The sequence below is a fragment of the Fundulus heteroclitus genome, unplaced genomic scaffold (genome assembly GCF_011125445.2).
Source record: "Fundulus heteroclitus isolate FHET01 unplaced genomic scaffold, MU-UCD_Fhet_4.1 scaffold_211, whole genome shotgun sequence".
NCBI classification, from domain to species: Eukaryota; Metazoa; Chordata; class Actinopteri; order Cyprinodontiformes; family Fundulidae; genus Fundulus; species Fundulus heteroclitus.
Window position 1 is genome coordinate 115,469 of NW_023396623.1, and position 71,930 is coordinate 187,398.

The window sequence follows — 71,930 nt, forward strand, 5'->3', positions numbered from 1 at the left end:
CATTTATCTGCATTTCACTTGGATTGGGTTGGATTTATATTTGAGAAGCCACAAGATTCCTTGAATTCAACATTTCATTCAGACGATTTCTTCACATGCCTTACGCCTGCTTTAAGTCAGAAATTATTTGAATGCTACTTTATGCTGCTGCATTGCTAGCATTTTATATCAGTCCCTGTAAAGCTTTCCCTTTAAGAGTACAAGGCATTCCAAAGGTCAAAACGGGATTAAGCAATCCACAGGTTGCCTTCTTCCTGGTTACTGAACCTGTTAAGTTCGCAGTTCTTTAAATATACAAGAGAAATGTACTGTTTAGTAAATATATTTCAGTTTATACCACTTAGTAATGTATGACCTTTACCTTCTGTTCGGAGTGCTCCTCATCAAAGGTAAGGGAAGGACTCTGAAAATGTTTCTTACTTTTTATCATGTTATTTATTTTTCTTACTTTTGGGTTTGGCACTTGAAACCATCTATAAATGATAAATTGATAGTTTAGGTCAGAGTCATTAAGGACAAACATTACATTATCTCTAATTACCAAATAGTTTAACCTTTCAAGTTGCTTTTTTCTTATTTATTTGTACTTCACTGTAAAGGACTTTGCTGTTCAGATCTGTGCGTTTAACAGGATTTAGGCAAGAAGCCTGTCTTTTAAATCAAACTCACATAAAAAAGAACAAGTGCGACTCTTTGAATTAGAGCATGGGAACAATATATTGTAGTTTATCGGAAATCACATGACACAGCTCATTCATATACTTTTTTTCTTTTTGTTTCACTTTAATATAAAAGAAGCATTTGCCAACTTAAAACATTGATAATGCCTATGCTTTATTTTTTTGTACAAGAATTATGTGTGATTACAAAATAAAGAAAAAAAAGGGAGACAATGAAACATACATAAAGTGCGTTACAAAACTATTCACCCCCTTGGCATTTTTCATGTGTTGTTGTCTCACAACCTGGAATTAAAATTTTCACCATTTAATTTACAGAACATGCCAACAACTTTGAAGATGTGTCTTTTTTTATTGTGAAGAGAATGTCGAATGGGAGAAAATAACATAAAACTTCAGCGTGCCTAACTGTTCACCCCCCCCCCCCCCCCAAAAAAAAAACACTCCAGCTCCTTCATTCTGGATGGTTTACACTTGTGCACAGTGACTTTGAAGTCTCACTACAGATTTGTAATTGGATTGAGGTCTGGACTTTGACTTGGTCATTACAGCATACTGTTTCCCCTCAAACCAGTGTTGTTCAACCTTTTTTGAGCCAAGCTACATTTTTTCCTTTGAAGAAATCACGAGGAACACCACCAACCAAAAATGTTAAACAAATGATACTCTGTAGCCGTCTATATTAATAGTCAGTCTTATCAAAGTGTCTTGAATAGGAATCAGATAAACAAAAAATTTATTTTTATAATCTTTTATATTTCTTCTTTCAAATAAAAAGTTTTCAAAAAACCTTTTTAGACCAATTACGTAAAATTGGATATTTTCCACCTTGTCAGGTGCGGCACACTAACACTTACCTGACTCCGCCAGATAGATTTGCTCCGCATATCCATCTGGAAACCTTCCGTTGAAGTAATTTTGGGAAGGGGCGAAAATACTGGTTAGCTGATTGGCCTATGTTGGTGATAGACGGGCCAAATAAACCAATCAGATTCGTTGTCGCTCGTAACAGAGCGACGACGAAAACACAACCACAAGCCAAGCTACTCTTGCTGCTGCAGGTAAAGGCTCGTTAGCTCAGCAGAGAAATACTCTGTAATTCCGATAAAACTTGCTCGATAGCCACGCTAACGCTAGTTTCATCGGCTGAAGCCGCCATGTTTTGTAGACTGAACTGTCGCTCCTCGTTGCGTCACACCTCAACCCGCCTCAAAGCCAACGCTGATTGGACGTTCGTTTGGTGAACGGCTCCAAATTTTCTTTAACGGAGAGTAGCCAGACTGATCTGCGAGTGAAACCTTGAAAGCTTGCGAGATCAGGATGGTCTCACGAGGCTACACTAACACTGCATTAAACCACTCGAGTATTGCTTTAGCAGTATGCTTGGTGTCACTATCCTGCTGTGAAGTTAACCTCAGTCCCAGTCTCAAAACACAGGTTCTGCTCAACACTATTCCTGTACTTACCACCATTAATTTTTCCATGGATTTGGACCATGTTCTTGCTGCCAACACCATGCTTCACAATGAGGCTATTGTTCTTGGGGTTATGCTATGTGTTGTGTTGGCACCATAGCTTTTTCTTTGGTGACTAAAAAGTTCAAGTTTAGTCTCAAATGACCAGAGTGCCTTCCTCCATACATGTGAGGAGTTCCCCATGTGCATTTTGGAAGACTTTAAATGTACTTTCTTACTTTTAAGACTAAGTAATGGCTTTTTTTCTGGCCACTCTTCCATAAAGCCCCACTCTACAGAGTGCACGGCTTATTACGGTCCTATAGAGAGAACCCCCTCTCTCTGCTGTGGAGCTCTGCAGATCCTTCAGGGTTACATTTGGTATGCGCTTCCTCTTTGATTAATGCCCTCCTTGCCCGGTCTGTGAGTTCTGGTGAGCAGCCCTCTCTTAGCAGGTTTGTGGTGGTACTATGTGGGATCCAGCTGAAGATGATGGATCTGCTGGAGCTCTAGGGGAACATTAAATATGTTTTAACCCCACCCTGAGTGCACTTCTCAACAACTTCATCCCTGACTTGTTTGGAGAGCTCCTTGATCTTCATTATGTGATGCTTATTGTTGGTGCAGCCTCTGAGGCCTTTCAGAAAAGGTCTGCTTATACTGACAGCTGGTTTCTTTCAAGATTTCAAGGTTGTTTTTATAAACATATTCCTCATTTCACTGCACTATCTGAAACAATTTTGTGCGGATCTATAACAGAAAAATAAAAAACAGGTTGGTAATAGGTAAAAAAGCCAAGGGGTGAATACTATTGCAAGACACCTTTCCAAAAGTATGTTTCTTGATCACATGCCAACCTCTGCAGATGCTCTATCAACACTAATGAAGATTACGTTTCCCCTGCATAGTAAACATTTTGAAGCCACTTCAAAGGTTGGTGGCTTGACCTAATTTCGGATTAATTTGATATAAAATCAATTTACCACATAAGGGCATCCGGTTGGGATTCAATTCAATTCAATTCAATTTTATTTATATAGCGCCAAATCATGAAACATGTCATCTCAAGGCACTTTACAGAGTCAAGTTCAATCATATTATACAGATTGGGTCAGATTATACAGATTGGTCAAAAATGTCCTATATAAGGAAACCAGTTGATTGCATCAAAGTCCCGACAAGCAGCATTCACTCCTGGGGAACCGTAGAGCCACAGGAAGAGTCATCTGCATTGTACATGGCTTTGCTGCAATCCCTCATACTGAGCAAGCATGAAGCGACAGTGGGAAGAAAAACCACCCATTAACGGGAAGGAAAAACCTCCGGCAGAACCGGGCTCAGTATGAACGGTCATCTGCCTCGACCGACTGGGGTTACAGAAGACAGAGCAGAGACACAACAAGAGAAACAAAAAAGCACAGAAGCACACATTGATCCAGTAATCTGTTCTACATTAGATGGTAATAGCGGGCGAGCCGTCTTCTCTGGATGATGTCACAGTTAACAGAACGCCAGACCAGGTGTACCTACTATGAAGAGAAAAGAGAGAGAACAGAAAGTTAAAGCAGAAATGACAACACATAATGCATAATTGAAGAACAGTAGAACTCAATAGAGTGAGAAAATTAGATCCTGATATACTCCAGTAGCCTAAGCCTATAGCAGTAAAACTATAAAGGTAGCTGAGAGTAACATGAGCCACTAGTTATAATTTTTGTCAAAAAGAAAAGTTTTAAGCCTAGTCTTAAAAGTAGACAGGGTGTCTGCCTCACGGACCAAAACTGGGAGTTGGTTCCACAGGAGAGGAGCCTGATAGCTAAAGGATCTGCCTCCCATTCTACTTTTAGAGACTCTAGGAACCGCCAGCAGACCTGCAGTCTGAGAGCGAAGTGCTCTGTTAGGAACATACGGGGTAATCAGAGCTCTGATATATGATGGAGTTTGATTATTAAGGGCTTTATACGTTAGAAGAAGAATTTTAAATTATATTCTTGATTTAACAGGAAGCCAATGAAGGGAAGCTAAAATTGGAGAAATATGATCCCTCTTGTTGATTTTCATCAGAACTCTTGCTGCAGCATTTTGGATCAGCTGAAGGCTTTGAACTGCATTTTGTGGACTTCCTGATAGTAAAGAATTACAATAGTCCAGCCTTGAAGTAACAAATGCATGGACCAGTTTTTCAGCATCGCTCCTGGACAGAATGTTTCTAATTTTGGCGATATTCCGGAGGTGAAAAAAGGAAACTCTGGAAACCTGTTTAATATGGGATTTAAATGACATGTCTAGGTCAAAAATAACACCAAGATTTTTTACTTTATTACCAGGGGCCAGGTTAATGCCACCCAGATTAAGTGATTGGTTAAGAAGTTTATTTTTTGAGGACTCTGGCCCAAAGATTACAACTTCGGTCTTGTCAGAATTTAGATGCAGGAAATTTAAAGTCATTCAGCTTTTGATGTCATCAAGACATGACTGCAGTCGAAGTAATTGATTGGATTCATCAGGATTTATGGATAAATATAGCTGAGTATCATCAGCATAACAGTGGAAATTAATCCCATGCTGTCTGATAATTTTGCCAATCGGAAGCATATATATAGTAAATAGAATTGGTCCAAGGACTGAACCCTGTGGTACTCCACATGTGACCCTAGAGTTTGAGGAAGATTTATTATTAACATGAACAAATTGGAATCTGTCTGACAGATAAGATTTAAACCAGCCTAATGCTTTCCCCTTAATCCCTACAGTATGCTCAAGTCTTTGTAGGAGAATACTGTGATCAACTGTATCAAACGCAGCACTGAGATCTAACAGGACAAGTATAGACACAAGTCCATTATCTGAGGCCATCAGAATATCATTAGTGACCTTCACCAGAGCTGTTTCAGTGCTATGATGAGCTCTGAAGCCTGACTGAAACTCCTCAAGTAGGTCATTACTTTGTAAATGTTCACAAAGTTGATTAGCAACTACTTTCTCAAGAATTTTAGATAAGAAAAGAAGATTAGATATAGGTCTGTAATTTACTAACTCATCTTGATCAAGAGAAGGTTTCTTAAGTAAAGGTTTAATAACAGCTACTTTCAAAACCTGTGGTACATATCCATTTACCAAGGATAGATTAATCATGTCTAAAATAGTGCCACTGATCAAAGGGAATATGTCCTTAAACAACTTGGTTGGGATTGGGTCTAACATACAGGTAGAAGGTTTAGATGAAGCTAAAATTTTAGATAGCTCAGAAAGCTCTACTGCTTCTAAACAGTTCAAACACTGCGCAGATTCTAAAGATTCCTCCAATGCTGCCTCACTTACTGAGGACGAGGTAATCATGTTTGGGAGGATGCCAATTATTTTATTTTTAATGGCATGTATAAGATCATGATAAAACCTCAAACTTCTTCCAGTCTAAATACAGCAAGACACGTGTCAACATAAAGTCAATATAAACATACAATCGGAAGCAATTTGGTGTAATCTAGCCAAGTTTAAATTGCAACTGTACAAAGATTTATGTTACAATTACATTTCAAAGCCTTGTTTAGCAGTGGCAGGAGCAATTCAATTGTATTTACAACAAAATGTCCTTAATTACTATTTTGCCACATGTCACTGCTTTGCATATTACATAATATATATATATATATATATATATATATATATATATATATATATATATATATATATATATATATATATATATATATATATATATATATATATAATGCATTATGTATTATATTGTGATAAACAATCTCTACATAAGTAAAATGGTGGAAAAAAAATTAAAGCAGTTAGAAGGCAATGTCAAGACAAAAGTCACTTGGCTTGTCCTGATACAGTAAACACATAATTTTTTTCATACCTTTCATTCCTGCATGTCCAAACTACACAAAACGGATGTTCATCAAAGCAACACTTTCTAGAAATGACTTGATGTTTTATCAAACTTTATTTTTGGATGTGCCAACATAATGATAAGTGGTGTGACACCAGCTGTCAAAAGTGAAACTGACTGGTACTGATTGTAAAGGGATAGGGATAGAATTTATAGTAAGTTGTAAGTAAGTCTAAGAATAGAGATTGAATCGTATTAATAAGTCAAGAGAATGTGGAAAAATTGAGAATAAAAATAAGCATTTAAAAAAGAACATGAGAGTAACGTAGAAATCTGGCCCTATTTCCACTTTTATAAAATAAAAATATTAAGTAATATAAGCAGAAACTTAGTTTTTTTAGCTGTAGAGTGTTAAGGTTACTGTTAACAAAAATATTTATATCATAAAATATTTTACTGTGGACTCAGAAAGTGATGAAGTCCTTGTAAAGATTTAATTTAAGACTTTCATCTGTTTGTCCTCCAACAGTTGTTTTTCTCAAATGGCAATCTGTCACATTTGTAATAATGCAAAGCAAGTAAACTACACACACAAAATACTGTGAATGAGCTGTCATAAAGGAAAAGGTCTTACTCCCTAATGATGTTGGATTTCCATGTATCTTGATTTGCAGGTCATTCTTGCGCCCCTGAGCAGCCTGAACAGGTTGTGGCCTTTGCTGGTGAGAATGCCGTCTTGCCTTGCAGCTTGAAAATACACGGCAGTGACGATGTTCCGACGGTGGAGTGGTCCAAAGTGGCAGAAGGCCTGAAGCCTTGCATTGTTTTCCTGTACCGTGATGGCTGCGAGACCTTCGAGATGAAGGATCCCGACTTTGAGTACCGGACAAGCCTCATCATGAGAGAGGTGAAGAACGGGAACGTCTCATTGAGGATCTCAAATGTGAAGCTATCCGATGAGGGGACGTATCGGTGTTTAATAATACAGAAGAACGGAACGAGGGACGAATCTAAAGTGAAGCTGGTTGTTGGTATGTCAACTTCAATAATCTTTTTGCTTTAATCCAAACAACCTTAGTTTGAATATTTCAAATGATTATCACATTATAAGAACAATTGCGGGGCCTGAGTAGATCATAGATCATGTTTTATTTATATATATATAACTCAACGAAGGTTTTAACACAAAAATATACAACATATGATACGAGCAATCAACAGAATAATGATTGAACCATTACAAAAATAAGACACAGCACCGGAACTTTTCAAAATTAAACATGAAATATCCTGCGTTGAACAAGCTCCTCTTGACACTCACAATGGTTCATCGGCTGTGATAACGGCACAAATATGCAAAACAGAAGTGCTTCACGCAGGATTTCCATTATAGTTTTCCTCTATCTCCGGCTCTGTGGCATGTCCCGCAATAGTCATTTCAGTCCAATGGGAGCCACAATCAAACATGTGGATTTGTCTACAAGTTATAGTTAAATGTAAACTCTAACTGCACTATGTGAAAAAAATAAAGTCCGCTTTTGGTCTGGACCCAATAAGTTGACCAAAGGACTTTCCTGGTGTGACAACACCCTTAGAGAGTGATGTTTTTAGACTATAGGAGGATGCTAGTGTACCTGGAGGGAACGATGGCATGCACTGGGCGGACATACAAACTCCATGCAGGCCTAGAATCAAACCCCGGACACGCAAAGTTACAGTGCTACCAACTGTGCTACTGTCACCCCATATCATACAGATCCACTAACACTTGGTTAAATGCCCATCAACAAGTTGCAGGGAATCCATGCGCTTTGACAAACTTCTGGCAGCTTTCTGATGAAATATTCAACCGCTCTTCCTGACACCATTGGTTGATGCTGATTGTCTGTAAATCTGGTCTCCACAGTTGCAGTGTCTGATCCGACGCTTTCAGTGTTTGCTAACAGCGGTGTAGTTAGTCTGGAGTGTGAAGCTCATTGCTGGAGGCCGGCACCGCTGATGACTATTCTGGATGGTGAAGGAAACTGCATCACTGATAAAAAGCCCAAACTAGAAGAAGATCCTCGAGGATGCTACAACACCAAGCAAAGTGTCACGCTGCAGGAACCGACTAGCAGGTAATAAAAGAGCTTAACGTTTCTTGAGTTTATAATCCAACATTTATTTGCAGCGTTCGCAGTTTCAATGATTGGGATCCATATGGGTAAATGTAAACTATAGCTAGGTGTGTGAGCTTTTAGAACTGGGTGACCTTTATACAATTCTAAAAGAAAAATTATGTTAAAGTATGTTTTCACATGACTGTCTTGACAAGATCAAGAGTCTAAATGCCAGTGGTTCCCAACCCTGTTCCTTAAGTGTTCCTTGTCCTGCATGTTTTAGATGTCTCTCTTCCAGCTCACCTGATTCATGACCATCTCTGCAGCCATCAATTGCATCAGAAACCTCTAGTCTTAATCATCGATTTTTTTTTAAGTCAGGTGTGTGGCAGCCAGGAGACACCTAAAACATGCAGGACAGGGGTACTTGACAGCAGTCATGGTGGTGCAGCTAAAACCCCAACTATAGCTAGGTTTACATGGACGGAAGTAACTGGAATGCAGGGCCGATCAGAATTAAAATGCATGATGTAAACACGCTAATCTCAGTATTGTGATCAGATTAAGCTCGAAGCCGAATGACAGGTGAGGTTTATGCCAATTATTAGTCCAATCAACATGCACGTCATCTCTCGTCAGGACCAAGATATTCTGAATATGGCAAACTGACCCGACGACTGTGCCTGATGTAAATGTGAGATATATCAACATTGTCGAGTGGTTTAAATCTGTCGGGAGGCAAAACTGTCTGTTCTCCCAACACAACCTTCTATTTCGAAACATTAAAAGAGTTTAAAACTATTATTATTCAATCAGTAAAGTTTTAAGAACCTGGTGCAAGTCCATCCCGGGCGCTCGGAAGACAAATCAACGCGTACACTACTGCTTTGTTTGCTAGTTTTTGTTGTTCAGTGACAGTTTTTTTTTGTTTTTTTTTTCTTACAGGGAAATTTGAAAACTGTTCATGTCAGAGTATTTCTGTTCTGAATAAAGCCAGGGCCATATAAATTCACATTATGATTGGATTAATAGATTGTCCATATAAACGGTACAGTCTGAATATGTTTTGTTTTTTAATACAAATACATTTTATTAAAATTTTGCCCATGACAGCCAAATACAGACTAGAAAACTGCTCACATAACAAATTAACAATAACTACACCAACCCTGCAGCCGAACACTAATTAATTTTATCCAATTTAAGACAAACTCTGGTTCATTTCCCACACTGGTGTGATTAATTTGAATGCAATTGCGATTCAAATAAACAATTGCACTTGGGTTCGGACAAAAATTACCCTTACAGAGACCTTTGGGAGGAGGTGATCTCGGTGTGGTTACAAACTCTAGGGAGATTTGTTTATGGCATAAAGGTAATCTCATCCCAATCCAACACAGGTACTAGGTGCTCAATGCAAGCGTGAACCAATCACCTTTTGTAGTCAGGTGTGGGTTGCGTTGCATATAAAAGGTCCAGGATAGTAGACCTTAAAGACTGGTCTGGGCTCATGTTGCTAAAAGTAGACAGTGCAAAAGGCTGAATGACTGAAAAAGTATCTAGTTCAGTGAAGAAAAACAGATACTTGTTTGTTGCATTAAAAAAATTAATGGAAACTGTTGGGCCTGTAGACTCCTATCTGAGACCAGTGATTCAGGTTGCAGTTGAAAAGCATCTGAAATAAATTCAGTTTGAATTTTCTATATTAATACAGACACTTTTAAATATGATGTTTTTCACCTCAGGGTTATCTGCAGAGTTGAGCAGCCACAGATGAACCATCTGAGGACTGCAGAGATCCTCTTTCCAGGTAGAAAGCCAGATACATCCAATGTATCAATTTATAATATTATGAAGACACAAACAAAACAAAATGCCTTCCAATCAATTTTTTATGTGGAAGAATTCATGGCCTTTATTATCTTCTGTGTCTTACCCCAATAATATAAACCAAACTAACCTTTACTTGACAATAGTTAATGACCTATTTCCCCATGAATATTCCCACAAACAGCTGGGTGGCAAATATAGGGACAGGATTAAATACATAATTGTCTTTCATTGGTTAGTCTCCTCAAATTAAATGTAATAGCTATTGGATTGACTTTTTTGAGAAAAAAAAAAAACGACTCCTGTCACTGATAAGTTCTTAGTTGGCTATGGTCTTTAACATTTTATCTGATGACATCTTTGAATGTTGTCTCTTGTCATTTCAGCTCCCTGCAACGAATCCAATACAACCTTCTATTTGATAATTGCCGCACTGGTAGTTTCACTTTGCATTAATTTGCTATTTATGTCTCTGTGGTTCATAAAGAAACAATGCAGATCTGGTAAGTCACTGCTTTTATTTATGAGAATAAATAAGTGAATAAATTAAATGACTTTATTTTCAGAGGCTCTTCGCCTACATCCAGGTTCCTTCTTCCTAGTAAACCTTTTAAACACAACTACATGTATGGTTAGACTTTCTGTTCTTCTGTCTGGTTTTCCTGACAATGTGTGTTCTGAAAGGATGCTGAGTTTCAGGAGAGGATGGTGTATAAGGTGTGAATGTGCAGTTAGACTGAGGGTAGTGAAATTATTTCAGAATCAACAATACAACAATTCAATGCGTATTGCTACTTGACTTTTTTTGTTTCTACACAGATGGGGGGAAACCATCAGAATCAAAGAATAAGTTGGACCAAACCAGGACAAATGACTCCACTGAAACTAACTCCCTACTCAACCAACAAATCCTCACTGAAAATAACCAAAACACATTCATTGAGAATTGCGATAAAAAGAATCCGACCGGCATCCAAATACAAGACGCCAGTTTTTGGAAACCCCCTGTTTGCCAGGACACCCAGTCTGCACTCTGCCGGAGTTCCACCAACTCTCTGGATTCCCATATATCCCTATGTCAATCATCGGACCTCAAACCTGAGACTGGACACTCACTTGGGGATACCAGCCCAAACGATGCTGGTTCCCAATCTGAAGAATCTGTCCAGCTGTCCAATAGCAATGGTCCAAATTCGAGAAACCAAACGCAGAACAGCACTCCAACTTCTTCTTGATATTCTTCACAAAGCACTACAACATCAAGTGTTTGTCATCGGTTTCTAAGACTTCTTCTTGTCTCACCCCCTCAGCTGACAATGAAAAACACTCCATGTTCATCTGACAGGTGATCCCTCCAGCCCAACCTGTTCAGATTAGTGGTCTGTTTAACTCCAGTAGTGTTCAAGAAAATGTAAAACAGCAGTTTGAACAGTTTTTAAATTTCTGAGAGCCGGTTCAATAGGAGTGTTTTTTATTTATTTATTTATTTAAACGTACATTTCTGTTAATAATCTGATAAAAACACAGGAATGAAGTTTCCAAAAAAGTTAAAAAACAAAAAACTGGACTTTTTTCCCAAAGTTTGAAGACGTTTCGCTTCCGATCCAGAAAGCTTTCTCGATTCAAATGTCTGGATAGTGTGGATGAAAGGATGGTTTGAAAGGAGCGTGAAGGAGGCCATCTATGTTAATAGAGAAAAAACAACCTTAAACAGAGGAGGAGGACTCAGGATTCAACTTTCAAAACCTTACAGCACAGTAATTGGTTTGATTCCTTCCAATTTTCACCTCCATGCAGGTGATCAAAACATCTCTACTGTAAGCCAGGCCAACAACGACCCTAACGACTCTCCATTGCTAAGGAATGGACCTGTTTCAGTTTAATTTTCATGTTATCTAAGTCATAACAACTCATTTTTGGGCAATAATATAAAGCTTGGAACTCCACACTACTCCAGACATTTTGAATCGAGACAGCTTTTTGGATGGAAAGAGAAGTGGCTTCAAACTTTGGAAAAAAAAGTTCCTGTCATGATTTGTGTTTTTGTTATGGTTGATGTTGGTCTTTTTAATTAGTTCACTCTCCTGTCTTAGTATTACCTCTGGTTTTTATTATTTGCTTATGTTCTGTTTAGTCTTAGGTTTGGTCTTTATGTTGATTTTGGTTCTGGATTAGTCTAGTTTAATATCTGTTTTGGTTTAGTTATTCTCTTCATGTAATCAGTTCTGTCTTAGGTTTAGGTTATGTATTCATTTTGGTTAATGGAATAGTTTTAATGTGGTTTGATTTTGTACTTTATTTTATATTATCAGTTTCTTCTGGCCTGCTCTGATCAGTTCTGTCACCAGCCTTTATTCAGTTCACCTGCCAGCATTCTTTTGTCTTCCTCTCACTCCCCTTCACCAGTCACTATCCAATCAGCTTCAGTTTACTTCCAGCCATTTTGTCCCCCCTGATCAGCTCCACCCATTCTGGTAATTAGTTTCACTCTGTTCACCTGCTCACTCCTCTACTTATACCTGCCTCTGTCTCCTGCACTCTGCCACATCATTGTCTTTTGAGCCTCTGGTGAGTTTTGTCCAGCATTCCCTTTTGGTTTGTCCTGTCCACTTTACCCAATTGCCTCCAGCATTTCTGAGCCAGCTTGAACCCTGTACCTGTTTTTTCCTGCCCTGTTCTGACTGCTCACTTGTTTTGCTAACCTGGTTCTTCCCTTGGATTATCGGAGTTTGCCTTATCTCTGTTGTATTCCTGCCTGTTTTGGACTGCCATTTTTGTGTACCGTTTTTGGACTGTCATTCTGACCACTGAGTTTTGCCTGCCCCTGTATTGTTTAGATCGCTTCCATTAAACCTTCTTTTTCATTCACCCTGCTTGTTCGGACTGAATACCTGGGTCTTTCTGTCCCCGATTCATGACAGTTCTTTTGTTTTTTTAACGGTGTTTTTTGGAATGATCATGACCTGGATGACTGAGAATCTTCACCAGCACACAGGAATGAAGGAAACTAGTTTCACTGAACAATAATTTATTCATATGAACATGAAAGGACACAAATAAAAATCTTATCAATAACTACAGAACTGGTTGAGTATAAAGTCACCTTGTCAGCCATCATCTATTTTATTATTTATGTGATTTGTTGCAATATTGTTTTATTTCTTTATTTCAAGTGTTTTTTCTTATTTCATGTAAAATAAAAAGCATTTCCTGAATCAAAAACTTCTGCAGAAAAAGGGGGCATCTTTTTCACAAGAACAGGAATAATTTATACATTCAATGCTACATTTGTTTTTATTTACCTAAATATTTCGGTTTTTGTCAAGTGCCTTTGTGATTCCTCTCTGAGGGAAAATATTGAATTTTGTTTTTTTTAAATTGTATTTCTAGCAGTACGTGTGGAGCGTCTTAGATTAAACCCCAGTTCCTCAGCACTGACTCTAACATGCGTGACGTAGCTCTTATAATGATACATTTGCACATACCTTACATTCCCTTTGTAAGTGTCTAAAAACAGGTTGGGGATTTCCACGTGGCCAAACAAACATCCAAATGCTTTATTCAGAATTACTTTGGTTTCAGACCTGTTTATTGTAGATCTTATTTCCTACTTTCAAACAAGAGCTAACATGTGTCTGGAGTCTGGCCAAGCCCAAAAAAAAACCCCATCAAGCACGCGGACATCTACGGCAGCTGTGAGTGGCCAGACAATCCTACGTGTACGCCCAGAGAAGACAGGTTTCTTTTCAAATGATCTTGACTTGGAGTCAGAGCTGCTGTTCTGCTGACAGGACTTAAAGAGCTGCTCACAATTGTGGGCAATCGTTTAAAATCAAAAGCTATTTGCTTTCTTACCATAACGGAAGAAATTGGGTTCGAATTGCCTGGGGATGTATTTTTGTCTTTGTTTTATTTCTTTTTTTGGAGTTCTCCTCTCTAAAGGTATGTACAAAAAAGGAAGAAATATCTGACATAGCTGAAGGAAGATTTTCTCTATGCAAAAAAGTGACGTGAAGAAAATGAATGTACAAGATGGGGTGCATTTGTACACACTGTAAAAGTGTGATTATGTTAGGAAATGTACCTGAAAACAATCTGTAGGTTAGATGATAAATAAATAATGACAGCCAGAGATTTAAACTCGTTTTTATTTATGTAACCAAAGAGAGTTAAACCATGATGGATTCATTCTTCAAGTAGAGCATTATGTCTTTATTGCTGTACGCCAATAACTTTCCAGTCACACTGTTATCATTCGATCTGTCGAGGAGAGTCACGTGACCGATACAGGAACTGTTTCGAACTGACTGACGCGCCAAACTGTTTCTGTTCCCTCTAAACTGCGCGCGTGTGCATTCGCGCACAGCATCTGGATTCAGCGCGCACAGCAAAGCTATGCTTCGCAGTATATAAAATCCAAGCTGAACTGTAAACAACATAATAATAAACCAAGTTTTTTTTAACCATTTTGCAACTCTGGTGTGATGGTGTTCCACGGCCCCGCTCTGTGAGCGCCAGGTGCTGAGCGTCGTTTCAGAAAAAATGGCTGATCTACACTGAGTAGAAAGCTGCTACTCTCAGCAGTTCTTCCCCATTTTGTCATACTCAGCATGTCTGATTTCTTTTGCTGAAAACCGCAAAAGGGAATTGTTCAAAAAGTCGATGCACGATATGAAAGTTATGTGATGGGGAATTAAAGCTGCTTTCTCACACTTTACTGTTCAACACAGAAGGGGGAGTATGTGTGTGTGTGTGTGTGTGTGTGTGTGTGTGTGTGTGTGTGTGTGTGTGTGTGTGTGTGTGTGTGTGTGTGGTGTGTGTGTGTGGTGTGTGTGTGTGTGTGTGGGGGGGGGGGGGGGGGCATTGAAAGGCAGAAAAAAATTTGTAAAAAAATAAATAAAAAAGCCAATCCACAAGAATCCTCATTCACAACATGTTTACTTAGAGGTTATGATACAGGTTTACATTAGTTATTGACTGTATCTAAAAAAAATCAAATATTTTTAATTCAAATGGAAATATAAAATAATACAAAGCAACACACAATGACTTAAATTGTAAATATCGTGTATACTGGGTCATCAGATCAGTGTCGGTTAACTCTGTCAACTAGGTTGCCTGTAGTGATTTGTAATGTCCAGCAGGTGTCAGTATTCAGTGACAGTATCGGCACAGTTTGGCAATGTGTCGAAACGCTTCATGACGCCTCATCGACTGATCACTAGTGTGAAGCTCAGGTAAGGAAAGTACAGTACCACACTCTTAGCCGAAGAGTGCTAAAGAATCTACAAAGATTTCCCACAGAGGCGGTTCGCGCAGGAAAACCTTTCGCCTGCTCAACCCACAGTGCAAAGATAACTTTTTAGACATTTTGTCCCCCCATAGTAACAACTTCCCCAGTGTTGAAAGCCCAAACGTTAGCAGCAGACATTGTTGTGTTGACTGATGGGAAATAACTGTGATCTTATCCAAAGCACGTCGGAAACTGTGATCTGCTTGCTTTCTTATTTTACTTCTTTTCACGTCTTCATCGATGTAACGTGAATAAATGGCAGTTGTTCCCACTTTTCTCATTTACAATGTCGTTTTTAGCACATGCTCAGCCTGAGAAGATTGAGGCCTTTGCCGGTGGACACGCCATCCTCCCCTGCAGTTGGAAAAACCCTGCGAGTGATCACGTTCCAACGGTGGAGTGGTCCAAAGAAGGCCTCAACGACAGTATCGTCTTCTTGTACCGCGATGGCTGCGAGACCTTTGGGATGAAGAATGTGGATTTTGAGTTCCGGGCGAGTCTCTTCATGAAAGAGGTGAAAAACGGGAATGTCTCACTGAGGATCTCCAACCTGAGGCTGTCTGATGCCGGGACCTATCAATGTTTGATCATCCAAAGTGACAAAACCAGGCAAACAACAAGAGTTGAGCTGGTTGTTGGTACGTAAAGTTTATTTTGTTTACAATAGTGTTTTGAACTGGACAAAATTTAAAATACAAAACTACTGTTTATTCCATGTTTCCAGTCTCATACTCTTGATGGGATCCAGAATTTCTGGACATTTAAGCTACTTTATAGTTCAATTCAATTCAATTTTATTTATATAGCGCCAAATCATGAAACATGTCATCTCAAGGCACTTTACAAAGTCAAGTTCAATCATATTATACAGATTGGGTCAGATTATACAGATTGGTCAAAAATGTCCTATATAAGGAAACCAGTTGATTGCATCAAAGTCCCGACAAGCAGCATTCACTACTGGAGAAGCGTAGAACCACAGGAAGAGTCATCTGCATTGTACATGGCTTTGCTGCAATCCCTCATACTGAGCAAGCATGAAGCGACAGTGGGAAGAAAAACCACCCATTAACGGGAAGGAAAAACCTCCGGCAGAACCGGGCTCAGTATGAACGGTCATCTGCCTCGACCGACTGGGGTTACAGAAGACAGAACAGAGACACAACAAGAGAAACAAAAAAGCACAGAAGCACACATTGATCTAGTAATCTGTTCTACATTAGATGGTAGTAGCAGGTGAGCCGTCTTCTCTGGATGATGTCACAGTTAACAGAACGCCAGACCAGGTGTACCTACTATGAAGAAAAAGAGAGAGAGCAAAAGTTAAAAGCTGAAATGACGACAGTCGTTTCAATGTAATACAATGCAAAACTGGAGAACAGTAGAAATCAGTAGAGTGAGAAAATTAGACCCTGATGTCCTCCAGCAGCCTAGGCCTATCACAGCACAACTATAGAGATAGCTCAGGGTATGAGCCACTCTAACTATAAGTTTTGTCAAAAAGGAAAGTTTTAACATTAGTCTTAAAAATAGATAGGGTGTCTGCCTCACGGACCAAAACTGGGAGTTGGTTCCACAGGAGAGGTGCCTGATAGCTAAAGGATCTGCCTCCCATTCTACTTTTAGAGACTCTAGGAACCACCAGCAGACCTGCAGTCTGAGAGCGAAGTGCTCTGTTAGGAACATACGGAGTAATCAGAGCTCTGATATATAATGGAGCTTGATTATTAAGGGCTTTATACGTTAGAAGGAGAATTTTAAATTCTATTCTTGATTTAACAGGAAGCCAATGAAGGGAAGCTAAAATTGGAGACATATGATCCCTCTTGTTGATTTTCATCAGAACTCTTGCTGCAGCATTTTGGATCAGCTGAAGGCTTTGAACTGCATTTTGTGGACTTCCTGATAGTAAAGAATTACAATAGTCCAGCCTTGAAGTAACAAATGCATGGACTAGTTTTTCAGCATCACCCCTGGACAGAATGTTTCTAATTTTGGCGATATTCCGGAGGTGAAAAAAGGAAACTCTGGAAACCTGTTTAATATGGGATTTAAATGACATGTCTTGGTCGAAAACAACACCAAGATTTTTAACTTTATTACCAGAGGCCAAGTTAATGCCATCCAGATTAAGGGATTGATTAAGAACTTTATTTTTTGAAGACTCTGGCCCAAAGATTACAACTTCTGTCTTGTCAGAATTTAAATGCAGGAAATTTAAAGTCATCCAGCTTTTGATGTCATCAAGACATGACTGCAGTCGAAGTAACTGATTGGATTCATCAGGATTTATGGATAAATATAGCTTAGTGTCATCAGCATAACAGTGGAAATTAATCCCATGCTGTCTGATAATTTTGCCAATCGGAAGCATATATATAGTAAATAGAATTGGTCCAAGGACTGAACCCTGTGGTACTCCACAAGTGACCCTAGAGTTTGAGGAAGATTTATTATTAACATGAACAAACTGGAATCTGTCCGACAGATAGGATTTAAACCAGTCTAATGCTTTTCCCTTAATCCCTACAGTATGCTCAAGTCTTTGTAGGAGAATATTGTGATCAACTGTATCAAATGCAGCACTGAGATCTAACAGGACAAGTATAGACACAAGTCCATTATCTGAGGCCATGAGAATATCATTGGTGACCTTCACCAGAGCTGTTTCAGTGCTATGATGAGCTCTGAAGCCTGACTGAAACTCCTCAAGTAGGTCATTACTTTGTAAATGTTCACATAGTTGATTAGCAACTACTTTCTCAAGAATTTTAGATAAGAAAAGAAGATTAGATATAGGTCTGTAATTTACTAACTCATCTTGATCAAGAGATGGTTTCTTAAGTAAAGGTTTAATAACAGCTACTTTAAAAGCCTGTGGTACATATCCATTTACCAAGGATAGATTAATCATGTCTAAAATAGGACCACTAATCAGAGGGAATACCTCCTTAAACAACTTGGTTGGGATTGGGTCTAACATACAGGTAGAAGGTTTAGATGAAGCTAAAATTTTAGATAGCTCAGAAAGCTCTACTGCTTTTAAACAGTTCAGACACTGCGCAGGTTCTAAGGATTCCTCCAATGCTGCCTCACTTACTGAGGATGAGGTAATCATGTTTGGGAGGATGCCAATTATTTTATTTTTAATGGAATCAATTTTATTTATGAAGAATCCCATAAAATCATTACTGCTAAGAGCTAAGGGAATGGATGGATCAACAGAGCTGTGGCTATGGGTAAGTTTGGCAACTGTACTGAAGAGAAATCTGGGATTATTCTTATTCTCCTCAATTAATGATGAAAAATATGCTCCTCTAACTCTGCGAAGGGTCTTGTTATACAACATTAGACTGTTCTTCCAGATTAAGTAGGATTCCTCTTGGTGTGTAGAGCGCCATTTTCTCTACAATTTCCTAACATTGTGCTTCAAGGAACGCAGCTCTGAATTAAACCAAGGAGCCAGCTTCCTGTGAATAATCACCTTCTTTTTCAAGGGAGCTACATTGTCTAATGCAGAACGCAATGACGAAGTCATACCGTTTACAAAGACATCTATTTGTGAATTGGAAGAAACAACATTGCTGCCATCTACAGGGCATTTCTGCAATACGGAGGATATATATTCATCACAAGCAACATTATGACCACTGGCAGGTGAAGCAAACAACTTCATAGTGTCTATTTGTCACACAGTGGATTTTGGTATTGTTTTGTATCCAGTTCTGATTTTATTGTATTTTTTCATTAACTTAAATATAATGAACATGATATTTTGGTTGCAGCTTTAGTGCTTTTGTATGAAATAGTTTTACTCCACCTTGGACTTGTATCACACAAACAATTTGGTTAAGTAACCTGTTAAGGTGTGTGTGGCTTAGCAGCAGCCAAGCAGAGGGGCCTGGAAAGCTAAAATGTGCTGGACATTGAAGGGTTAACGATTTTTATTTACTATGTTCACGTCACTCCAATTCACTTGAACAGGGCTGTGAAAATGGATAAGTATAAAAAAGTGGACTGACCTGACGAACAGCATTTTCATTTGCATTATGAACTGTAGGCTGAGTGTGTGTTGAGGGGACACCATGGCAACAGGACGCAAAGTGGAATAGCTGGTACAGACAGTATGACGTTTTGAGCAAGGCCCCCTTTCCTAGAAATTATTTTCTCTGAAGATGCCGTTCAAATTCTCAGTTTTGTCTGAAATCTTTCAACACCTTTCCAGGAATCTTTGCCAATTCTGATGGCTCGCACTTGAGCAACCTGTAGTTGGAGCGCTGGTGCTTTTAAGAACTAGAAATCAGCCAACAGAAAAATAATGTAAGATCAGACTCTTACAACAGCCACCATAATTACAAGGGACTGTTGCAGTCACTCCTCCAAGATGACTGTTCTCACAACAGGGGACCACTGTATAAAGCCCTCTGGCCAGCCTGTCCACAGCCCAAGCGCAGTCCATTGGAAAATCATTATCAGAGTTCTCTTGAACTCTGGCATCCCTGCCCAGGGTTCAGGAGAAGTTTCTCCTGAGCTAGTACTTGATCGCCCCGGGCCAAAGAACCAGCTTCACCCTGCTTCAACTGCTTCCAACTGTTTGCCCGAAGTCAACCAAGCAGACACAAAGGCTGAGGTTTGGCAGGGAAAGTTTACTTCCAATGGTTTTCACTGTTTCGTTTTAAGCGTAGACCAAGACGAAAAGACCTGGAGCTAGCAGGCTAGCTCCCGCTACTGTAGTCGAAACAAAGCTTTGCTGATGTGTTTGACTGTGTTTTTAGGGTTATAACAAACATTAAAAACAAAACAGTTTTATACATCGATGGTATATTAACATTTGTGTTTTCCGTTCCGCTCAGTATGACCAAATAGGGAGTAAAAGTATTTTTAAATTAGCGTCAAATGTCTGTTAGCATAGTTTTACTAGCCTCCCGGGTAACAATAGTTTTACCACCGAGTAAACATGAGTACGGTTCGTTTTAAACATAATGCTGATTTTCATTTAGCTTCGATAATGAAAACCATCGTTCGATAATGCTACGAGCGATAGGAAAGATTAATGTTGATTTAATTGTGTTTCCTGTAATTTTAAGGTGAACTCATGCAAGTGTAAACAATGGCCTCAGGAATTTCCCTGACACGTCATTTCCGATCGATCGTCCGCTTACAGCACCCTCTAGCTTTCTAAGTTACCAATTTGAGTGCTAAATGTATCCTGGAAAAATAATTACATTAATAGAAATCAAGTTTCCTAAAGGTTATTGATTTTTACTGAGCTGATCATTCTTTAAAATGTTATTTCCCCAAATAATGTTTTATATAACTCAGATTTACATTGTGAATGGGTTGAACATACCAAATGTTGCTCATTCCACATTCTTTAAGATGAACTTTGGTTCTCTAACTTAGATCTGCAGTGAACCAGGATTCACTGAATCATTCTGATGATGGTGATTAATAATTTTATTTTGTCTTTTTCTTTCTTTGTGTGTACATAGTTCCTTAGCTTCTTTTTATCTTCATTTTGTTTTTTAATTAAGTTTCACTAGCCTAGTAGAGCAGATTTGGTTATTGAAATATAGTATTAATTACATTACATTTTATTTATACAGCGCCAGTTCATGAAACATGTCATCTCAAAGCACTTTACAAAGTCAAATTCAATCAGATTATACAGATTGTATAGATTGGTCAAAAGAAAATTTTCAGTTGGTTGCATCAAGTCTCTCCAAGCAGCATTCACTCCTCCTGAAAGAGCGTAGAGCCACAGTGGACAGTCGTCTGCATTGTTGATGGCTTTGCAGCAATCCCTCATACTGAGCAAGCATGAAGCAACAGTGGAAAGAAAATCTCCCCTTTAACAGGAAGGAAAACCTCCAGCAGAACCAGAACCGGGCTCAGTATGAACGGTCATCTGCCTCGACCGACTGGGGGTTACAGAAGACAGAGCAGAGACACAAGAGAGACAAAAAAGCACAGAAGCACACATTGATCCAGTAATCTGGGATATATAGGAATTCAGATAAACAGCAATCTATAGTGGTGTGAATCCAACTATTGTCCTAATATCAGCTGTTTGTGTTGATATTCACCGGACAATACCTAACAGACTGAGAGTTATTTATTAAACATTAAATAACTTAAATCAGTGCGTAATTGTTCAACAACATGGAGGCCCTATCTGTAAACACTGGGAAGTTGTAACCACAATCCTCCCCCTCTTTTCAGTGTTTCCTTTCCTTTTTTTCAAAGAAGTCCTCCTTGTCTAATATCTGGACATCATTGTCATCAATGACAATGATGTCAACCCTGTTTACCTTGTCTAAGAACATTTCCTAGCTCTTACTCCAATCAAGAATCTTTGGGATGTGGTGGGCAATCAAGTCTGATCCAGAGAGAACCTCCTTTGCAATTTGCTGGAGATACAGGATCTTCTGCTAACATCTTGGTGCCTGGTACCACAACATACCTTCAGGGATCCACTGGGGTCCATGGGCTTGACTGGATAGACTTGTTTTAGTTATAAAAACGGGGGATGACATAACTTAATCTATGTCATAATGTTTATCACAACTTATATTTTACAACCTGTTTAAAATTGTTCCCACAGCTGCAGTATCCGACTTGAAGCTCGCTGTGGTTTTTGAAGAAAAGGAGGTGGTGGCTGTGACATGTGATGCAAGCTGCCGTCTGCCACCACCAATAATCATCATTCAAGATGATGAAGGAAATGACGTCACCGATAAAGAGCCAAGCCAGCAACAAGACGCCAGAGGATGTTACGCCACAAGGCAGAACTTCTCTATGCAGGATTCTAAAAGAAGGTAACAGAAGAGCTTCAACCTTTTCAGTTTTGTCTCTGAAAACTGTTGGTTTAGGAATTTATTTAATCCTGCAGATCCAACAAACTATTAATTAACGTGAACAAGTACGAACCAGACTGGCAATCTGAGTTCCCATGGGCTGATTAAAAAAACATATGTTCTACCTGCGAGCTGTGCACTTCTTCACACTTCAACAGAACATGTCAAGCATACCATAAGAACTTAGGCTGTCATTAAACACTACAAAATGCCCTCTGCCCTGCTGCTAGCCTTTTGATGCTGTCAGGGTCTGCAGGGTTCCCTTCAGGCCCTACCACCATCCCAGCACCCGCCTTGGGGTGGGAGGCCTTGGGGTGAGGCTGGAAACCCTCTCCTCACATGGTGATATGTCAAAGGCATGTTCAAGGATGTGATCTAATCCCATGACAATCCAATGACATGGGATTAGATCACATCCAAGATATCAAACTCAAACATGTACTCCATTGCTTAATAAAGATGTACTCGAAGACTCACACATAAATCTGTGATCACAGGGTCGTCTGCAGAGTCAAGCAGCCACAAACGGACATGAACAGGACTGTAGAGATTCTCCTTCCAGGTAAAGGTTCTGAATTTACAGCTTATGCTTTTATTTCTGTTTTTGTGTAAGTTCAAAGTGTACGGGGGGCAGCAGCCACTGAAGTCTCTGAAGTCATGTGTAACGTATCAAGATGCTGATTACTGCACAGTGCCTTGGGCCGGCCACAATGACATTTGAAAAACACTTGGATGGTTTACACTTAAATCCATCACAATGGATCTTGCAAATGTTTATTAATTCAAGGCTTCTTTTCCTTTTAGCCTTTTATGAGGGGTCCAACATTAATACCATTTTAAGCGCTGTTGGAGGAACTTCTCTTGTCTGGCTTGTAATATTTCTTATCTGGACGAAATGTCACAAAAATGGTAAGTCAGAGTTTTTATGATAAATAATTACTGGGCGAGAGCAAATAAACTATGACTTTCAGGTCATCTTCACATGGGTAACTCTTTACACTTATTGAGGTTGGACAGTACAAAGGACTGAAAGTTTTCCCCTGTGCTCAGATTGATTTTTTTTTTTTAACCTGCCCACACAGAGAAGACGAAACCATCTAGGAAAATGTTTTACTCTTAGATGAGAAAGATTTGCCTTCTGGCCAGAATAGCAGGAAGACTGACTTAAAGAGTTAACATGACAGAATGCTACATGGTTGAAAATTGGCTCTACATATATCCAAAGAGGTTTTACAATGGATAAAGTGGCTAGAATTAAGCTACTGGAATGGCCTGCCGAAAAGTCCTGACCTCAACCCCTTTTAAAAACATGTGGACTTTGATTACGGGATGGATTCTTTCCAGAAAAATAACCAAAAAAAAAAAACAGATACAAATGTCATAACCGTTTGCATGCATTAAAATATAATTTGAATCTGTATTCTGAATCTTTAAACAGACTTTCAAGTGTCTAAGTGACTGATACAATTGTAAGAAAATAAACTACCTCAATACCTTTACAACAAAAGATTTACTCAGACAGCGTAATGAGGCAAAAACTACCAAAAATTAGATTATTGTCCTTTTGAAAGGTTTCATGAGCGGTGACTGTTGTTTGTGTCTCCGCAGCAGAGGAAAAGCCAGACCGAAAGAAATCAATGGATTCAACAACCGTCTGCTTTGAAAGCTGGAAGCTTCTGACTCAAGATTCTAAATCAAACGCAGAAAAAAGGTTGATTGAGAATCTAAAAAACGAGGTGACTGATCTTAGGTCGGAGAGCAGTAGAAAAGATGGGATCATTTGCCAGCTAAATGAGACCATCTGTAAACTACAGGAGGAAATGCGATCTTTGGGTGATGTCTACCACCATTGCAAGCCAACAACTGTCCAAAGTTTCTCTGAATCATCCAGTGATATTCCAGGTAGCCCCAAACAATCTCCGCACCCCAACTCAGTGACTAGTAAAAATGTAGGTGATCGCAACCTGATGAAAAAATCGGCAAAACATTCAAAAGGTGTTCAGCAACGGCAAATCAAAAATTCAACATTTTACCGAGCATCTAAAGGGACACAAGGACACAGCAGCACTTCGGAGCGGACGACTCCGGGTGGCTCAGGGCTTGCAGCTGGTGGAAACCAGAAAAGAAATGCCCATTCTGCCGGTGATCCTTTGATTGATCCTGATCACAGCGTTAGCATCGTTCACCGCAGATATTCCTCATGGCCTCCACCTCATTCCCATTTTAGCAACCGTTACTCACTTCTGGCTAATTTACCACAGCAGTAAACAACTTAGAGGGAAGGATTTGTGCACCACAATCTAAAAAGATGCTTTCATGCATTCAAACACCAAATTGGCGTTTTTGCACATAGATATTGTACAACCCGGTTTGTACCGCTAGTTCAGAGATTTGCTCAGAGATTTGTGAAGTCGTTCAATTGGAAAACCAAATTTCTGAATACAATCAACATGAATCCGTATTTGTATATTCTATTTTGATTTAGAAAGTATCGTTTGATGGGTCTATCGGCTACAAATTGATGTCTCTGAACTATAATAACAATAAGAATCTATTTTCTTGCACAATACTTGCACCGACACTTGATTTTAGCTACTGTCTCTTAAAGACCTTGAATGCTCTATTTGAATTCCATTCTGTGTTATAATACTAACGTGTGACAAACTCTTTGTATATGAAGTGAAATATCTATTATAGTGTTGGAAATTTTTTACATCACAGGTTAGTCCCTGTAAATCTGTTTTCTTATGCAGCTCTGCTCGCTGTTATAATGTGTTTACAACTTTTTTTCTCCATATTTTTCCATTTAAACTCTATATACCTCCTTATGTACACAAAAAGTCATTTAACATGGTAGAGAAAAGGAAACGGGTTTTCACCACAGTAGGACTTTTTTAAACTGCATGTTTTAAGATATCGATGAGATATTTCTCTGTTCTACTACTAATGTGTTTTTGCTACAGATTAACTCTGAGAAAAGGTTATATTGTTATTATATTATGTAGCCGGTGTTTCTTTGTGCTTACAAAATGTCTGTGTTAAATATACCTCAATAAAACTCTCTGAACTGTGATGTTTTCTGAAAAAAATTGTAGATTTCTTTTGAAGTATATCACTCCCAAAGCCAGCCCAAGACGCAATTAAATTAAATTTAAATGTATTTATTTAGCACCAATTCAGAACACGTCATCTGAAGGCACGTTACAAAGTTGATGCAATCAAATCATACAGACGGATTGGTCAAAACATTTTCTATCAAACTAAACCCTTAGACAGCATTCCCTCCTCCTGGATGAGCGTGGAGCCACAGTGGACAGCATTGTGTCATTTACTTTCAAGCAAACCCTCGTACCAAGCATGCATGTAGCGACAGTGGAGAGGAAAATTCCCCTTTAAGAGGAAGAAACCTCCAGCAGAATCAGGTTCGGTGTGAACAGCTTCTGTACGACCAACTGAGAGTTTGAGGGGACGAAGCAGAGGCACAACAAGATCATAGCAAACTAGACCATTTCTAGGCCTCCCAAAAATTCTTGAATTTTAACATTGTGGACCAAAGCATGACAATAATTTTACATTTATTTTGAACCTTTCAGCATAGATAAGATATTTTTATAAGATCGTTTAAATGTAACTTTAGGATTTCAAGGAATTGGCAAGTTTATATTATGAGAAGAATAATCTTCATTGTTTGATTGCTGTGTTGACACAGTTGCTATCCGATGCCACGTAATTAATCTTGACAAGAAGAGGCCCTATAAATAGGTGTAAGAAATGTCAACAGAAAAAAGCACATTATCTGACCAAAACTTCACTTATTATTGGTCCTGCATATTTTGAAATCCATCTTTTTCTCCTGAAGATGTTTAATGTTTTATGATGTCTGGAGTGGCCAAAATATATGCCTGTACATTATTGAGTCTGCTGCCCACATCACAGGGAGTCTTAGGTGGGTAGAGACAGCATCCTAAATAGAACCTTAAATTCCAAATGAATGATCTGTGTGGTTGATGTTGAATAGTATTGCTAAGATAATGAGACTGAATTTGCATCCAGAAATAGCAGAACTCAACCTAGAAAGAAAAATAAATCTGTAGATGAGAAGGATACACCACACAGCATCAGCTTGTTTCTAACTTTATTTTCTTTATTTTTTAAACATTAAAAAAATTGTGAAGACCCTTTAAAATAACACTTGTTAAAAGTTTGTCCTCTGTACTATTGTTCTGCTACACAAAACAATATATTTTAATTGTATTCTTTGTTTGGGAGACATGTTCTTACTGGTTTCTTGTCAGTAAAGACAGTTTGTTATTTCTGTCTTAGTTATATCCCTCTATTGCTAACTAAAGTAGGTTCAAGTGTTGCGATTTGGAAGATAGCTCTTTTGTCTTGGACCTTAATGTGCTATTTTGTTTCTTGATGATTTTAATGCCTATAGAAAAAAAAAATCCCAAGTCAGTCAACGTTTAGTGCCTGATGTTAACATTAAAGGTATAGTGGACAATTTTTTGGGAAATGTAGATAACAAATGCCTAAGTGCGAGACCGTCTAACCTGGTGTTCTGCTCCTAAGGGGATTGTGTAAAAAAAATCTCCCAAATCCACTCTGGTCTTATTTCTTTCTACTGAAGCCTTCCTCTTCTTCTCATAAACTTGGCAGACAGTTTGCTTCTTGGGACTTTTCAACGTGTACAGTGAGAGCAGCGGACCTACGATGAACGGCTAACCATGATGCTAACTGCTAAGCTAGCCGCTAAGCTAACTGGATACATAAGCACTGGAAACGAACATGTGCAGAAGGAGGAAGCAAGGAAAGATCATACACACTGGCGTTACGTGAGCAGGTTACAATTTTTGGCATGTGGAACAACCAATAGATAGGCCATACTCCCTGGAACTCGAAGCTGAAAATGATCATCCACTATAGGCTACCTTTAAACGGAGAAAACAAAATGAGGCCAACATGGAACCTGAAAATATTTCTGCCTATAACCCTTATTCTGTCTCCCGTAGCACCCTTGCGGTACCCACACATTATTGACCAACACCTACCTTCAAAGTTGACTGCAATTATGTGTCCCACAGACAATCCCAGATAACGTCCAAGTTTTGGTCTGCTAATAACAGGTTTTGTCACATACAGTATTCATTAAGTAAGAAGTAAAATTCAAAGCTAAGTCTCAGATGGTTTTGGTAACCTTTCTCACATGAGGTCCACATAAAACCAATACTTGACATACATGAAACTTTTAAAGGTAATTTCCACTGACCCATTATGCGTGCTATAGACATTCCCTCTGGCTCTCTTTTCAACCGATGCGTCCCCTAATAAATGTTGCCTTAGCTGCTGTTGTAAAATTCAGATCTTTCAGGTGGGAAAAATTTTGCTTTTAATCAATGTTTAAAATTTTTAAATCCATTAAAGTCATTTAAGCCAGCAAGGTGTTTTTACAGCTAAACGGTTTTGAAAGATGGCTGTGCTGCCCCCATATATGGGTAAAAACAAGAAACACCAGCAAGGTTTCTGCAAAAAAAAAAACTGTTTCCTCACACTTTGTTTTGTTAAGCCTTGTTTTCTCTTTAGAAGCAACATGTGAGTCTGACGCTAATCCTCTGCAGCACCTACAAGATCTGTTTTTTCACAAAGGAAGCAAAAGATCAGAGTGTTTTTCAGTCAGTCGATGGACAAACAGGATGCTGGTAACACCGTTCTGCCTGATGCTGAGTGAGTTCAATCACTGCTATGCCTTTTCAAAATTAATCAAACTTTACATGGCTTGTTTACATTTTTACAAATCACTGGATTATTAAATGTGCTTGATTGGTGGTATATTTTGTATTTGACGATCCTGCTTTCTCGTATTTTTTCCTCTTCTTTAATCTGAGCGTAATCTGGGTGTAATCTGAGTTTAATCGCTCATTATGTCATGAAATGATTACTTTTTACTGATCAAACTTTTTTGTAAGTATTTTTCTCCCACACACTTTTATTTCAAATTTTTTCCCCTTCGTGGTTACTTTTCTAGGGCACTTTCACACTTTCTGTGTCACTTCCTCTCTTATTTTTATTGTTTCAACTACTTCAAGTGCCTTTTATCATCTGCTGCTCGGTTAATTTCTTTTGTTCCTACCTTCAATGTTCTTTTCTGTTTTTAAGGTAACTCTTCTTTTCATCATTTCCTCTTTATCTCCAGCGGTATTTCATGTAATTTTTGCAAAATTGTTTGTAGTTATAATTTTGTCAGATATTAACAACCTGTTTCTTCACCCAGTTTTCCCTAAAGTTCCTTGCCTCCTTGCTCCCTTTGAACTGTCCTCTCCTCCTCTCAGCCTGTCTTCAGGTCAGCCCTGACCGCTCCCAGTTCTTCCGCTACGAATCCGTCTCTCTGACTTGTGAGGATCGCCTTAACGCCACCGGCTGGAAGGTGAGGAGGAGAACTTTAAGCCGCGGTGTCACTTCCTGCTCACCAGGCTGGGGTGCCACTTCCTCTGGCTCCACCTGCATCATCGGAAACACCTACCCAAAGGACTCGGGGGTGTACTGGTGCGAGTCTGAAGGAGGGGAGAGAAGCAATGAGGTCAACATCACCATAACTGGTACGGTCCATACATATTGTTTAAATCAGGAGGCATGAAACGTGTCAAACTCCACTCCATATAACTACCTTCCGGAAAAATGCTTCGGTTGTATTATATGATTTTGTTTCCTGTGCCATTATCAAGTTCTCCTTATTATTGTATTGCTTTGAACTCCTTATTTAGATATTAAGTGGTGTAATTAATTACTGAATAAAATGAAATGATGGTTTTCTTCTGTTTTTATAGCATCTCCCTGGAGTTAAAATTCTGGTTGCTTGGATTCAGGTTCTTACAGACTCACTGCCATACAGAGAACCACTATAATTTTCTTTAGCTGTCACTTTACACATGTCGCATTAATTGATACTGTATATTCTTCAGTGACGGTATCAAGGCATTAGTTGTTTGTACCTGTAATACTTTATTAGTTGGTTTTGCTGTTCTTTTTATATCTCTCTTTGCAGGTGTAGAAGCAGACTCTAAGGATGTTATTTGGCTCTCTCCCTTTCCTCTCATCTTTCACCTTTTCTCCCTTTCAGAAAGAAAGAAAGAAAGAAAGAAAGAAAGAAAGAAAGAAAGAAAGAAAGCCAGCTCAGCCTAGTGTAAATGTACAGCACATCCTAAGAATGATGGCTGAAAATATTAAAACAGCATGTATTTTTCCAAAGATCGCGCAGTGATTCTGGAGAGTCCTGCCATGCCGGTGTCAGAAGGAGCTGCTGTGGTTCTCTACTGTAAAGCACAGACAAACCGTTCCCAGCACAAATACAACTTCTTTAAAGACGGCCGCATCATCAGGAGCAACTGCTCAGGAGAGATGACCATTCTCAGGGCTTCCCGATCCGACGAGGGACTCTACACCTGCAGCGCCTCAGGGCTTGGAGAATCAGAAGGAAGCTGGCTGAGAGTATTAGGTGATGGAAATGATCAACAGATTCAGCTTAGTGAGGAGAATCCTTTATACTCATATTATGTTTGATAAATGGCAGGTAGTCCAACATTAGCATTAGAGCACCATATTAATTTCAGACCTGGTCTCAACATATGTCTGCATCCTGTTTGAAGTCAGGACAATGCAATGAAATAAAAAAATTTTAAGGTTTACTTATTTTTATCTTCAGCACCTCTGCCAGCGTCATCTTCAGCCTCGGTTTCCTTCACTGCTTCCAGACTTGTGTGCCACCTGATAGTGGGAATACCTTACCTGTTGTCCACCATCTTACTTGGACTCATTTACAGGGACAGGAAAAGAGGTAAAGCTACCCTCCTGAGTGTCTATGCAGTACATCTGGTGTTCTTATTTCCACTGTTTCAATTAAGAAACTTTGACACCTTTTAAAAGTCAAAAAATAGAATTAAAGAACAGTCTGATGTCATCAGCATATAGGATAATCAGAAAGTACTTTTCCATACAGTGTGGTCATTAATTAGAACAACGTTATCACTTCAAATGATATAGTGACTACAGAAACATCTTAATTTTAACCTTTTGGATCTGATTTTCTCAGTTTTTTGTGTTTGATATCTCCAAGAAATATCATAAACATAAGGAGAAATAAACAAAGTGAAAATCAGGCACCAAAGAGTTGTATTACATATTTTTTCTGTGTTTTTTTTAATGATTTTTAATTTATAGACCTGGATCATGCTTGTTACATATGTTTAGTTTATTTTAGGAAAGAGATATATAAATACATGAAGTGCCAGCTAAAAAGCCAAGGGAATAAATTGGAGTAAATCAAAGTCAGTTAACCCCCACTGTTGGCACCAAGACAGAAGGTCAAATACTCAGTTATGGCCGCAGTGCTTTATTCTAACCAATAGCTGTTAGTCACTGGCTGGTTTAGCAATAGTGGCACCTTTCTGTAAGGAAGTGGCTAGTTCATGTGGTTGATTTCTGAAAGTCCGAGGCAGACTAAATTTGCAGACTATTTTTTAAACATAAATATGTGGCGGTTTCCTCAGTCACCATCTCTATGTTTTTCTTCACAGCTGCTCGGATAGTTGCGGAAAAGAGAGAGAATCATGATGTTATCATGCGGCTTGAGTGAGTCAAATGCAGCAGCTGTCGACCTCAGAGAAGGTCGTCTGAACCCGACCTCATGAACTCAGAGAAACGCTTCTGGAGTCCAGAAAGATTCTGGACTACTGTGGCGCTCAAGTAGATGTATTTATTTATTTGAATCGCTTTTCTATCAAGATCGTATTTCATCCAAGAGTTTTTCTTTACAGTGAAGCATATTTCAGATACATTACCATTGATTGTGAAGAGGACAGGAAAAAGTTGCTCATGTGTGTCTTTTAAAAAAAAGTGTGCTTTTGGTATCAAAGCTGCTGTCGTCAGCTTTTTGTCCGACGGGTTGCGCAGAAGGGGGTTTCTTCCACTATGGGCTTTTCCTGTAACCTCAGCTTGTGTGTTTTTTTTCTAGTTGCTTTATTCAATTCTATAAAAAAAAATAGTATCATTATTAATGATGTGGTGATTGAGCCATTTATTCCTCTGAAGGTCAGCTGTGGTTAGTTAACTGGAAACAATGTGTGGTTTGCTTCTCAGAAGACAGGATACTGTGCTAAACTCGTACGTGCAAATAGGAGCGTTAAGTTGAAAACCTATCATACTGAATATAGGACACACCTACACTTTCTACCCCTAACACATGGATGAGGTTGGGAATGACAGAGAGTGAAAGAGTGTACACATAATAGGTGTTATAGGTGTTCACAAGTGTACAAAAATGTGAATGTATAATAAGAAATGTGCTGGTCTAGTAGATCTCATAGTAAAATATTTTCTGTCATTGTAAGCTGAGGAGAAAAACTATTACCTTTTACAACAGTGCTGTAAATATTAAAAAATACAAATAAACACTTTAAAAAATGTGCATAATTCTGTAATTCTGCCTTTATCTTACCTTCTGACTATAATACCCCCTCTGACATCATTAACCCGTCTAAGAACCTTCTCTGTAATTCTTCTTTTCAGACGTGCCAACATGCTCCATCCAAAGGATGCAAGCTTGCATGAATGGTGTTTCGTCTAAAAAGCTGAGAAGTGAAGGATTTTACCCACTACAGAGAGACAGGAGGGTCAAATTAGGTTTAAACTGTCTTCCTTAATTAATGTACAATGCAGTTGCGTGAACCGTCGGACCGTTCACATGAAGTCCATTCATTTGTGGTAATAGACACCTCAAAGGGCATTATCCCCCTTATATCACGGTCACTTATGAAATAAATAAATATTAAATCAATTATTAATACTTTAATGTTCTTTTCACCGTTAAAATCCTACGTTTTCACAAGAAGCGGCTGAGAGAACTGTTTAATATCTCTTGTTGTGACGCATTGCAAAGGTAACTAGCTTCAACTGTCTTGCCGTTACCAGCTAGCGTGTGAGCTAGCCCAATAATTTAGAGAAATCAGGCTATGTGGTCTGAACTTTTTAATAGGTGTCTTATAATAACCATTATACCATGGTCTAGGCCAGGGGTCTGCAACCTGTGGCTCCAGAGCCGCAAGTTGCTCTTTGGACCTTCCACAACAATGGCTCTTAACAACTCTGGCTAAAAATGATGAGGAACTTTCTGCCGCTGCCCAGTCAAGAGGACTCCAGCGGTTTGGTGGACAGATGGGCTTTCCACAGCGCTCCAAGGAAGTACAGTTTCTCTAAATAACAGAACCTGAGTTCTCAGTTTGTTTAAGGTCTTCAGCAGGGGCCCAGCCTTTTCTGAGCAATCTGAAATGGGTAAAAGTAAGGGATGGTCGACCGGGCGGGTCAGTACTCCACGAGTGAAGCAATGAATGTACATATAAAAGAGTAATCTGTAATAGTTACAGCTCTAGGCTAACTTTGTCTTTGTTTAATTTTTTACCAGAACTTCTTCCGTCTTAGTATTTATGAAAAACATGTTTACGTAAAATTTGAATTGAACTATAATCTTCTACATCAAAATATGCGTAAAAGCTATTGGAGGGTACGCAAAGGGGGTGGGGGGGGGGTGTATTTTGTGTTTGATACATGATTCTATATACTTTTCTCCACTATGTATCTGCAATGTCGAAGGTCTTAAAACTAAGGATAAGCCACTGGATGACAAAGGTGAGTCTAAACAAATGCAAAAAACAAACAGAAAACAGTAGAAAACGTCAGAAAATCTTATTCTGATGTATTTTCTGTTCAAGTTTCTGTCCTGGGTTGTGTTGGGAGGTGGAGGCAGATAAAAGGCTAGTAGACCTGTATTAAGAATCTTATTGGAACCAGTTGTGGAGTCTCTGCATTTGGGGCCATTGAGGCCAGGCACCACCAGATGTCACTGTGGAACTCTGTTTTTAATAATCAATGGGACAGAATCGTATTTCGTAGGATAATATTTAAAAAAAAAAAAGGCTGATTTCCTTACCAATAAGATGCTGTCAAAAACATGTGTGTCTATATATCTCAGTCTGCCAGAAAACTGACAAGCTCAGAGGCTAAATCCTCCCCATTGTTTCTTTAAATAATGTACATCTGAAATCCCAGTGCACATGACCAACACGCTCTCAGTAGACAGCTGTGGGGCACAAATACTATGGCCCCAAGCTCAGATCGTCCAATCAAAATGCTGGAAATGCACACGTTACGTTTAGGTTCTGCTGGATAGTGTAAGACAATACAGTGTTGGTTGTCGTTGCTGGATCATTGAAGTATTGACGTGAATCTTTTCTGTTCAATAAATTAACGTTATGATTGAGCCTTTATTTGTAATTTTATGGATGAAAATGAAATTACCTTTAGATTATATAAAATGGTATTTCTGGTGTGTTTCATTTAAAATTGATCAAAGTCAGGTTGTATTAAGCACAGAAACATGAGTTGTTGCTAACAGGTGTTGAGTTTTTGTGCCCCACTGAACTTATCATGCCAGAGACGCCGCTGGTAACCAGATCTCTGTAACCAGATCTCTGTAGTTTCCCTTCTGTCGATCTGTTTCTCAACAGATCAGTCAAGCCAAGCTCTGACATGGAGCACCTTGCTGCAATGATTGAAAGGAGTAATACTTCATGACCTTTTGAGTCAGCATATTTAAGATGAAACAGAGCACACAACACGCGCCACACATGTTGGCACCTTGAAAGGTGAAACAGTCACTCCTTATTGTGCAAACTAAAGTTTTTTTTTTTTTTTTTAAGACATCTACACCTCTGACTTTAATGCTGTTAAGAATGTGTGAGTGGAAACCTCACTCCCTGTTAAGGTGCTTGAAACATCTACCCCACATAACAATAGTCAACACATTCTTCATCAACTATCTGCTTGCAGGCATGTACTGTACATGTATGATTACTACCATTTGTAGCCCCAGGGCACACCGCACACAGCACTAATATCAAGCCGCCTCAAGAGGATTTAGCTACTGAGCTTGTCAGTATTCTGGCAGAGTTAGATTTATAGACAGATCTTTATAACATAATTTTATTGGTAAGGGAATCTGTCTTTTTTACAATATTGCTCTATAAAGAACGACCCTATTCCACTCAATACTGTGAACATAGAGTTCTGCTGGGGCCAGGGCTAAATTTTACAAGCTTACAGGCAGTGTTTCTGTTTAAACTTGTGGCAGAACCAGGATGTGATCATTATATTTAGTACAATTTACAACATGTGTGTTAATTAACAGATGGGACAAAGGGATTGAGGAATTGTTATATTGATTAAGTAATTAAATATCGGCATTGTGGCAGGCTCCCGGGTGCTGACGGATTCAGAACATCCTCAAAGTCAGCCAGATGTCTCTGGAAGGCAAAAGTTACTGAGTTATTCCTTCTAGAAGTCGGCTAGAGATGTCAGTCATGCTTCCAAATTTCCTGTTCATCACAGGCGAGGGCTTAGGAGGAACTTCGCTCTCAGACTTCCTCCTGTTGTGCATCAGCTGCTTTCCCTTCGACGCCTTGGTCATTTCCACGTTGTTTTCTGTTCCTCCTCTACCTGTGAGAGACACATCATTAAATTTATGTCAACCATTTCAGCTCGGATTAAAGCTTTAGTCAGAATAAAGATCAAGAGAACTCCTTGATTTGAGGATAAAGTTAGATGCCACAACTTTTAAGAAAAGCTTTAGGAATTTCAGAAAATAAACCAATTTCATTAACAAATATCAATACTATTTTGCGTTCAAAAAGAAGTTAGAGTTTTACCTTTTTTCCATTTATACAGGCAACAAAGTAAACCAGCAACAAGTACGCCAAAACTGAACACTCCAAGACCAATCCCCACCGCTTCTCCTGTTTCCATGATGCCTGGAAAGATGTAAAGGTGACAGGTCAAGGGTCAATTTCTAGAGATGTCATTTTAGGAAAGGTGGGCAGAGGAGAGACGCCATCAGTTCAGTGATGGCTGTGGGGTAAAAACTGTCACTGAGTCTGGCAGTGTGTCTTTAGAGACCAGTACCGTCTGCCAGAGGCCAACAGGGTGCATTATAAGCATATTGCTTCTGCCAATACTCCCTTTTCAGACTGTTTTAATTTATGTTACATGGACATATATACTGTCATTTATTATATTGTTATTATCTGCCAGAGGCCAATATCACAGGGTCAACAAATGGTGAAAGCGTTGTGTAGAGTCATTCACTATGCTGTAGACTCTATTGTTAAATTTAGCTCCAGATGGGATAAAGGAGGACATGCGATCAGAGAGATCAGAGAGAAAATATTCTGATTCTGAGATGCTCTGTCAGGCTATCTGGTTGGGGAACTTTCTGCCGCTGCCCGGTCAAGAGGACGGACAGATGGGCTTTGCTCAGCTTTCTAAGGAAGTGGAGTTTCTGATGGCCTTTTTTAAATGACAGTATATGACAGTCGTTTAAGGTCTTCACTAATATTAAAAGTAATTTGTAATTTTAAATCTCACTTATTTCAATGGATCCCTTCAATACTTTCTGCCAGAGCGGTCAGTCTTTAAGATAAATATTTTCAGCCATGATTAGAATTTCATCATGTAACAAAATATTTATTGTTTGCAAATGCTGAGATTAACACTCCGGGGTTGAAACGTTGTCTCTGGTCTCCATTTCTAAGCTAACCACCACCCCAGTCTGCCACATGCAGCACTGACGAGGCGTGCTGCTACCGGACCTCTACCACAACAATGGAGCCTACACCGCAGTATAAATGCAGCATTCACACATTAGAACAGAGTTTTTTTTAAGAGGCTGCAGGAAGATACTCACGGTTTAGCTTTGGCCTTCATCAGCTCCCAGAGCAAAGGCTGAAAATCAAGCACACATTAAAATCAGCTGCTTACAGATCGCAGCCGGTTCAACGTCCAGTAAAATAAACGCTTTCCCGTCATTTTCACCGCTGCTTGCAGTTTTCTTTTATATTTTAAACTAATTAACCATTGATGCAGAGAATAGTTTGCTTGAAAATATTTATAAACAGTCAAAGTGCTGAAGAGTAGCGTATAATCGGTACCTGAGGACTCCAGGGACTTTTACTTTGGCTCATGTTAATGAATCATAGAGTCAATTTATGGCTCAGTCCAAAGGCCAGAGAAGAACATATTCATACAGCTCAAATATCCTTAATAACACACAAATGCACCAAAAAAAAAATAATTTGTGATGTTTACAATGTTAGTATTTTACCACAGCAACTACTGCTTGATTATTTATGAAGTATTGGGTATAATGTGAATTAGAATATTGTAATATTTGAGAGAAAATATCTGAATATAATAATATTTTTTTCAAAGTACAGCTGCTGCTTCTACGGATATAAAGGACCTAGTTGAGGTTTGGCCTTCTGATCAGGACGTCCCACTGGGAGGCGACCCGAGGGAAGACCCAGAACTCACTGCAGAGATTATATGTCTCGTCTGACCTGGAAACGCCTTGTTTCCAGGTCAGACAAGCTGGAGGGTGCGGCTGAGGAGAGGGATGTCTGACATTCCCTCCTGGACCTTTTGCCCCCGTGAGCCGATCTTGGACGGATGGATTTTCTAAATTTTAATATGTAGGGGTGTCCCGATAACAGTTTGTTCCAGACCGAGTACAAGTATGAGTACTTTAGTTTACATACTTGTCGATTCCATGTACTGATACTGAGTGCTTAATAAATTGGTACTTAAAGATCACAGATAAGTTAACAATATCAATGAGTACTGAAAACGACTGACCATCAAGGGCGATGACATCGGTTAGATCTCCCATCATCTTCTCTCCTCATTCAGCAAACAGCCTCTTGGTGTACAGCGCCACCACCTGGTATAGAGCGGTATCTAGCCTGTACCGTAGCCCAGGAGGAAAACTGGTATTAAATCAGAATATCACCCTGTAGTTTGGATCTTATCGTGACCAGATCTCTAGTTTCCCTCCTATCCGTCTGTTTCTCATCAGACCAGTCAAGCCAATCTATGTCGTCGCTACAAAGACTGATAGGAGTAATACTTTATGACCTTTGAAGTCACCATCTTTAAGTGTCCACGGAGCACACACATACAAACAAAACAAATATATAGTGTTACACTGTTCTCTTTTCAATGTCATTGAGAGTGAAGTTAATCCAGGATTACCCAGAGACAGTCACAGAAACATTGTGACTCAGCCATCAGATCTAAACATAAACCACCGTTCCTGTTTTCTCTGCTCCCCATTACCGCTGAATCTTTGCACACCTGCAGGACGTCACACCTGCGGCACACCTGTTGGCGCGCTGACAGGTACGACAGTCAGTCCTCATTGTGCAACAGTGCTTTCACTTTAGATGGAACAAAAACACTCACCGATGCAGCTGTTACTAATGTTTGCAAAGTTTTGGTTTTCTACAAAGACAGCTACACCTCTGAGTTTAAAAAAGTTACAAATGTGTGAGCAGAAACCTGACTCACTGTAAAGATTCTTTAACCATCTACCCCACATAACAATAGTGGCCAATCATCAAATAAATCTACCAGGTACATGCAGGCAGGCAGACCTTAAATGACCTTGCTAAAGTGTGCAAGCATGTTGAACGCTTGTGGTTTATGCGGATTGGACGGAACGATAAATGCCTTCACCACCATTTTCTCGCCCCAGAGACCACTGCGCCGCCCACACTTAGGTTAGAGCTGATTAAAATGGTTTGACCCAGATAAAATATGGAGAATAAAAAACTAGAACTTTGGACAGAAGATTCACAAAATCAGGTTTTTAAGATGAAAAAAACAACATAATTTCCACTAAATATGCTCACAAATTCCAATCATGGGTAAGAAATGTATCAAATAGTGATTAAATGTTAAAAATTATATCACTGCTGAAGGGCTCATCTCTAACAGGAACATTTGAAGTTAATGATTTATTTTTATTAATTTAATACTTCCAGTAGTTAGATGTCAGTACCGGGATGTTTCCCAATGTGCAGCATTTTTACATGTTTAATAAGTGTTAATACATATTTTCAATGGATTGTAATAAAAAAATGTGTTAGTTATCTTTAATCTCTAGTGACTGCCTTTTAGCCTCACTGCTTAGCCACATCAAAACACCGATAAGTGCTTTGAGATCTCTACAGGGAAGTGAAGCTTGGCTAAACAGAGCAGGAAGATTAGATGCCACGCCCGTTAGCACCCTGTAAATCTTGATTCTTTCAAAGATTCTTTATTGTACACTTAACAGACAAACAGAAAATGTCTGTTATGTGAGCACAAAGGTGATTAAAGGATCTGCTACAACCTCTCCTTTGGATTATGTTGACTTGTGAATAACTTCAAGTCAAATCAAGTGGACTGATCCTATAAGTATCAGTGCTCCTGCAGTAATCCTTCAGTAATTTTCCCACATCAGCAGCAAAGTCAAAGTAAACGTGTGTGGTAGGATGACGATTAGATCAGTCTATTTAATCCCAATTTAAGGCTTTGATTTAATAACAAAACCAGATCACCGATATCCGTCTGCCAGGCGGTGTTCATTTACAGTAAATACAATACAAAGCACCAAATTATTTTAAAAACCATTACAACTCAATACAAAATTAAGTTACTAATCCCACTGGGAAAATAAATCTCGCTGTAATTTAGATCAAGCAGGTTTCTTCAAAGTTGCAGATGCTGACGGCTGCAGACAGGAAGTTCTCTAGCCAACGTTAACGAGAAATATTCCCCTGGACAAAGGGACTTACCACGCAGCACGCCGCACAAAAGCAAAATCACTTTATTCTCCATCACGTTATTGATGAATCAAATAGCTCTACACTCCATTGAACACTCCTGTGGGTTTGATTGAGGGTTCAGGTCAAGTAACATTTAAGGTATTAATAAAATGAGTCGCACCTGACGGCAGAAAATCCCTCTAACGTCTTTTGAGTAAAACAAATTATCCCAGAGATCAGTACGTCCTGAGATAAAGAAAGAAGTTAAAGCAGCAATGGAGATGGTGCGCAGTCTGCTGCAGGAGAAAGTTAACAACATACAATTTTGTTTTATCTGTTTATTTTTTTGCTGTTAGGAAGACAGGACTGGTGACCTGTCCAGGGTGGACACCATCTCTGGTCCAGTGACCTGGAGAATGACACCAATTCATACCGACAGATTTGCACTTGTTATGTTAGCCTTTAGTTACAGAAAAATAGAAGTCAATAAATGTAAGTGTGATGTCTGACCCGAGAGCTAACTGGTCACACTGCCTCCATGAAAAATAAAACATGCACTACCATCATATTCAATGGCTCTTCCTGACTTTATTAATGTCTACATTGTAGATACAAAATGTGAACATGTAAGGAATTATGAAGGTAACAAAAATTTTTAGCTGAAAATAAAATCTATCGTATTAGATTCTTCAATCTAGCCTCACTGTGTTTTTATTACTGTTTATTACACTTAGTCACCTGAAATGGTTCTCCAACAGTCTGGAAGGGGTTCCCACTTTGCATTATGTAATTTAACTTTGGGATTGATAAACAATTATTAATTGAATGGAATCATGTGCATACACATATATACAATACTAGAAATAGTTTTATTCCATTTATCGTGTGACTAAAGAGAAGTCAGCTCAGCTACAGCCTCCATTAAGGTGAGATAAGATAAAAGCAGGTCTTATCATTACGATGGTAATGATAGAGACAAGAAAACTTCTGGAGCCAAGAAAACACCATATTTCAGGAACACGTGTTTCTATATTAGTCTTTCCACCCCAGAAAATGTGAACATAAGAAAAGTTTCCAAACCACACACAAATACTAAAATAATTTACCAAGACAAACATGTCTGTTACTGAGAATCACCCAAAGACGAGCACAAGCAATGACAGCCAAATACTTTGTTGTTAAAGGGAAGTCAGCGGTTTTAAACCTGGTTACTCTGACAACAAACGGCACAAAAACAATTACAGGCAACAGGAAGAGAAACAAGATCCAAGTAGAAAGTTACCTTTACAGCCTCACTCGGAAATCAGAACTTTCTCCCAGACTTTGACTCATCGTGGATCCACTTTAGATTTAACAACCCCACATTAGCCTCTGGTTGCAAGTTATTACTCTCAGCTGAAATAAATAGAAGACTTTGAGCAGGAATGTTACATTCTTTTGTTTACTTTTAACACTGGTAATCATTTATTTGCCCCGCAAATGGCTGTCCCTGTTTATAGTGTTACTTCCTCATTGCAAGTTATGTTACCCCCTTTGAAAAAGTAGGAAGTATTTATAGGAGGCAGGCTCCCTGGTTGAAATTTCAATTCAATTTTATCTATATAGAATCAATTCACAACACATGTCATCTCAAGGCTCTTTCCAAATTCAAATTCCATCAGATCCTTCAGGTTAGTCAGAAAGTTTCCTCTCTAAGGAAACCCAGCAGGTTGCATCAAGTCTCTCCAAGCAGCATTCACTCCTCCTGAAAGAGCGTAGAGCCACAGTGGACAGTCGTCTGCATTGTTGATGGCTTTGCAGCAATCCCTCATACTGAGCATGCATGAAGCGACAGTGGAGAGGAAAACTCCCCTTTAACAGGGAGGAGAACCTCCAGCAGAACCAGAACCAGGCTCAATGTGAACGCTCATCTGCCTCGACCCACTGGGGCTTAGAGAAGACAGAGCAGAGACACAGGAAGCACAGAAGCTCACATTGATCTAGGAGTACTCTCTATGTTAGAGAAGACAGAGCAGAGACACAGAAAGCACAGAAGCTCACATTGACCCAGGAGTACTTTCTACATTAGATGGTAATAGTGGATGATCTGTCTCCCCTGGATGATGTCACAGCTAACAGAACGCCAGACCAGGTGTACCTTCTATGAAGAAAAAGAATGACTGAGAAGAAAAAGTCAAAATATGAAATGACTATAAACAATGCAGATTGGAGAGCAGTAGGAGAACTCAGCAGAGTAAGAAAAATAGACCCTGATGTCCTCCAGCAGCCTGTTAGTCCAGAGCTTTGTACTTAAAGGCACAAAACTATGAAATTGGTGAGAATATGGTATTTTACACGTCTAGAGGAGTCTCACTTAATCTGGAAAAGTAGTCTATTTTTTGTGTCGTAAGACCATTGTGTAAACTGTGCCGCAGCACAATAGTGTGTTGTGAGAAATCATAAGGTATATATATATATATATATATATATATATATATATATATATATATATATATATATATATATATATATATATATGTATGTATGTACAGGCTGCAGTTTGAGCTTTTTATTTTCTGTTCCTCTCTAATTTTGTATTAGGCCCCTCTGAGGGTTGATAACTTTCATTTTTGTCTAAAGATGTGGCTTCACTGTTCACAGTGATTCGTACTCAGTCTTTCTATTTGTTTTGCTTATTAACTGGAGCTTCACTGTGCGTGTCTGATTTCATGTCTGGCTTCCGCGTGTCAGCAGACGAGCGGCTTCAAAAAAACCACAGAAAGTCACAGACCTCTGCACAGAATGGCGTTTGCATCTATATGTCTGGCTGTCGGTGAGCAAGTCTTGTTTTTTTTAACCTTTTATTCATCTTTACAGTAAAGCTTTTCTTCCATTCCTTATGTTTTCTGTCATATAATTTTAATCTCCATTTGCCTTGTTAATAACTCTACTACTGCCTCATTACTTAAATTTGCAGTGATATACTGTTCATGAGAGAGCTTTGTGTGTTCTAAATTTACAAAGCTTTAAGAAAATGAAACTTAGGAATAAGACAGGTGCTAATACTTTGTACGTTCAGTCCTATCCTCATGACCACATGTCGTATTACCCGTAGCTGCGTTTTTAATTTGTGTTCGGTAACAAAGGTAGATGAAAATACCAGGAAACACGTAACGATGGGGCTATCATTTCCACCCAACACAATCTTATGAAACAAATGTAGCTGAAACATGTTTTTTTTAATTCATATTTCAGGATTTAAACTTGTTCAGAAAGTCCAGAATGTTGGGTGTGAAAATTTTCTGTTTATTTTGGCCATTCCTCAAAATGGGAAAGACGAGAGAGAAAAATAGTCACGCGCTTCCAAAGTGTCTTGACCCTCTAGTCAGGAAATAACAATTGAAATATGTTTGTTTGTCTTTTCATATTTTTCATATATTGCTAATTCCCTAAACACAAATTATCTTAAAACATTTTATTATTAAAAAAATACAGTCCAATCATACAAATTCTGTATGAATTTTTCCTAGTTATCATACAATGCAGTGAAGATCAGTTTGTTATTCAAACTGGTTGAAAAGTTTTCTGAAAAAAGATCCAGGAGCTTACATCAAATCACTGACTTCCAGGCCTGATTGTGCCGTGATTAAGTCTTTCAGCAGGTAAATTATCTAAAACACATTAAATTAATCAAATCAACACAGGAGCAGTTCATCAGACAACTTTCTGAATATCAAGATCCAAATCCAGCAGAAAATCCTAGGGATGGGACTAAACAAATAACATAAAAGAGGAACAGTAATTAATTCCTGTAATGTATTTAATGCTTAAAAAAAATAGTGTGATGGTAAGCAGGTCGAACCACAGCACTGCTTCCTGCCCTGATGGTGCTAGATTTCCACACTGCGCTCCGAGTCCCCACAACTAGCCAAAATAGAGATTTCTAATGCACAGCTGTCTCCGTGTCATTTCCTGTCTGAGCAGCAGCCACGCTGAGCATTCAGCCTGACAGACGTCAGTTCTTCCGCTACGAGGCCTTCAACCTGAGCTGTGCAGTCTCAGGGAACTTCAGTGGCTGGACGGTGATGAGAAATGCTTCTGAGGAGTTTTCGCCGTGTGAAAATTGGGGCCGCCCGAACCGATCCTCCTGCATCAATCGCAGTGTCTACAAGTCGGACAACGGGCGTTACTGGTGCCAGTCTGAGCAAGGAGAGTGCAGCAACACCCTGGACATCAGGATACACAGTGAGCTTATCGCTATTACTGCTGGTTTTGACTGGTTCCACTGAATGAAGCATGTGATAGCTATGAAGTGGCCATCTGTGTTTTTTATGAGGTATTGCACTTTTTTAAATAGCACTGGTTTATATGTAAAATTTCAGCTGGTGTTGTGATCTTGGAGAGTCCAGCACTGCCTGTGATGGAGGGAGACAACGTGATGCTTCGCTGCTCCTACAAAGAGAGATATGACCCAAATGCTTCATCAGATTTCCCAGCTGTCTTCTACCAAAATGATACATTTTTTGGAAAGAGGTCTGAAGGAAAGATGATCCTTCAGAAAGTGTCAATGTCCAGCAAAGGATTCTACAAGTGCCAACACCCCACCAAAGGAGAGTCACTGCCGAGCTGGCTGGAAGTTAAAGGTAAAACTACCTTCTGCTGGATGTCGTTTTGTCCTGAAAAGGCTACCTTGGTGTGCTGGGAGGTCCAGAAAGCAGCTATTTGGGAAATATTCTCCTTTAACAGTCTTTGTTTTTTTTTTTTAAAAAGCTGTACATGCAGTATGCAGCAGACTTATGGAAGATGAAGTCTGGGTCATAGGAGACCAAACCTAAAACAGAACCCGAAATGTTGCTGATACCTAATCTTGCACATCATCCTGACCTGAACGCAGCATCCCTACGGTGAAACAGGGTGGAGGCAGCATTATGCTGTGGGGACGCTTACTTTCAGTCTGGTTAGGGAACTTGATTAAAGCTACTGAAGTGATACATGGAAATAAATGCAAGGGCAATCGTGGAAGAAAACCTGCGAGAGACTGCTGACGACATGAGACGGAGTTATAATATGCTGTCATGCTGGAAGCGCAACAACAACCCTTAGCATACTGACAGAGCCACAGTAGGAACGTTTGGATCACTGCATATTCATGTTTTGGATTGGTCAGGTCCATATCCAGACCTAACCTGACGCCGCCAGATAGATTTGCTCCGCATATCCATCTGGAAACCTTCCGTTGAAGTAATTTTGGGAAGGGGCGAAAATACTGGTTAGCTGATTGGCCTATGTTGGTGATAGACGTGCCAAATAAACCAATCAGATCGACGAAGCATGTTGACTTACTCGTCAACATGCTTCGTTGTCGCTCGTAACAGAACGACGACGAAAACACAACCACAAGCCAAGCTACTCTTGCTGCTGCAGGTAAAGGCTCGTTAGCTCAGCAAAGAAATACTCTGTAATTCCGATAAAACTTGCTCGATAGCCACGCTAACGCTAGTTTCATCGGCTGAAGCCGCCATGTTCTTTAGAGTGAACTGTCGCGCTTCTCGTTGCGTCACACCTCAACCCGCCTCAAAGCCAACGCTGATTGGACGTTCGTTTGGTGAACGGCTCCAAATTTTCTTTAACAGAGAGTAGCCAGACTGATCTGCGAGTGAAACCTTGAAAGCTCGCGAGATCAGGATGGTCTCACGTGGCTAATCCAGACCTAACATCAGTATAAAACATGTGCCAGGTCTGCAAAACAGATATTGAGACATTGGTTCGCTGAAGTATTGTGTTGGGGGGGGACTGAATACAAATTCACGTTTCAAAAATAACCCTCTGTAGACTGGACTTTCAAATTTTCCAAAGCTGTCTTGCAGTCAAGGTGGTGTGTGTGTATACCATTAATGCCTATGAATGCGTTTTCAATACATACCAATTCTAAAGCACTTTGTCACCGTCAGAGAGGCATCCAGGCATGCCTGAATTAGCTATGCTACTAAACTGTCTGTCTTGTGCGCTGTATTCATAAAAACAATCTCTGTTTAGGCTCTGTTAGTCAATGTGGTGATTAGTACGTCTCTGTTTATCACAATTTAGTTAGTTCTTTGTAGATAGATCAAATTGACAGCTTTGCCAAACAGCGAAATAGTTTTATTTAGCCATGAGTTCATGTGCAGTAAATATTGTCCCATATCCATCTTTATAAAACTCTCACAGAGAAACCTAAACCTATAAGCAACAACCCGCTCCCTCTGATGACAACAAGCAGTCTGGTGTGCACCATCGTCCTGTTCATCATCTACACCATCATTTTCATCTTGTGCGCAATGATCTACAGAAGGTGGGCTCGAGGTAAGGAAGCTGCTAAAACTAATAAAACACTAAAACTAGTCCTTCGTAACAGGAGTCAAGACACGAGGAGCTGTTCAATAACAGATACTGTCTGTCTGATGGAATAAATGTTGATAAACTAAGTTTCAAACAACAACTACTGAATGAGAAATAGAAGTAAATAGAATATAACTGTAAAGCCCCTGTTTAACTCGTGAAATGGCCTTTTTGACTACATATATCCCTGCAGGGGTCGTTCTTGGCTTGTCTTTCGACATATAACAGACCAAAGAATTTAAGAATTTCTTAAGTTATCAGTCTGGAAAGTAAGCAAAACCATTTCAGGCTTTGTGACACCGTAGCGGTGTATATTATTCACAAACGGAGACAACAATGGTGAACCCTAACCCTTAGGAGTTGCTGGCTTCACACACTTTCTCCAAGGGTGCATTGACGACTGATCCAGGAGGTAAGAAAAGGACCTAGAACCACCTATAAATCTCTGTATAGCTCACTTAACCTTAGTGAGGTGACTTCAGACTCCCCTCCATTATGAAGGTTGTAAAGTAATCACATCTGACCTGTGTCCAAAATAATCTGGACCCACTGCAGTTTGCCTGCAGGCCAGACAGAGGTGTTGAAGATGCAGATGGAACCTAGTTGAACCTTTGTTTAACCCATTTTGTGGGAGCAAAGTATTTTGCCCGTCCTTTTAGAGGTTCTTCCCACTAAACTGCTGAAGAACTTCTACAAAGCTACCATAGAAAGCGTTTATGTGTCAGCATAACTGTGTGGTATGGGAGCTGCACAGTCCAGGAGAGAAAGGTCTTAGCACGGATGGTGAGAACAGTGCAGGGGATTGTGGGGTGCTGTCTGCAGGATCTGGACTTAATTTATGCAAAACGAGTCCAAAGAAGCACCAGACGCATCTCCACTGATCCCACCCACCCAGGCACTGCGCTGTTTAGCCCTCTCCCATCAGGTAAACGCTTCAGAAGCCTCAAAGCAAAAACAAATAAACTTAGAAACAGCTTCTTCACCAAAGCTGTGAGGGCAATCGCCCCCTGATAGGAGACTGCAGTCCAAGGCTTTAAAATCACCCCACTGTTACTAGGCCATCATACGTTACACCGTTCTACCTCATTATCTGTAATCTGTGACTCTTCTGAACGCTAAATTTTTTTTACACTTGTTTATTGGGTGTTTGTTTGTCAGTTTTTGCCAAAGTGGCCAAAAAGAAATTTCACCAGGGTAACACGTGGCGACATGACAATATTCCTGCTTCCTGATTTTATTTATTGATTTCTCATCTGCTTTAAATTGCATTCAGCCACACATTTTGGCGGAGAGACCTAGACATGTTGTTAAACTTGCAGATGATTCTGTCATTGTGTCCCTGCTGAGCAGTGATGACCTGGAGCGTGGTCCTGTAGTGAAGGAATTTACGGATTGGTGCAGATCTTCCTTCCTACCAATCAACCTGGCCTCGTCCACATTGGTCAGATACATGAAAGTATCCTAAACTGTGACTCCCGTTTGCAGCAAGGAGCCAATTTCCAAATGTAATCAGAGCTCTGACTGCACTCGTGTTGTTATAATCCTGTTCAACCCAGGATTCTGCTTTACCATTTTAATAATTAGGATTATTCTTGTTGGTTTGCTGTCATTCACTATAAATACCACCCCTCCATTTTATCTGTGACAGCCTGATAAAATGATCCATTTTATCTGTGACAGCCTGCTAGCAATGCTACCATAGTTACATGAACACATGGTGGGTGCCTTCTGGGTATTTTTACTGATTTGCATACATATGTAGGGGCAGGGATAAGCAGTCCAAGACACAAGAAGGATCTATCTGCAGCGGAAGCCACTACACATCATGCCCCCAGTGAATATGTCTGTCCCTGACCTGTAACTCAAGCCAGTGAGCCTCTTTTCTAGGACAGTGGGGGTTTCTCCAGTGGCTGCGGCTGCAGTTAGATATACTTGCTAGGTAGACATGAACATAAGCATTATTTCCAGTACATCCGGATTTATCACCGGAACATATGCAGCGACCCATCCACGCATAGTTTTATATAGCTGACAGTTGTTCTGCACAGCAAGTGTTAAAATTTGGCCAGCAGGAGGCCTCTGGTCTATAAAAATAAATAAATCCTGAAGGAGAATGTCCAGCCATCAGTTTCTGAACTTAAGTGGATTTGGGTACAGTACAATGATCCAAAGGACACCAGCATGGATGGCAGTCAGCTGATCTAAAACCTGCTTCTCATGGCAACGTTAGGACGGAAACACTGGCAGGAACTAGGATCTGAAACAGCCTGACACCACTTTTAAAACCCACAAAGCAGTTACAGCAGATCTTCCTCACAGACTTTGTCCCAGTTTGGATCCAGTCAGGTTTTGCCAGAGTTTAACACATGAGCTCTTTAGATATTCAGAGCCTGTAGGGACTGATGATGAGGTGGTCCCGGACCTTCCTTTCTCATTCAACGTTTATGTGGTTTATGTTACAAGATAAAAAACTGCACCCTAAAACTAAATCCTCAGAGGAATGTCAGGTTGTTTGATGGCTGGTATGGACATAGTCTTCTTTTATTCAGGTGTTATTCTGTGCTGAATTTTCTGTCTGCGTTTCTGTTTTACTTTGCAGCTCGAGCTGAGGCTAAAAGGAGAGATTCAGGACTTCTCAAACCATACAACTGACGGGTCTGCAACTCAACAGTATGAGTGAAATATTGTCATTATTTCAGAAGTGAATACATGTGCTTTATATTCTCTCTGTATATCATATTATTCACACCCTTGTAAGGAAAGTTATTTTAATTCAACCATTCAGTTTGTTTGTCATGGAAATGACTCCAAGTATTTTTGGTCTTTGTTAAGTTTCTGTTTGATTTTGTTTCTCTGGCTCCTTTTTGTTAAGGATTTTATTCACTTCCTCCTTTCTTTGTCATGCCTGTTTCCGGGTGTAGCTGTCTGTGTTTGGGTGGGTTGGGTATTTTATGTGTTTGTTCATCCAGTGACACTGTCCCCTGAAGATTGTATCTGTGTTGCGTGGGCTGACTGGTCTAAGCTGAAGTATGACGATGAGACCATTTTTTATTTTCCGTTTGGTTTGTTGTTTCCTTTTTAAAAGCATTTGCTGTATAAATGTTAAAGCATTCGTGTTTTTGGTGAGATTTACACGATGATGGATTTCAAATTGTTTAGCAAATAAAAATCTGTGTAAATCTGGAAAGTGTGGCATGCACGTGTGTTTCCTCTCCCTGAACAAATACTTTGCAGAACCACATATTGCTATAATTTCACCTGTAATCCACTGGGGTGTGAACCACTTCAAGTTATCGGGTTGAAATATCTAGAGTTTATTTTTTTGCCAATTCTTCTCTACATAATAGATCAAATGCAATGACAGTTGATAGAGTTTAGATGTTTAGAGCTATTTAACTCTAAAATCTGTCCTCCTTCACCTTGAACCAGCTTTTCGCTGAAGAAGAAAAGGAGCCCCACAACATGATACCTCCACCACCGTGTCTCACTATGGGAATGCTCTGTGCAGAATGCTGTGCAATGTTAGCTTTCTGTGACACGGGCTAAAAAGTCCAGTTATAGTCTCGACTGGCCAGAACACTTTTTTCACATGTTAGTGTGCTCCCAAAAGGTCCTGTGTAAAAACTATGCCTTTTAGTCTCTTTAAACATTGGTTTTATTCTTAACAAGCTTCCACGGTCAGGTTGTTGAGCAACAGCTTGTTAAAACCGAGCTGTGAATTTCAGCAGCTCCTCCAGAGTTATCTTGGCTGCTTCTCTAATTAACATGCTCCTTACACTCTCCACTCAGTTTAGGTGGACATCCATGTCTTGTTAGGTCCATTCTGTCTAATTTATGTGGTTTTATCGCAGAAATGTTCAGTATAATGCATCAGAGTTTGATGTTTTAACATGACAAAGCTTGTGAAACTCCATGGGGTGTGGATACTTTTTCTAGACACTGAAAGAAAATGGTAGCGCATCGTCTCTACATCATCAATAGACACGATCAACAATGGATGCAGCTTTGGTGCAAAGGGATAAAAATAAATACCCAGACGAGGATAAATGTTTAATCTTTATTTACACCAACTCTCCACTAGGTGTCACTCTTCATGAGAATCAGCAGAGCCTCTGAGAGGAGTGACAGTCGTTTCTATTCAGTGTTATAAAGCTGGTTTCCTTCTTCAATAAAGCTGATTTACTGACATTTCCGGGTATAAGGATGAAGAAAAGTCCCGTGAAACCATCGTCTCTCAGCAAGTCAAACAGCTCCAGTTAAAATTCACTTCAAATCATTTCAGAGACGGCTGAGTGGGAATAAAGATTTATACGAGCAGCACATACAAATGAAAAGTTATGTCCATACTACTGTTATCTTATAGCTGTTCCAGATAGATTTTCAGAGGTTTCAGTCATATTTTTGCACCATGGGGCGGCTTCTGTTGATGAATTCAGAAGACTGTCCGTCTCAGATTTGTTCCCGGTGTCTTTCCCGTTCAAATCGTCGGGTTTCTCCTCTTCCTCTGATGACGCTGTACAACTCAGTTCGATGTCTGCATCTCTTTCTGTCTGTGTTTTCTTTGTATGAGAGATCAGTGAAGTTAATGCTTGGTGGAACTGACATCAAGTGAGGACTTATTTCATTGCTTTCGCACAAAAATAAGAATTTTACATTTTTTCCTTTACAATATAGGATAAAACCAACAATAGATAGAACCACAAGAGCTCCAAGACGTCCTAGACCAATCCCAAGTTGTGTCAAGTCTTATGTGGTACCTGGAAGAATGAGAAAGATGCTGAATTGTTCTCTTTAAAAAAAACAAAAGGCACCTGACCAAAATTAGATGCTCTCAAATTTACATTTGTTTTAAAACACCAATAATCATTTTCACAGCAACCTTTGATTTGAAATATTTTATTTCTTTCAGTTTTTGGGTTTACAAAAACACATTTTCTCTATTTTCAAGACACTAAAAAAAGAGTTAAATGTTTCCCGTGGTTCAGTGAAGGTAAAGTTGCTGGCGGTGGTCAGAGGGCCCGGTGGCGCCGTTGTATGGCAGCCTCGCCTATGTCAGTCTGCCCCAGGGCAGCTGTGGCTACTTACAAAGTTCATTGAATGACTGAACTTTGGAGGTCGTCAAGACTAGTTAAAGCACTATACAAGTATAAGCCATTTACCATTTACCATAAAGTTGTTTATCTTAAGGATGGATGTTGGGTGATTGTTCTAAACTCTCATTTTTATTTTCTGATTTTTTTAAAGAAAAAAAACCAACTAAAACCATCTGACACATACAGAATACAACAGAAAAAAACATGCATGCTGGTTTGAATTTTTTTATTTTTGATCACTGTAAAACTGATCAGATTTATAACCTACTGATTCCAGATTGACAGGGAATCGATGTCCATGTAGCATTTTTGATGCTACATACCATTTGAAGGAGCTTTTGTTGTGGGAATCTCCTTTTTAACTGTAAGAAAACAGGCAAAAATCTTAGTTAAATAGATTTCTGCAACATCCGTCTCCACCACGTGTGGAGCCCATCCTCCCCATCAGGTTCCCTTCCGTTGGCGGGTGCCTTGTGCCTTTGGTGGATTGGTGGCCTTCGGTGTCTCTGAGCTCATGGCTGTATCTGCTATGACTTAGCTGGCTATGGGCGGGTTACGCAGGCTCGTTTCTCCTCTTCCCTGGGATGATGGAGGCAGCTGTCCCATGTGTTGATTCCTCTTTTGACCCTGACAGTTATCTTGTTCTCTCATTTTGTCACATTTCTCCCTGTTATTGTCATACCTCATCTTTTTCTCTTCATCAGCTTCTCTTTTTCCTTTCTGTTTCTGTGTCACTTGAATTTGAAATTGTTCTAAAATAGTATCTAATAAAGTTTTGTGCATTTATATCGAGCGGATCACTATAGCGCAAGCAGTATATATTTTAAAGTATTTAGTTTAAAAGGCTTTGACTTTCATTAAACTGAAATGGTGATATATTACTGTTGCAGTTAAAGGATGCAATTATTAAAAAATAATTCTGCAAACAAGTTAAGGCATCAACCTCAAAAATAGTTTTATTATTGTGTAGACTGTACTCCAGTCAACAGCTCATAAGCTTGTTAGCTCATTACTGCAGTTTAGAAGAAGTAAACTTTTAGCTATTGCTCCGAGTTCATCCTCAAAAAAAAAAAACCCAGGCAACAGATTTCAAAACTATTTGGTTTGATTGAATTAAAGGATTTTAAACTTACTATATTTATAAACTGTTCTCTATTATTTGCTGTTATTTGATTTTTATGTGTTTTTTTTATCTGATGCACATTGTATGCATAGTAAGCCTTAGGTGTGGCCTTTACTCACATCAACCCTTACTACACTGCAGACCCCCTGGAGTGTTTGTTGGACATGCTCACCTTTTTATCTCGTTGGATAAGAGTAGTTACAGCAGTTTTAAGCCAAACTCTACTTTTTAAGCATCGGAGGCGGAAAATATCTTCTTTAAGCTTCTTCTGCAGGATGTTCAAACCTTAACTAAGATATAGAGTGAGCACCTCCATCATCTGAGGGAAGCTCAGAGGGAGGCTCAGTTCAGGTGGTTAAAGCATGTGATTAGGATCCTAACTGGACTCATCCAACCAAAAATTGGATCTTTATTAGATCCAGAACCTCTTCAGAGACTATATTTCTCTTGGGGGAATGTTTGGGTCTCCCATGGAATAAACTGATGCAGGACGGAGGGATATCTGTGTTTCTGTCCTGCAATCCAATCAAGGATTGTCAGGAAGGGAGGAATGGCAGTGGCCTACTGGGCCATATGTTATAACTCTTAGACATGAAAACTCCTAAATGTTACCTGAAAACCTACACTTTCTGAGTTGTTCATTACTCTACAAATTTTAAAACAGACTTTCTTTTTGAAATTTGACCACATTACATTTGAATGCAATTTAAACATATTTTAAAGTATTTAAATCCTTCTAAAAGGGTAAATGTGCAAGACTATTCTTACCCAAAGTGTTGTTGATGCATTTCACATCTTTTTTTTTAAGACGAGGGGGGCGGCAGGGGCCCCAGCCGCCCCCCGGGGGCCAGGCCCCGCGAAGCATCATTAATGGAGAACGTAAGCGGGATGCATGGGAGAGTGACGTCACTGCTGACTACTGGCTCTCTTGGCTCATGCAATTTAAAATCCTGGTGGTTTGGACCTGGAGAGAAAAATAAAAGAAGGATGAACACACAACACAAGAAAGAAAGATGGAAAAATACAAATATAGAGATAAAAAGCAGCAGGAATAATCTGAAAAACTATTTATGATCCTGTATCCTGTTTGTCTGAATACTTTAAGTTTGTTACAAATAATCACACCCACATGAAGGCAGCATGCCACAGTTATACTCTCTTTCTGCCTGAAATTCCAGCATGTTGGTCCAACACATGGAGAAAAAAACATGTGGCAGAAGGGTCTGAAAAATGGCATCAGGCTAGGCAAAGTACACCTATTCATGTAACCCATCAGAAACTGGACTATTCTAAGTGCTTTTCGTTAATAGAAGATAAGAATAGAAGAATATGGGTTGGGCCCTAAACCTCAGAGCAGAAACATCATTGCAATCTCAATTTTCTCAAAAGCAGTTTCATTCATTTCTAATCTTAACAGCCATATTGGAAGAAAAAAAACTAAGTTAGTGTGAGTTTTAACTACAGAAAAATCCTACAAATTGTCTCGGTGACAAGGATTACATAAAATATCGGGAAATCTTCCTGGCAAAACATTTGTGCTTAGGGCACCTAAAACACTCCACCTCTGAAGATAGGGCACCCTTATGGCACACGCTATACCAGGTTCAGTCCCTCTAGGAATGGCCAGTTTTCAAGGCTAGACTCCTGGTTAACCCCTCATAATATCATGAATAATATAAAGTTGTGATATCTTGCCATGCCCTCTAACTGACCATTTTTCAATTATCCTGTTTTTCTCCTTGAAAAATGTTAATCACCTTCAGATTTTATTTGGAATTGTAAGTTTTGCCTAACTATGATTATTGTATATACTTTATTGAGTGAACCCTCAGCAATTGGTTAAGGCATATTGCGTCACTTCCTCTTTTCTGTTGTGTGATGTTGTTTGGTGTTCCTTTCTTTACGGACATCTTCCTGTTTCTAACACATAAGCATGCTTAAAACACATTTTCTGTTACTGCACTTCAAGTTACTGAACTCTTCGTGTTTCACATCTTTTATTTTCTTCTCGGCATGGTAAGCAGCCACTGGCCTAGCTTAGCCTTGCTTTAGCTGTACTACGGCTTCCTTGCCTGTTTCTCGGTCTCTGTCTAAGTCTCCCCTCTCTCCTCCTCTATCTGTCTCATGTTAAGTTATTTCCTGCCTCTTTTAGAGATAACATTAGATGTAATAAACGTAGTGTTTTTTTGTGGCTTCAGAGGAGAGGGAGTCAGAACTGGACACCCGAATCTGCGCTGTTGAAAAACCTGCTTATATCCGAGACTTCTTAGATAACACGGCACCACAAAGGTTGGCTTACACAGCATCTCTCCAGCACAGGCTGGCTTGATGACAGGAAGCATAGCTCTAAATTCCAGTCCTAAGGTCACCCCCAAGCTGTCTGTGTGTCTAACAGATTTTCCCCACTTGGCGACACACCCGCTGAAAAGATCCGGATTATTGGCAGCTCAATAGTCAGAAGTGTGGCACTAGAGACACCAGGGTCCATAGTCAAATTGCTGCCAGGGGCCAGAACGGGCGACATTAAATCCTACCTAAAACTGCTGGCTAAGGATAAGTGTAAATACAGTAAGATTGTTATTCACGCTGGTGGTAATGACACCCGGTTACGCCGATCGGAGGTCACTAAAGTAAGTGTTACTTCGGTGTGTAAGTTTGGTAAAATTATGTAGTGGCTTCAGAATCCCCCTGCTCAACCCTGCTGCCACACCCCAAATATAGGTGAAGCCTGCAATTCAGCCGACCTGGTGGCCGGAGGTCCACACATCCCCAAATGAATCGAAATACTTAGATTGTATACGTTTTAGACTAATAAGACAACTATTAATTCTACAAGTGACTAGATCCAATATAATCAATACATTTCCAACTGAAGTGTCGACATCGTGATGCAGACAATAGTGGGTAGCACTGTTGCCTTGCAGCAAGAAGGTCCTGCGTTCGACTCCAACCCTGGGTCTTTCTGCATGGAGTTTGCATGTTCTCCCTGTGCATGCGTGGGTTCTCTCCGGGCACTCCGGCTTCCTACCACAGTCCAAAAACATGACTGTTAGGTTAATTGGTCTCTCTAAATTCTCCTTAGGAGTGAGTGTGTGAATGGATTGTTGTTAGTGCTGTCTGTCTCTGTGTTGTCTCTCTGGCGACCTGTCCAGGCTGTACCCTGCCTCTCGCCCATTGATAGCTGGAGATAAGTCCCATTTACACTACCCTTGTTAAACCGATCCATGCCGAGACCAGTCCGAGCTTGGATCAGTTACCCAAGACAAGCCGACCCGTTTACACACCAAGCTTATCTCAGTTCCTAGGTTGCTCCTCGCCTCCTAGTGACGATCTGCGGTACTGCTGCTCTCTGGGATTTAAGGCGGAACCAAGCAAAACAAAACGGCGGCCCCAATAACATTCAGGAAGTTATGCTTGATATTGTGATATTTCGGTGTTTGAGGAGAGTCGGGGGAAGAAGGCAACCATTGGTGAATTTACTTGAGAGAGTCGGCTTTTGGGAAGTGGATGAGACAAACGAACGTCTAATAAGGATTTACAGACACCGGAAACAACGACAGACGCTGAGGTTCATCACGCTGCTAAGAAGAATGTGGCAGCCGTGTGGTACGGTAAGGAAGCTAGTATTATTATGAATGTCGGAAATTTGTCTGAATGGACAGTCAGCTGACTGTAAGGGGATGACGCGGTCTGCTCATGCGCTCTTCGTTTTCAGATAACCGGGATAAAAAAAAAAACAGGCCGAGACCTCCTCAGGAACTGGTCCGCAGTTAGCGCGGTCCGGTTATGTCTAGCTCGGTTCAGTTCAGTCTGCTGACCATTTACACACAAGAGTTATCTCGGTTACCGAGCTCGGACTGGTCTCGGCTCGGTTAAAAAAGTGTAGTGTAAACGGGCCTATAGGCACCAGCGCCCCTCGCGACCTTATGAGGGACAAGTGTTCATAGATAACGGATGGATGGATATTTTATTAATTTCTATGTATTATTAACCCTAACCTTAAGACTCACAGACAAAAAGTATTCACCATGCAGAATAATTTTTTGAGATTAATAGGAAAAATATTTTTTCCTCAGTAAAACTAATAATGTTTAAATACATAAATTTTGTCATGATCTTGTTACTAGCGGTGGTCGATTTATCATTTCACACAACTGTGAGGCTCCACCTCGTCCTTATCTACGCTCATCAGATCCACCTGCTCCTGCTGCTATATAACCTGCTCTAAAACCAGACACTGGTGCCAGATTATTTTGAACCACCACTAAAATTAAGCCAGGGTTCTGTTCCTGACTTCCTGCCTACCTGCTCCCTGACCTGATCTGCCTCCTATTTCTCTGAGCCTGCCTAATCTCTGTTGGATCTGATTGCCCACTTGTTTGCCTGACCTTTTGTCTCCTGCTTATCTGAACCTGCTTTACCTCTGTCGGATTTGAAAGCCTACCGGTTACTGGACGTGGATCTGCATCCTGACTCTGCCTTGGATTTCCCACTGGATTCTCTCTTGACCTTGGATCACCCGGCTCGGACACTGGACCTTATCTCAGATTACGGATTCTGGAAATTCCCCCTGAACATCCTGCATGTCATCATTACCATGGTTTTGACCCTCTGCCTTTCCTCTGACCACCGAGAATCAGCCAAGGCCCGCTGTTGAGGTTTCCTGACAACAAGGTTTGTTAGCGTGAAACATGGCTGAAACTTTAACTTCTTATTCAATACAACATTCAAACACAAAAAGTTAGTAAAATGCTGCAGGATGGTATTTACCGCATCTCTCTTCATCTTCATGTTCAGTTACTCCCCCACAAAAGGCTGAACCAGGCAAACAAGTAAGTCTGGTTTGTGAAGAAATCTCATATACACGCCCCATTTCCAAAAGTAATCAGTTGCGTATACCACAGCAGACTGACTCCGGTCTGTTATGAGGGCTCTTCCAGTCTTAAAATTCTTATGACTTTAGAACATTTCAAATCCATCGATGAAACCAAAAACTAGCATTTTTAATGTTCTAAAAGATAATGATCCTGATTTCTTTTAAGAATTCAAATAAAAATATCCAAAACTTTATTTTCAATTAATTATACATAATTATTGTCATGATAATTTTCTGGGATGAACCCGGACACAGCACGCACACACAGAGCTAGTTCTTAAAAGTGAGTTTATTGAACAGTGTGGATAATGGATGACGATGGGAGAGTGAGACCACAGCGGAACACCGGAGCCGGCGAACCCAAACTGGGGGCTAAGTTGGAACGGAGTCTCTAGCTGTGACTTAGCTGGAACAGTGTTTCAGGCTGATGCTGGGCTGGAACAGAGCTGAAGCAGAGGCTCTGGCATTGACTAAACAAAAATAAAGCTGAAGTAAAGTCTTGTGGCTGACTGAACAAAAACTGAGCTGACACAGGATACTGGCTGAAACTGAGCAAAAGTAGAACACTACAGACCGGCAACGAGAACAGACTGAGGTGGGTATATATAGAGGTGACAACAGGTGGAGACGGATCAATGATAATTGCAGCCTGACAGGTGGAACCAATCAGGCTGCGCAGGGAAGAGAGAGAGGAAGGGAGGCTCAGGATGCAGCCTACAAGCTGCATCTAGACAATTATAATGATTTATTGTCATCTTTGTCCATATGCAAGATAAAAAAGATCATGACTTACTGATCTGGGAAACATAGTGACGCAGTTTTAGCACATATTTTTGAATCTGGTAAAAAGATGGATGAATTTCCAGACCAAATAAACAGTTCAAATTCACAGTAATTCGATGAAATCAGTTAATGATTGAAAACTGAAAACTCCTGCTAAAAGCAACCTCTGTGAAAATTACATTCAAACTAAGTAACTTTAGAAAATTATTCAGTTATATAAATTGAATAAATTGCAAAACAGTTGAGAATGATATGCTTGATATGCTTGTTGTCTGCTTGGTATGATACTTTGCTTTAATATTAATTTTAATTGGTTTATTAGTGCAACTGCAGCATAATTCCTGAGGGATGCAGAGAAAGAGATAGGTTCATGTATGTCAGGATTCAGCGGGCAGCAGCCGTTTTTCTCCCTCTCTCTCCGCAGGTGGTTGCTGATGAGCGGGGAGGCGCTGAGCAGCAGGCGTCTGGCCTCGCACCCGCGTCGAAAGCCGCCTCTGTGCTCCCTTCGCTAACCCACATTTCTTGTGCTGCAGGTACAAGTAGCACCGGATCTGCCCCGCAGCGCTCCTTGGTCTAACTCCGCCGTGCTTCCTCCATGTGAACTCCAGCCGGCAGCCGGCCAGCAGTGATCCTCCCCAGCTGTCATCGGCCTCACCGTTACCTGCTTCCCCTTTGCCCTGACGATTCGCCTCTGGCGCCCCTGTCCCGCAAGCCGCCATCTCTCTGGCGGATACCGCTGTGAAGTTGGATATTGGATATTCAAGCTCTGTGGGAACTAAGGATCTGAAGACGTCCTGGGAGGTAACTGTTCTGTGTTGAGCCATGGGTCTGTGGGTTTTTTGTTTTTGGTTTCTCCAATATAAAGATCTGAAAATTCCTCACTGTACTGAACTGCATACACCACTCCACTCATCTTAGGTTTTGTGGGGGGGGGGGGGGGGGGGGTTGTATTTAGGATGGACCAGCCTCTGTCTGAGGGCCTTGAGGGGTTTGAAATGTATTTGGATCCTTGAATCCTCCAGGAGGATTTTTCATTGCATTGCTATTGCATTTTGTGCAACAACATCCACTTTGACCTCCAGATTGTTCACAATTGGCACATGATACAATGACAAAGAACGCATATGAACTGAGGGAGGGGAGGGGTCACAGAAGTACCACCAAATACCATTACTTTGATATTTATTTACTTAAACTTCAGAAAAATTAAAGATATCCATGATTTGGTCATGTAGACACCAATGGATTAATAGTCTGATTTGTTGAGGAGGACTTAGATATGGCTATCATCCTCATACCGGAGGAAAGAAACACCATGTTTCCTAAGAATAAATCAAAGTGGTAGTAGATGCAGAGAAAATAAAAGAGGGCCAAGCACAGAGCCCTGTGGGACACCACATGGGAGAGGAGCAGTGGAGGACACAGAGTCATCAAGGCTGACACAGAAAGTCTGATGTGACAGGTAGGACCTGAACCATTCCAGTGCTGTGCCTCTGATGCTGGCCCACCGCTCCAAACAAGCAGTACATGAGTCCATGAACTTCAAATACACAATATTCTCTAAGAAATTAAAGAAGAAAGACAATTTGGAGGTAGGCGTGACATTAGCAAAAAGAGTAGGGTCAAGCCCAGGTAGTTTTTTTTTTTTGTTAACTATGGCTGTACACCTTCATGTTTAAAATTTATAAAGACCACTTCAGATGACAGATTGCTATTAATAACTGTAAAACAAATTGGCCCAACAGTGGGAAAGACCTCCTTAAAAAGACGTGGCGGGACAATGTCATTTGTAGAACCCTAGGGCTTCAAATGATCCGCAATCGCCACAAAGGGCACGGTCACAGAGTCAAACGTGTCCAGTGCAGCAGAGCAAGGGACAAATGCTGAAGGATGAGAAGCAGGATGTGAAATAAGTGCTCTGGTAGAAGAAACTTTATCAATGAAGTAGTGAAGAAAGTTCTCCCACACAGCAAGGGAGGCTTCAATCCCTGTCTGTGGTGGATTCAAAGTTGATCACTTTAAACAACACACAAGGCTTCTGACAGTTTAACAGAATATGAGATTTTTTTTTCTTTTTGCCTCTTTCATAATGTACTGATAATGATGCCAGCGATACCTCAGTATTTAAAAAGACACTAGCAGTTTTTCTTTTTCCACTTTCGCTCAACTCTTCAATATATACATTCTTAACACTGGATACATTATATTAAATAGCTCTAATACTAAATAAATACCCCCTCCCTGGGCTGCCACCTTACCGTGGTGGAGGGGTTTGAGTGTCCCAGTGATCCTAGGAGCTATGCTGTCAGGGGCTTTAAGCCCCTAGCAGGGTCACCCAAGGCAGACAGGTCCTAGGTGAGGGACCAGACAAAGCGCAGCCCAAAACTCCCCTTATGATGAGTACGATTGTTGGACCTCGTGTTCCCTCGCCCGGACGCGGGTCACCGGGGCCCCACTCTGGAGCCAGGCCTGGAGGTGGGGCACGTTGGCGAGCGTCTGGTGGCCGGGCTTTTGCCCATGGAGCCCGGCCGGGCTCAGCCCGAAGAGGCGACATGGGTCCCCCTTCCGATGGGCTCACCACCTGTCGGAGGGGCCAAAGGGGTCGGGTGCAATGTGTAACGGGTAGCAGTGGAGGGCGGGGACCTTGGCGTTCCGATCCTCGGCTGCAGAAGCTGGCTCTTGGGACGTGGAATGTCACCTCTCTGGTGGGGAAGGAGCCTGAGCTTGTGCGCGAGGTTGAGAGGTTCCGACTAGAGATAGTCGGACTCACCTCGACGCACCGCTCTGGCTCCGGAACCAGTCTCCTTGAGAGGGGCTGGACATTCTTCCACTCTGGAGTTGCCCATGGTGAGAGGCGCCGAGCTGGGGTTGGCATACTTGTTGCCCCCCATCTCAGTGCCTGCACATTGGGGTTCTCCCCGGTGAACGAGAGGGTGGCCTCCCTCCGCATCCGTGTGGGGGGACGGGTTCTGACTGTTGTTTGCGCTTATGCGCCAAACAGCAGTTCAGATTACCCACCGTTTTTGGAGTCCTTGGAAGGGGTACTGGAGAGTGCCCCTCCTGGGGACTCCCTCGTTTTGCTGGGGGACTTCAACGCTCACGTGGGCAATGACAGTGGGACCTGGAGGGGCGTGGTTGGGAGGAATGGCCCACCTGATCTGAACCCGAGTGGTGTTTTGTTGTTGGACTTCTGTGCTCGTCATGGATTGTCCATCACAAACACCATGTTCAAGCATAAGGGTGTCCATATGTGCTCTTGGCACCAGGACACCCTAGGTCGCAGTTCAATGATCGACTTTGTTGTCGTTTCATCTGACCTGCGGCCGCATGTCTTGGACACTCGGGTGAAGAGAGGGGCGGAGCTCTCCACCGACCACTACCTGGTGGTGAGTTGGCTCCGATGGCGGGGGAGGAAGCCGGTCCGACCGGGCAGGCCCAAACGTACTGTGAGGGTTTGCTGGGAACGTCTGGCGGAGTCCCCTGTGAGGCGGAGCTTTAACTCCCACCTCCGGGAGAGCTTTAAACACGTCCCGAGGAAGGCGGGGGACATTGAGTCTGAATGGACCATGTTCCACGCCTCTATTGCTGAGGCGGCTAGTCGGAGCTGTGGCCGCAAGGTTGTCGGTGCATGTCGTGGCGGCAACCCTCGAACCCGCTGGTGGACACCAGCGGTGAGGGAAGCCGTCAAGCTGAAGAAGGAGTCCTACCGGGCTTTTTTGGCCTGTGGGACTCCGGAAGCAGCTGATGTGTACCGGCAGTCGAAGCGGCAGGCGGCTCGGCTGGTCGCCGAGGCAAAAACTCGGGCGTGGGAAGAGTTCGGAGAGGCCATGGAGAAAGACTTCCGTACGGCTTCGAAGCGATTCTGGTCCACCATCCGGCGTCTCAGGAGGGGGAAGCAGTGCAGTACCAACACTGTTTACAGTGGGGGTGGTGTGCTGCTGACCTCGACTCGGGACGTCGTGCGTCGGTGGGCGGAATACTTCGAAGACCTCCTTAATCCCACCAACACGTCTTCCATTGAGGAAGCAGAGCCTGGGGACTCTGGGTCGGGTTCTCCCATCTCTGGTGCTGAGGTTGCCGAGGTTGTTAAAAAGCTCCTCGGTGGCAAGGCTCCGGGGGTGGATGAGATTCGCCCTGAGTACCTTAAGGCTCTGGATGTTGTGGGGCTGTGTTGGTTAACGCGGCTCTGCAACATTGCGTGGACATCGGGGGCAGTTCCCCTGGATTGGCAGACTGGGGTGGTGGTCCCCCTATTTAAAAAGGGGGACCGGAGGGTGTGTTCCAACTACAGAGGAATCACACTCTTAAGCCTCCCTGGTAAGGTCTATTCAGGGGTTCTGGAAAGGAGGGTCCGTCGGATAGTCGAATCTCGGATTCAGGAAGAGCAGTGTGGTTTTCGTCCTGGCCGTGGAACACTGGACCAGCTCTACACCCTCAGCAGGATTCTTGAGGGGGCATGGGAGTTTGCCCAACCAGTCTACATGTGCTTTGTGGATCTGGAGAAGGCATTCGACCGTGTCCCCCGGGGGATCCTGTGGGGGGTACTCCGGGAGTATGGAGTACCGGACCCTTTAATAAGGGCTGTCAGGTCTCTGTACGACCGGTGTCAGAGTCTGGTCCGCATTGCCGGCAGTAAGTCGGACTCGTTTCCGGTGAGAGTTGGACTCCGCCAAGGCTGCCCTTTGTCACCGATTCTGTTCATAACTTTTATGGCCTTTGTGGCCTTAGGATTGCGTCTCTGCTATTCGCGGATGACGTGGTCCTATTGGCTTCATCAGGGCGTGATCTACAGCTCTCACTGGAGCGGTTCGCAGCCGAGTGCGAAGCGGCCGGGATGAAAATCAGTGCCTCCAAATCCGAGACCATGGTCTTGAACCGGAAAAGGGTAGAGTGCCTTCTCCTGGTTGGGGAGGATGTCCTCCCCCTAGTGGAGGAGTTCAAGTATCTTGGGGTCTTGTTCACGAATGAGGGGAAGATGGAGCGGGAGATCGACAGGCGGATTGGTGCAGCGTCTGCTGTGAAGCGGGCGCTGTACCGATCCGTTGTGGTGAAGAGAGAGCTGAGCCAAAAGGCGAAGCTCTCGATTTACCGGTCGATCTACGTTCCTACCCTCATCTATGGTCACGAGCTTTGGGTCGTGACCGAAAGAACGAGATCCCGGATACAAGCGGCTGAAATGAGTTTTCTCCGTAGTGTGTCTGGGCTCTCCCTTAGAGATAGGGTGAGGAGCTCAGTCATCCGGGGAGGACTCAGAGTAGAGCCGCTGCTCCTCCACGTCGAGAGGAGCCAGTTGAGGTGGCTCGGGCATCTGGTCAGGATGCCTCCTGGACGCCTCCCTGGAGAGGTGTTCCGGGCACGTCCCACCGGGAGGAGACCCAGGGGAAGACCCAGGACACGCTGGAGGGACTATGTCTCCCGGCTGGCCTGGGAACGCCTTGGGATTCCTCCTGAGGAGCTGGCCCAAGTGGCTGGGGAGAGGGACGTCTGGGCCTCCCTACTGAAGCTGCTGCCCCCGCGACCCGACCCCGGATAAGCGGAAGACAACGGACGGACGGACGGACTAAATAAATACATTAAAATTGAAAGCTAGATTCTTTTTTATTTTCAGAGAATTTTCTTCTACTTTTTAACATATGAGTTTACACATGCCTCCTTAAATAATGATGCCAATGTTTATCTGTAGCTAGGAATCCTAGCTACAATGTTTATCTGTAGCTAGGATTTTCCAGGTATCTCTCAAACCAGTCTGACAGTTTTCACTACACTTCATTAATGTTGAGTCTTAGTACATCTGCAGAGTGTAAGCAACACATTAAACCTTTGCTACATGCATTGGGGCTTTGACAGCTACAACTGTCATTCTTCAGTCCTTGTTCTTCACTTTAGAGTTAAATAAACTGCTTACTAATGCAGAATGAAGAAACTGTTAACCATTTATGTGTGAGATTGTAGGAAGAAGGTTTAAAAGTACTATATTACATTTACTACCATTCACTTGAAAGCAAATTCTATCTCTACGGAGTCATGCATCTCCAATGCAATCATTTGAATTGACTGATATTATTTTAGCCTGTATGGTTTGTGAATAATTATTTTAATGTGTTAATTATCTTTAATCTCCATTCTCTACCTTTTAGCCCCACCATTAACTACTTAGTCACATGGAAACACTGTAAGATACTTGAGAAGTTAAGCTTGGCTTCCTCAAACCGAACTGGAACAGTAGGTGCCACACCCATTGGCATCTTCTAAATGTGTCATGATTCATGAACAAAACTAAAGCGGAAACCAACATAAAACAAAGGAGAGCTCCTGAAGGGCATTGAAGATCCTACTTAGGAGGATGTGGATTTTTTGTAGTACTGATACTTAACTTTACACTTTTACAGTCACCTAGTAGGTCAAGTGGTTACAGAGCCAGGCGTTTGTGTGAAGACACAGTTTGCTTCCCATACACCACTCAGTCTGTTCAGCACACTGCTCCCTACAGCAGGGGTCACCAACCTTTTTGAAACTGAGTACCACTTCATCGGTACTGTATCACACGAAGGGCTAGTACTACAGACCTTTGAACTAGAAGAGTCAGCTCTTACCAATAAACATGTTTGCAATTCTCCTTTTTTTATAGATAATGTCATTTTTAAAACTATATGAAATAAAGTGTGTTTAATCAGTACAAAATTGGAGCAACATAACATTTAGATGTAGCACATGGAGGGTTGTACTTGCTTCAGCACCATGTTGGCGACCCCTGCCCTACAGGATAAAGAGACAATTTTCTCCTTTGTGGGATATATATATATATATATATTATATATATGTGTGTATATATATATATATATATATATATATATATATATATATATATATATATATATATATATATATATATATATATATATATATATATATATATATGTGTGTATATATATATATATATATATATATATATATATATATATGTATGTATATATATATATATTTATGTGTATATATATATATATGAAATTGATACCGATTGCCGATTGTGCCTACAAGTGTCATTCAGTTGTATTCAAGTAACCCTTTAGTAGTTTTAACACATCAGCTGAACAATAAATGAACATCTAAATCAGGGGTGGCCAACTCCAGACCTCGAGAGCCGGGGTCCTGAAACTTTTAGAGGTTTCCCTGGCCCCACACACCTGAATCAAATAGCACAATTAGTTCCTCAGTATGCAGTCCTGCTAATTAACTGATTATTTGACTCAGGCGTGTCAGACCAGGGACACATCTAAAGGTTGCAGGACACCGGCTCTCGAGGACTGGAGCTGGACACCCCTGATCTAAAGCTTGTATAGCAGCCGTAGCACAAGCCAGAAGATGACATTGTGTATATTCTTGCACCAGTTGAATGGCTTTATTAAATAAATTCAACACACATAACTTGCACTTACACTCATATCAATCTTCCAGGTAATGTATATTTACAAGTACATAAAATACAAGTCAGCAAATGCTTTTACAGACCACCACTGTATGTTATTAAAAAAAAGGCTTGAACGTTTTAAAAATAACTTCATTTACATTAATAAATAAGTTGTTAAGAAAACTTTATTTACTAGTTTTTACCCTCTATTGTATAAAACAATAATGGATCAGATCAGCTAGAACAACATTCCATAACATTCCCAAGTCATACACAACATAATTGTAAATGTAATGAAATAGAAGAAATAACGTAAAGAGTAAATGAAATGACAGTCCGTGCTTGTTCTCGCTTATTAACATCAAAGCCTTCCTTGAAAAAAAAAGTAACTGGCAGAAAAACTTTCATATTCAGCTGGAGGTTTTTTTGTTTTTCAAAGTCCCTACAAGCTTTAGAAAAACAATTTCTCTTTGTAAATTTGGAGCTAAAGCAAACATAGTATAATAAATGTAAATATGTCCTAGTAATAACTTAATCTATTTTACATGTCTACTCAAGGAAAAACATCATTTACTGAGTTTTGAATAAAATAGCATGTAAAACAAAGACTTTATTTTTTAAATGTGGTAATGAATTTATGGAATCCAACAAGACACCATAAAAAAAAACATTTTCAAAAATAACTATGCCTTCCATGTCCTTTTTCTATAATGTAGTTCATCTAAAACTCACTGAGTCTAAGTACATTTTAAAAAAAATCTACTTTTAGATTTCCCTGTGGTGGAGAATAGTTTATAACTGCTACACAGTAAGGACTCAGTCATGGTTTCCACAAACTGTAAAAGACTGCCTGATTTTAGTGATGTAATAGGTGTAATATATTGAATAAAATGTTTTTCTGCATGACTGGCTTTATTTTAACTCTTATATTTAACTTCGTGGTGCAAATTTTCAAGTGGATTGCCGATAATTTCTTCAAGTGCATTTTGGGTAAAACTCATCATCACCAAACGTCCACCAACTGCATCTTGGGTCACTTGGCAACTGTTTGTAAAATACGTGGAGCATTTTAACTACTAAGCTAACATGAGCACTTCATATAAGCATAAAGGTGAAGTGGCAAAGTGAAAAGAAAATGAAAAAAGAGAGCAAGGAAAAGGCAAGTTACAAAAACTGTCCAGGAGATAAAGTTGACTTAATTATTGGCAGCGATTCAGCCCCACCTGAACACAGCCAGGGAGAAGAGTTAATTACACGGGACCACTGATATAAATGAATGAATGATGATGAAATTTAATATGTTTTGTGACAGTTTGTATTCAGAAGATTTAATAAAACAGTGAAGTATTTTAAGTATCATTTATTTATTTTGTATTGAAACATAACCGCAGTGTATTCGATTCTAATTTTCGCTATTACATTATAGCGTGACGTTTGTGTCAATGATCTTCTAGCATAGGTGATTCTGCGTGGTGGGAGGGGGGGCCCCAAATAAATTTCTGCTTAGAGCCCCCAAGAGGCTCGGGCCGGCACTGATCAGCCGTCTGGTCCGCTCAGGTCAATCAGAACCGCAGAAGCAGCAGTCGTGTTGTTTTATACGACAACTTTATTTTCCTGAGGGGAAGGCCTTCTCTGCCTTTGATTATTTTGTGTATTCACCTGCAGTAATGACTGTTCTGGGTTAACTGGGCCGCTGTTCTTTCTGGTTCTTTTTTCTGTATAACAACATAAAAACAACGTTTAGTAAACATGTTAAAGTCATACCATATTAATAATTGTTAATATCAAATTAATAAACTCAATCTGTAGGTATATTAGCACTGTTGAAAATAAGTTTAAATTTTTATTCTCTGTGAGTGCAGGAGAGTAACATAATCCCACACTATTACTTACCGTATTTTTCTGACTATAAGACACTTAAAATCCTTAAATGTTCTCAAACATTGATGCTGCTCCTTATATACGATTGTTGTTGTTCTTACTGACTGATTTTATGTGGTACAATGCACTCAAAAATCTATTCAAATGTGTAAATAATGTCTTTGGTTAACAATGAAGCCGCTCCACACAATGGCTATTTAGAGCATTACGCTACACTGTGTCGCTACCTGATAGGACCCCTGAGCTGTCTACAAGACTGCCAGACTGCAAGGTCTAAACTAGAAGTGCATTCATGTAAGGCAGCCCGTGCCCGGAGTATGAGCTAGCAACAATAAAACAAGTATGTTAATTCAATGTAAAAGTTCAGTTTATTTTGGCCTTATGTTAGAAGCAGGGCAGTGTAGTCAAACTACTCTGTCCTCCTGACAGAGATGAATAGAGATCTATTCAATTCAATTAAATTTTATTTACAAAGTCTCTCTCTCTCTCTCTCTCTCTCTCTCTCTCTCTCTCTCTCTCTCTCTCTCTCTCTCTCTCTCTCTCTCTCTCTCTCTGGAGAGAGTGGTGTTTAGGAGGAAACACACTGGACGAGTTGCAAAATACAGCAAAGCAGCAGATGCACATCCTACGTTTAGGTTAGCTTTTTATTTTAATCAGTCAATAAATAAGACACTAGAAGCATGATATGTGTGTATCAGAATCAGAGATACTTTAATAATCCCAGAGGAAAATTACTGTTTTAGTACAACACACTCATTTATGGTACCCGACACCTGAATTAATTTCAGACGTGTATTCAGTCCCGTTTAGCAGGGAACCAATGTGAAAACAACATCCTGTGTCAGAGTTCACTTCCGGTAGTATCCAAAAATAATAGAGAGAGATTTAAGCACAGATGACAGATTGGTTTGTTCTGTCTGAACTGCAACGCCAACGGGGGGCGGGGAAGGTGTATTCGCCAAAGCTCTACTATGTCGGGACAGTGACAGAACCAGGTAAATACCTTTTGCTGTGCTAAACGTTTTTTACTTCATCATGATATGCTGAAATCGGGGACATTTGCGGGGACAGCTTTTGCCAGGGACAGGTCATCCAAAACAGGGGCTGTCCCTGGAATTCGGGTGGATCTGGTCACTCTACCGGTGGAGCGGAGTGATATTACATACTTGGGAAAATAGGTAATGCGCCTTATAACCTGGTGCATTTTATCTGTGGACAAAAACACTCAGGCAAGTAAATTCACGGTGCGCCTTATAATCTGGAGTGCCTTACAGTCCGAAAAATACGGTATATTTATTAAAAGATTATTTTAAAACAATAGTATTACTTACTTTTACATTTCCAATATAGTAAAGTTGAAAGAATTCCAATAAGAATACCAACAACAACACCAACACCAATACCAGCAAAACAATATGTTGTGGTCTCATCTGAAATAAAGAAAAAGGTACAGTTATTTAGTAAATAAAGCCTACATCCCATGCATGCTACATGACATTTACATAGTAAATTTGTTGCTCAACATATCACATGAAAAATAGAACATAAAGTATATTTTATTATTCTTTTTAAAGATCTTTGAAAATTCCTTACTATTCTGAGGTGAGGATGTTGAACAGATAGTATCTGATACTCCTGCTTGGCGATGGCGACCTAATTTAAAACAACACAGGAGAGCATCACACTTATTTGAACATTAGCAAGACACAAACACAATTTACTGATGCTAAGTGATCAGTAAAGTGCCTTTGCCTCTAAAATTTTAGAACTTCTGAGATGAATCACAGTGGAAAAACAAAAGAAACAAAGATATCTGTGTAGTAACTTATCATTTTACTACTATATTTGTAGTAATCGAGTGATCTGACCTGGGGTTGTTAAAGATTTGTTCCTCACAACTGTAAAGCAAAACGACACAGACCAAAAATGAAAGTTGGACATTGATAGTGTCATTGTTCCACAGAGAAAAGGAATACACAAACATGTTTTAGATCCATCCTGAATCACTTCAATCATTATGTAGAACAAGCTTTGCATTTCTTTAACAATAACGTTCTTCATATTGTATCTCTTCAGGTTTTAATTACGATATTTTAATGATTGTTATTACTGCAAAACAATATTTGAAACAGAAAATAAAAGGGGCACGGGTTAGGTCAGATGAAAACGTAATGAGAACAAATTTGCAATTACCACACAGAAATGGTATCTGGTATAAAATGATTTTCTCAGTATTGTTTTTTTTTTTTTTCAAAATGCTGAAAGAATCTTTGGCCTGAGCTGCAGCAGAGAGTGGAGGTTTCTCTTATGGTGTTAAAAACAGACAGTAGTATTTTGATATACTATATCGAGTGTTGACAAATCAGAACAGCAAAAATGTAAGCAACCCTTTGTGAAAAGATAGTGTTATCTTGTAAAAGTCCATAATTCTGGTTTAGTTTATAGAAAGTTTGATTTTCTGGTGACATGGGTTTGACATTTCACTTATCTCTTTCAAAACCGGCATAAATCTATCATGTCTGTGTGGTGTTAGATTCTTACCAAGAGTCTGGTTGATGCACTGTACCTCTGCTGATCTAATGCAGCAGCAGTAAATTCCGTCATCTGTTTCCTTCACTTGTGAAATGTTGATCGAGGCAACATTTCTACCAAGTTCTCCAGGAAAGGAAAGACAGAGTCGATGTTCATACGCTTTGTTTTGTATTTGTTGTTTATTCTCCGTCACAGTGAAGATTTCATCATTGCCTTTACTCCACTCCACAATATCACTCTCTTGTAATTTAAACTTTGTGATGCATTGCAGAGTGATATTTTCCCCAATCGTTGCTGTGACTGGCTTACTCTCCACAAAATTCTTAGAAATCTTTTGGCAAGGAGGTTCCTTGTTGTTTTGACCTGGGGAAAAAAGTAACATTAACATGCAGAAATAGTGAACACAGAACCCAGCCGTTATTCAAGATTGGGTGAAGAGCTTTACTTTTTGAACCTATCCATATAAACTGACTGAAGTAACTTGGTAAATGACCTTGAGAAAACATGTATTGTACGTAGATTAACTGAATAGATTTTAATTATTGGTGAACGTAATGCCAGGGTTAACCCCTCAAGCTTTCAAGCTGACACCATGAAGACTTTCCTACACCCAGCAACCTCCACAGCCTTGGTAAAATTTGGACGCATGGTCTCATTTCCACAATTCATATATCTGTGATGAAGGACTTTAGTTTTTTATTTTTGCCTATATTAGAGTGTTAACATCAGATATCTACATATGCATTCCTCCAATCCAAAAACAACGCTGAGGAAATCTAACATTTCTGACAAAATTTGTACAATAACAACTTATGAACTCCAAAGGTCTGATATTGACTCGTTTTGAAAATTTACAGGTAGCAAAGAGTGATAAACATCTAAAGTCGTCATTTGTCACTATCAGTTGGCTAACCACTGTTTTTTATTGAGTGAATCAAAATGGTATTAAACAAAACATTGAAACTATAAATCACTTTATAGAGCATACTTGGATAGTCATAGGTGAGCCAAGGTCAGGTACGTTTACCAATATAGCACCATTCATTGAGTTTTTGGCTCTGGAAAAAACTGCCTGATAATATGAGATGTGCAGGATTCATGGTTTCTTTAAACAAGGACAAAAAACATTATAGTTTACAGATACTTCTGATGAAACAATCTGACTATTTGAAACCTTTAAAATGGGAAATGTACTGAACTAGGGCCGGACGATATTTCAATAACAAAATATATAGATGATAGAAAAAATGTTAAATAATAAGTTCAATAGAATAACAGTCTCCCTTCCTTTTGTGTTCTAGCCTATCATGTAGGTTAATATTTCAGTCATTATACCCTCCCAACCAATCACAATGCAGCCTCCTTCAAAGAGTTTAGAGAACACACCTTATTCTTTTTTTAAAACTTGCAGTTTTGCTAAAAATTTGGTTGAATAAAGGATTCTGTATCTAAAAATAGGTCGCTAAGCAAGAGCATAAAATGTCCACTAAAAATATATTGATCGATATTTCTATTTTATTGAGCTGCTTTTTTTTTTTACTACATCGCCCAAACCCTAGACTGAATATAAAAATTATTTTTCTAGTCATACAGAACACTCAAAGCACCTTTTTTCCTTTAATATTTTAACACCTGTATTTTAGCATCTTTTAATGTAATGCTTTTGTGCTCTCTTGTTTTCATTCTGTCTTGCTTTTTATGTCCTGTAAAGAACTTTGAATGTCCGTGTTCAGGAATAGTGCTATAGAAATTAACTTACCATGCCATAAAAAGGGCAGCACAAGGTATTTTACACAAATTTAAAGAAAAAAAAATGTCCGGAAAAAACAATTTTCAAAAACTTGTATGTCTTACAAGGAAATCTTTATGAATTGATTAACTGGGTTATCCCTTCTTCGTAGTGTAAGTTTTAATACCACTACCTAACTTCAATAAAGCATGGTGACATTGCAATTTGTTCAGTAGAAAGCTACCTTTGCAGCTGGATTAACTTCAGTCTGTTTACCAAACAAAACTCCCTAAGGTCAAACTCCTGATTATGATGTGGTAACTTAATCTTTTTAGCAGTATGTTCAAATCCTCTGCTTTAAAATACAGACAGACAACAAATTAAAACAAGTAATTAAGTAATATAAAGTAAGAACACTTACGGCGTAGACTTTTTCTCTTAGGAGCGGAGACAAAAGGAGCTGAAAAACGATATGATACACACAGAAAATGAAATTAATATGTTTCTGTGTTATATGCAGGTCAAACAGTCCAGTTATTTAGTACATACAACTGAAAAAAACAGGTTTTGCCATGTTTATTGAAATAATCACATATATTTTCTGTACTAACTAATCTTAACAGGTACAGCACAATAAGGTAATCTTAACAACTTAAGCAAGCTACTAAAATGTACAGCAGGAAAAAAAATTAACTGCATTGTTTGTTTGAAACAACGCCAACAACTACAATTTCTAAATTCAAAAGTGTGGATTTTACTTAACAATGGTGGTTAGCATGCGTATACAAAAACATCTTTAAAATTTAAAGCAATCGTTGTCAAGGGGCTACTTCTTCAGAAATCTTAATATCATTTGCAACGTAAATGCAAACAAACAACTAATGAAGAACTTATCACCTGCAGCCAAATGGATAATTTGTTTAAGCATAGTGAGATCTTATTCATCACAGACCTCTCTATAGAGATAATTGCAGGAAACTTCTGGATCTCTCAGTATGAACTGCTGTGAATGACAGTCAGCCAGAAACAAATGTTGAAGGCGACTTATCCTGCACTCAGTTTACCTCTCAGGGTGGAAAAGTGGGATGTTCTAAAATTAAATTAAGTCAAGTTACCCTTCATTTACTTAAAATCAAAGCCTTAAAATATGTGATTAAGAACAGCCTTTTTGGGGGGAATTCAGCAACTATGAAATACTGAAGCATAAAGTAGCTCTATGTTAGCAAATATATCAGGAAGGAATTTAATGGATGCTAAATGATATCATAAATCATGTGCAAATTTGAGAAATAAATTTAGCTTTATTTAATTTTAAAACTTTATCTCAGATTAAACATGATGCTACTCAGCCTCATTCAAATACATGTTTAAGTTAGTTCTAATAATGATGTGTAATAGAAAATAAT

At 40.1% G+C, this 71,930-nt stretch overlaps 3 protein-coding genes and 2 long non-coding RNA genes across 5 annotated transcripts; 3 read left to right on the forward strand and 2 right to left on the reverse strand.

The window, feature by feature from the left end:
- Positions 1-254: 254 nt before the first annotated feature.
- Positions 255-11,395, forward strand: LOC118559060 (butyrophilin subfamily 1 member A1-like). The gene is made up of 6 exons (XM_036129752.1): positions 255-389; positions 6,653-7,009; positions 7,885-8,095; positions 9,823-9,887; positions 10,294-10,410; positions 10,727-11,395. The coding sequence occupies exons 1-6, from the start codon at positions 347-349 to the stop codon at positions 11,140-11,142; spliced, it is 1,209 nt and encodes a 402-aa protein (XP_035985645.1). The 5' UTR covers positions 255-346; the 3' UTR covers positions 11,143-11,395.
- Positions 11,396-13,696: 2,301 nt separating this feature from the next.
- Positions 13,697-23,515, forward strand: LOC118559058 (putative selection and upkeep of intraepithelial T-cells protein 1 homolog). Its single transcript, XM_036129748.1, has 5 exons — positions 13,697-13,849; positions 15,500-15,838; positions 21,805-22,018; positions 22,555-22,619; positions 23,496-23,515. The coding sequence occupies exons 1-5, from the start codon at positions 13,798-13,800 to the stop codon at positions 23,513-23,515; spliced, it is 690 nt and encodes a 229-aa protein (XP_035985641.1). The 5' UTR covers positions 13,697-13,797.
- A 10,786-nt stretch (positions 23,516-34,301) lies between these two features.
- LOC118559052 lies at positions 34,302-35,935 on the reverse strand. The gene is made up of 3 exons (XR_004928617.1): positions 35,844-35,935; positions 34,810-34,911; positions 34,302-34,600 (listed from the first exon to the last, which is right to left on the reverse strand). It is a non-coding gene; the product is annotated as an uncharacterized LOC118559052 (long non-coding RNA).
- Positions 35,936-41,522: 5,587 nt separating this feature from the next.
- LOC105921382 (low affinity immunoglobulin gamma Fc region receptor II) lies at positions 41,523-48,286 on the forward strand. Its single transcript, XM_012857093.3, has 5 exons — positions 41,523-41,554; positions 42,706-42,966; positions 43,104-43,364; positions 44,929-45,063; positions 47,699-48,286. Exons 1-5 carry the CDS (start codon positions 41,524-41,526, stop codon positions 47,749-47,751), a joined length of 741 nt encoding a protein of 246 aa, XP_012712547.1. The 5' UTR covers position 41,523; the 3' UTR covers positions 47,752-48,286.
- Positions 48,287-64,540: 16,254 nt separating this feature from the next.
- Positions 64,541-69,152, reverse strand: LOC118559054. The gene is made up of 5 exons (XR_004928618.1): positions 68,805-69,152; positions 68,132-68,161; positions 67,857-67,916; positions 67,595-67,693; positions 64,541-66,097 (listed from the first exon to the last, which is right to left on the reverse strand). It is a non-coding gene; the product is annotated as an uncharacterized LOC118559054 (long non-coding RNA).
- Positions 69,153-71,930: the final 2,778 nt, after the last annotated feature.

What these genes read in the sequence shown, in the direction of transcription:
- LOC118559060 (XM_036129752.1), top strand. Translation starts at nt 347, where the DNA reads ATGTATGACCTTTACCTTCTGTTCGGAGTGCTCCTCATCAAAG. An exon ending in TAAAGTGAAGCTGGTTGTTG is followed by an intron (nt 7,010 to 7,884) that starts GTATGTCAACTT and finishes TGGTCTCCACAG; the next exon opens with TTGCAGTGTCTGATCCGACG. An exon ending in AAAGAAACAATGCAGATCTG is followed by an intron (nt 10,411 to 10,726) that starts GTAAGTCACTGC and finishes GTTTCTACACAG; the next exon opens with ATGGGGGGAAACCATCAGAA.
- LOC118559058 (XM_036129748.1), top strand. Translation starts at nt 13,798, where the DNA reads ATGTATTTTTGTCTTTGTTTTATTTCTTTTTTTGGAGTTCTCCTCTCT. An exon ending in AAGAGTTGAGCTGGTTGTTG is followed by an intron (nt 15,839 to 21,804) that starts GTACGTAAAGTT and finishes TTGTTCCCACAG; the next exon opens with CTGCAGTATCCGACTTGAAG. An exon ending in ATGCAGGATTCTAAAAGAAG is followed by an intron (nt 22,019 to 22,554) that starts GTAACAGAAGAG and finishes CTGTGATCACAG; the next exon opens with GGTCGTCTGCAGAGTCAAGC.
- LOC105921382 (XM_012857093.3), top strand. Translation starts at nt 41,524, where the DNA reads ATGGCGTTTGCATCTATATGTCTGGCTGTCG. An exon ending in GAGCTGGCTGGAAGTTAAAG is followed by an intron (nt 43,365 to 44,928) that starts GTAAAACTACCT and finishes AAACTCTCACAG; the next exon opens with AGAAACCTAAACCTATAAGC. An exon ending in CTACAGAAGGTGGGCTCGAG is followed by an intron (nt 45,064 to 47,698) that starts GTAAGGAAGCTG and finishes TTTACTTTGCAG; the next exon opens with CTCGAGCTGAGGCTAAAAGG.